Raw genomic sequence first — 72,089 nt, 5'->3', positions numbered from 1 at the left:
TTTACTAATACAGTGTTTTAGTATTGATTCCTTTACATTTCCATATAAATTAACCACATAACAAAATAAAGGAGGATGAAAAAATATGACCATCGCACTGATGAAAAAGACTATTTGCAAAAAATTCAACATCCACTTATGATAAAAAAACTTCCAGCAATTGTAAATAGAAGAGATATCACTTACACACAGACTGGATATCTGTATAAACCTTCAATGAATACATTACTTAATGTTAAAATTCAGTGTCTCCGTCCTATGTTTAGAATCAAAACAAGTATGTGTACTATTAGATTTTCTATGAAACACTGAACTGACAATTCTAGGTATTACTATAATAAAAGAAAAAAAAGAGTATGGTATTTGAGAAGTAAAACTCTCATGATTTGCAAATTTCATGATAGTATTTTTATATATAGGGAGAAAAATAAATAGAAACTATGAACTTATGAGGAGCTGAATAGAATTAATAAATGAATAGGTATACTGCTAGATACAAAGTAAAAATATAAAACTTAATGCTACTTCCGTACATTAGCAATAAACCATCACAATTTGACACTAAAAGTATACTAACTTTAAATAAAATATAAAAATATAAAATAATAAACTACTCAGGAATTTAAAGAAATATGCCATATGTCCACACTTAAAAATTCCAAACATTGCTAATGTGGTGCTCTCTAAAATTTAAAGACTCTTCCCATAGCATGAAAGAATACATTAACATTTGTATACACAAAAGGCAGCTCTATTTGTTATTTACACCTCCAAATGAGAGAAGGCCACCATGCAGGACCACACAGGGAGTTGTACCTGGGGACAGGGTAACAGCAACCTGAAACTGTGTGGGGGGGGGGGGCAGCCTATGTATGGCAGGTGAAGAGGGTTAGCTAGGGTTTGCAGGCTCACTGTCAGTTGGCTCATTTGCATGTTTCTGAGTAGATGGCTGTCCCTAGTTGTCTGATATTTGGCCCCACAGGTTATTGGGGAGAGTGTACGACAGACTCATGAGATTCTGGTAAGGGAAATGGTGTGAACTTAATCAGCTACTTAAGAAGGGGGAATGGCTAGACTACTTCAAAACTGAGTCAAGAGAATATTTCCAAACAAATGAAAAAAACCAAAAACCCTATATTATATGTGGAAAACTATATTGATTAATTTTTCAAAAATTAATCCAATTTTGCATTTCTGTAATAACATGAATTTCTCCAGATTTAGACAGTCAAAAACTAATTACCTATTATTTTATTTTCTTATAATTGATGTTTTGATATGAGGGTACTGATATGAGGGTTATACAGGTCTCATAAAATTGTTGGGGAAATCCTCCCTTTTCTATTCTTTGAAGTGTTTCATGTAATATGAGTATTATATATTTTCTTAAATGCTTGAATGAGTTACTTATGAAGCCATTTGGACCTAGAGTTTCCTTTGTGGGAAGGTATCCTCTGAAATTTATTGGTCAAATGATTGTATGTTTTCTATTTGTATTAATTTCAATCCATCTTACAACTTTAATTATTTGTGTTAATTACAAAGTCAATTCTTCTATAATGTTTCTGTGTTTTGCTCAGTCTCCTGAAAGATGACATTTTTTTCAATGTAGGATATCCTTCTTGAGTAGTTTTTCCATCTTGTTTTGACCCTACTTGTTCATCAGTTAAAAAAAAAAATCTAAAAGCTTCTTTTTCTCCCATTTCTGAGTAATGTTTAATGACAGATGACATTATGCATCTTGATGTTTTGTGAAGAAACAAAACAAAGGTTTACTTTGCAACTAACTCATTTCACATACGCATGTTCACATTACAGGCTGTGCTTCATTCTTTATAGAATTCGTTTAAAATGTTTTTGGCAATAATTAATATTTAAATAACACTTAAAATGTAACATTTTGGCATCTCACTAAAAATTGTAACAACTCTATTGCTATCTATCTAATACCAACATTAGTTATTACTATTTAACACGTGAAAACTGGAAGAAAGTTTTAATAATTGGTTCAAGATACATATCTAGTAAGTGGACAATGGCAAATGATCAACAAGCATTGAAACAAAGTCTGAATCAAAAACTCTTGTGTTTATCTATTAAATTATGTTGAGTAACATGAATGGTAATGTAATCTTTAATTGATTTTGCTTTTTTTAAAATCTCTAACACTAATGGATATGTTTTAATCAAGTTCTACAGCACTGGGCATTGTGCTTGATGCTTTTTCAGGCATAAATCTTCATCCATGGTGAGGCAGTGCTTTGTAAAGGGTAGAAGAAAATTATCCTTGTGTATATCTGCCTGGTTTATTTAGCAAAGAAGTATGAGACTGAAAGAGATGTTAGTATTGGCAAAAAAGTAAAATATAATATGTCTTCAAAAGCTCCTTTGAAATCCATCTTTTTCTGTTGGGAAGTATACCTGGAGATGATTAGATGAGGTCCTAATACAAACTGGTGTTACTAGGCTACCATAATTATATTTTAAATTTTTTTTCAACGTTTTTTATTTATTTTTGGGACAGAGAGAGACAGAGCATGAACGGGGGAGGGGCAGAGAGAGAGGGAGACACAGAATCCGAAACAGGGTCCAGGCTCTGAGCCATCAGCCCAGAGCCCGACGCGGGGCTCGAACTCACGGACCGCGAGATCGTGACCTGGCTGAAGTCGGACGCCTAACCGACTGCGCCACCCAGGCGCCCTACCATAATTATATTTTAACCTAGCTACAGAAGAATCCAGTTTTCACATCCTATTTTTTTTTTTTTTTTTGACTCAGGGCTAGTCAGCAAATTGAATAAGGAGAAATCAATTTCATTGTTTTGAATATTTTCACCATATAATTCACTAAAGGTCTAATTCCATTTTTCTAGCTAGTTACATACATGTCTAGTGGCTGTCTTAATTATTCAAAACTCAGAGCAGCCAAATCTGGAGGAAGTTTTGACTTTGCTAAAACTACTCCTCATAGGCATTCCTAGCTCTTGACATTTTACTTGCCAAATCTCTCCTTAAATGCCACTTCCAATCTTATATGCTTAAAACAGAGCTATAAGTAATCATTTCAAAATTGAAAATTACAGTCAGATAGAGTAATGGTATGCTTTCCATAAAAGGTACTGCTGAAATTTTAATAACACAGAGAGATCAAAAAGCACCTCCCTCTAAAATCTCATTCAAAAAACATTTATTAAACATTTACTCTATTTTACAACATGCTTTAATAAAAAACTAACCTGGCTTACGTATTTTATACTGTGATAATTTTTGGTAGTTTCTAGAAAACTAGGATAAAAATTTTAATCTTTATATGTTGTTTCATGCATAAGCATCTATTTACTTAATGTCTGAACTTCTCTAATTTGGTATTTTGTATAATATTGTTTTAAATAATGGCATTCTACTTTTCAGCAGGTACCTCCTATATATTTATTCAAGTTTTAGTTGGGGATGTTAGAAAACATATTAGCTTTCATTAACAGTTCATACTCCTGTAGCATTTCAATATTTATATGTGAATATAAGACAGTGGAATGGCATTATGGTTTGTTTTTAAGATAAATTTTTCTCAAATGTGTATCTTCTCTAAGGCATTCACACATCTTAAGTTCTGGCTCTATGTCTCCTTTTCTCTCCAGTTGTTCCTACACTCGTCAGCTGCTCCAGTTGAGCCACACCTCCATACATTTTAGCATTTTTCTGTTATAAAAACTCAGCAGACTAGTTGACCACACCATGTTATAAATACTCATTTCAATCAAAGTTTAAGTAAAAAGGCTCCATAGTTCCAAACTAAAAAAGAGGTTGAAGATATTTCAGCAGACTCTAATTTAGAAGACAGTATTTCTATTCCAGCTGATATATGTTGCTGCCCTTAGAAGTGCAATTAAGCTGTGTTAGTGGAGAGGTCACATCAGAAATCATAGAAATTAAACATTTATAACATTGGATCAAAAATGATTTGTGCATCACACCGATAATCCTCCATTTATACAATTACGCAGCCCTTAGATTGCTTGCGCCTCAAAACATAAAAACCATTAATAGAGCAAAAATAAGTATGAAATGAGCATTAGCTGCAGTTTCTAATGAAAAATGTATTAGTCCATGCTAATGCAAGCAAATAGAAGTTAAAAGATCAGGGTAAGCACGATCAGCTGCAAGAGTGTAATCATTCATGATGCTCCTAGCAGTAGAAAAATCAATGTTTCCCAAAGCTTGGGAATGTTAGCAAAGTGTGTGAAGTTCAAAAAGTATGGTTCATCCTTTACACTGGGCACCACTTTCTGTTCTAGACATTGCATTCTAATAGAAATATTGATAAAATTCTACTTAAATAAAGAACTCAAAGATCTTTCAAGTACCTACTATGTGGCATGTTAGAGGCTGGGTAGTAAACCAAGAATAGACCATAGTCCCTTTTTTATGAACTCAGAGTCTAGTTAAAGGAGGCAGACAAAAATGATAAATCACAATGCAAAATTAAAAATTATGAATAGAGGGGCAGCGGGGTGGCTCAGTCAGTTAAGCATCTGACTCTTGGTTTTGGCTCCTGTCATGATCTCACGGTTTGTGGGTTTGAGCCCCGTGTGGGGCTCTCTGCAGACAGCAAGGAGCCCTGCTTGGGATTCTCTCCCTCCCTTTCTCGGCCCCTCCCCCACTCTCTCTGTCTCTGTCTCTCTCTCAAAGTAAATAAACTTAAAAAAATATATAAAACTATGAATAGATATGCAAACAGAACCTTATAGCAAATAGGTAAGAGAATATCAAATCTGAATACTTAAGAAAGGGAAGTATTGAAACAAGAACTGAATAGGGGTAAGGTGACAAAATATTCTTTGAGGGATGAAGCAGCAACTGTATCCCTGCACATTCCTCTGTAGGGTTCTCCTTGAAAGCACAATAAGCTGCAGAAGAAGACCAAAGTTTTGATTTCACAATGCGAGATGGTGGGTCCCTGACTCCTGGGACCACATATACCTCGCTCTGAAATCAACCTTCTAATAATGTGTATAGGAGACAAACACTGGATGCATCTATTTGTTTCATAAGGAGATAGAGGCTTTTTTCATGTTTCTTTCTTTCATTATACAGTTTAAATTTGTGTAAAATTCCATCCTGACTTGTAATCACTTTTCTGCTAATTTAACAAGCGTATGCACACCTGATAATGTTTATTTACTGCTAAATTGTTTTCCATCTCTATTCTATACTGATATGATTGTCAGCAGGATTCCCAGCACTGGACAGTTGCATATCAAAATTTTGGCAGAACATTTTCTGCATTGGAAAGATTACTAAATCCCTCTTCAGTTGGAAGTTTTGTTTTCTTATTCTATTATTTTCATTAAGGGCTCAATTAAACAAGATGCACTTACTAGGGTAATAAATTAATTTAGTTACTAAAAATGTTAAGATTAAACATATCTTTGGGGAGCCTGGGTGGCTCAATCGGTTGAGCGTCCAACTTCAGCTCAGGTCATGGTCTTGCAGTTCGTGAATTCGAGCCCCGCGGCGGGCTCTGTGCTAACAAACAGTTCAGAGCCTGGCACCTGCTTCAGATTCTGTATCTCTCTCTCTCTCTCTCTCTCTCTCTCTCTCTCTCCCCCCTCCCCTGCTCATGGTCTGCCTCTCTCTGTCTCTCAAAAATAAATAAATGTCAAAAAATTTAAACATAATATGCTTTTTTAAAGTGATGCATTAAGATAATCAAAACCATCTACAGCCACAAAGCTCTCATTTTCTTCCAACATGCATTAATTATTATATACTATCTTCATCAATATGAAATTATACTTTTACTTCAGCAAACTCTTGATAAGTGACATACAAATTGCAAATAACTTCATTGTTTTGAAAAACCCATGTGTATAAACATTAAAGTTTCCATTTTTCAAGATAGTATTAAGTGACTGTTTATTCCCCAAGACTTTTTAAAACACCCAAGTCAAGGGGTACCAGGGTGGTTCAGTCAGTTGGGTGTCTGACTTCAGCTCAGGTCATGATCATGGCTCATGAGTTCAAGCCCGCATCGGGCTCTGTGCTGACAGCTATGTGCTGGAGCCTGTTTTAGATTCTGTGTCTCCCTCTCTCTCTTTCTCAAAACTAAACATTAACAAATTAAAAAAAAACACACACAACACTGAAGTCAAAAATATTTGTTTACCAAGCCCACTAATAATCAGCTATTTTATTATGATTCTTACCAAAAAAATTAATGAAGTCCTTGTGTCCTGAGATCTAATTTAAACAAGACTTAAAAGTTCAAAATTATCATGACGTTGTTCCCCCTGCTTTGGGTGTTACGAAGACTCTACCAAACTAACAATAAGAACAAACAGGATTGTTTCATGGACATGTTTTTGGGTGGTATTATGCCTAAAGGCATATATAAACTGTATTAATACATATAAATAAAAAAACAATTCACACAGTACAAAATTAAGATATTTGAGTCCAATTAAAGTTCTGTAAGCCCATTTTTTTTGCCAAATTACCATTTATGTCGGCAGAGTAAGCCACAAAAAATAAACCCTACTCGAAACTGTAAAATATTTGGGGGGGGAAGTGAAAAGTAAAACACTAATGATTTAAATCTGTATATCTGTATCTCTTTATCAATAAATCTAGATCTATATATCACAATAATCCAAGCAGAAAACAAAGGAGAGTCCATCTCATTGCCTATTTTTCCAAGTTGATTTGGTAGGCAAGGAAAGGCAAAGATAAATTTGTTACCTTTTAATCCCGTCCATTCTCCCCTCAAATAGACTACACAAAAAGTTTTGTGAGAATGGCAAGAAAGACAAAAATTAATCAGACAGAAATCCTGTATTTTTTTTTTACTCTTAATTTAGAGTGAAGTAGATGGTTAGGTTAGGCAGAAATTCTGGGAATAGATACACAAATCCCAAACATCCTAATGACAGAAACGCGTAAAGTTTGCATTTTTCCACAAGGCATGGAAAACTACTAAGCATTTGTGTGTGTGTGTGTGTGTGTGTGTGTGTCCCATTGAGAAGATAACTGGAGAGTGAAACAAAATTATCATCATCACCCAGAGCTAATTATCTCCTTCAGTAAATAGGAATTTAGCAGAAAGGAAGTTAAATGAGAAAATATATAAGGCAAAATACTGTAGAGGGATATGAAGGCTGGGGAAATAACATACTCCAGGAGCTCAGTTGAGGTTTTCTTTCCAGCTGGACACTAACAGTGCCATAGCCCCCCACACAGTCATGCCAGCTGTTTCCTTCCAGGATATGTAAATGGAATGGGAATGGCTGAGAATGAGTTAGCGAGGAGTGGTAGTGAGACAAGGGAAGAAGATTACTGTAGGACAAATTGCCACTGTTGAAGTATATCTTTAGAAAACCCTTAAATTGGAGGGAAATACAAACCTAAGTCATGTGTTCCACATAAATACAAAAGTAATTTTCCTGTGTGCCTGGGGAAGGAGTGGAGACCTGGTTAAAGGGCCTCACCACTTAAGAAGAAAATTAGGGTGCCTGGGTGGCTCAGTCAGTTAAGCATCTGACTTCAGTTCAAATCATGATCTCACGGTTCATAGGTTCGAGCCCCAAGTTGGGCTCCTGCGACAGCTCAGAGCATGGAAACTGCTTTGGATTCTGTGTCTCCCTCTATCTCTGCCCCTCCCCAGCTCGTGCTCTGTTTCTTTCTCTCTCTCAAAAATAAATAAATGTTAAAAAAAGAAGAAGAAAATTATTCACCAAATAGCCAGTGCAATAAGTTAGGAATTTCAAAATAATAAACAAGGCAATGTTGGTCCTGAAGTAAATTCCAGATGAATCAAAATTTTCTCATTTGTAACCTGTACCTTGGAACTATCTAGGAGATCATATTTTCAAAGTAACTGTTTTGGTGGAGGAAGCAGGTCACAGACAGTGAATGAGGAAACGTCAATAATGTCAAACTGGAATAATGTTTTTTGTGAGTTTGATAATTATTTTGGACACTTCACAGTAATGAAATTTTAAAGAAATATTTGAAGTCTCCTCTTTCATTGACTGCTATTTGTTGATGCTGAATTTACAGAAAATTTTGAAGAAGTTCATTAACTCCAGGATATGACATGAGTATTTTCTTTCTAAAGACAGCTAATTTTTAAAAATAAATTATCTTCATTTTTGCATAATGATAAAAAAACTTTTCTTATTACTTAGGATTCAAATAAAACATAAATTTATTGTGATTCATCTTCTTTAGGAAGATTTTGTAGAAAATAACTACTAAAAATAGTAAAATTTCTTATCAGACTGAAATCATAACTGCACACAAATACTACTAATACTTCCCAGGAATGAATGGACTGTACACATATTTAATACATTCTTAGCATCTCAAGGACATAAACATCTTGAAAATTCTTCTGAATCTGCTTCTCCACAGTATAGCATCCATTCAAATTATCACCAAATTTCTCCAAAGCTGCAATCCCTTTAAAATATTTAGTGTTTTCTTAGGATAATTTTATAAACTAATATAAATTATATACTCACACACATGAATAGACACCAAAAAAATAAAAAATAAAGAGCAAACAGATGTTTCAGTTAAAGTACATCTGTTGGCAAGTAAAGAAATTTTATGTATGCTAAATGTCATCTGCCCCTTATTTTCCCCTTGATGGTAAATATTATAACTAAAAATGGTATTTTACCAATTAAAATAATTATCGCCAAGAAATGAATTTTCTACTTTTGTACCCTAAATGTTGCATTTATTCCATATTTTCCTCTTATAAAAGACATACATGACAAAAATTATTTTGTGTACGGGAAGAGGGATTTACCTGTAAAGTCATATTTGTAATGATTGATTGTAGCTGTATACTATTAATAATTATTAGAATTGTGTTAGGATACATTATGTCATCAATTGACTATGTTTATTGTTACTATCAAGAATGATACTAATTAGAATCACTATCTAATTATGCATCTGCATATTTTATATTTGTATAAATAGCTGCATTATTTTTTGACACCACAAAGAATAAAAAAGACTCATGATTTATTGCCAATTGTGGCAACCTATAAAAACTGAATTAAATAAAACTGATTGAGCAAACCCTAAACAATGGTGCACACATTGAAAATGGGTACCCTGACCTAAAGGATTAAGTGGGTGATATTTATGCAATTGACATTTCTTACACCTGCATTTGTTGGCTTCTGTAATATCTGAGAACATGTTTAAGTTTACCAAATAATTTATTAAAATAGCCTAATGGACATTTTTAATTATAGTAAATAGGCAAAAATAATTGAGGTTTTGTGAGAATACAATAGATACTGAAATTATCAACAAGGATAAAAAGGGGAAATATCTTTAATAAAAATGTCAATCTTCATGGGCAATATCTATATTTTATTTTTAATTATATATATACATGTATATATATATATATATATATATATATGATGAAGAACCCCAGCTTTGTCAACTTTTCACCAAACTTATTTCCAGAAGCTTTTTATTCATTCAGCCATGGGATAAAGTCAAGGTTACTATATTTGGAGTTAGAAAATCTAATTTCAAATATTGGAATAGGAGCTTAGATTTGCATAAGTCATAAGTTTTGCATAATCACCTGGCCTCCATAATTTTGTGTAAAACTAACTTAATTTTTTGGCTTAAGAATTTAGGTGGTATAGAAGCATAGGCAGCATATTACACTACACTGACAGTGTATTTACTAAAAAATTGCTTTTCTCTCTCTAGAGCTGTCACTTTTTCTCAATGTATTTATTCTCAAAATGAAATTTAGAAGTTACCAGCTAGTTTAGTTTTCAATTAAGTGCTCTTACAACATATATTTCTTTTGTAAGATACAATACCGTACATTTCAAAATATACTTTAAACTAAAATGTAAATTACATAAGTTATATGTATGTTAGTAAAATATAGGTAATATGTTCAATATACACTTACTGTAAGATTGAAGCATGCAATGAAAATAATAGTGTGGGGTCAAAGTGTGTGACATCTGTACATGTAATCCCTACAGTGTAATTTTTAAAAAATAAGACTATTTCTAGAGGTTACTTCTACCTAGTACTAGTTGGGGATTTCTTGTATATATCAAATAGGATGGTCTTTGAAATCATCCTTATTACTTAACTTCTTACTCCTTCTATAGGAAAATGAGTTCTCTCTTTTTTTTCTGGAAGAAATCTTATAAATCATGTATCTTGAAATTGAGAAGTCTCTTTCCCATGTTGTCATCAACTATGTAACACAGCTTCTAAGAAGAACATTCCCCTACCAAAGCCTTTATTCATAACAGAAAATACTTCATATGTGATATCTATCTCAGATACATATATTTTTCTTGAATGGCTTGTTTTTTTAATTCTGAAGGGAGGGAAGTACAAAGAATCTATTCACAATTTCTCTATGATTTTTATATAGGGATATATTTATGTAGGTCTTTTGCCCATTGAGTCAGGCATAAGTGCTGATATCTGGATCCTTCGGAAACATGTTCCATGTTGAGTTAATCTGCAAATATTAAGATAGACCCTGTGGAAGGGACGTGAGGAACAAGATTGGGCAGAGAAAATGAGCTGCAGTGTAGGTGCAACAGCTTCTGCTGACCTCACATAAACCTGTAGAAGTAAAATGGCCCCTCAGTCATTGGACAGGAGAAATCCTTAAAAGGATGTGAAATGATCTTGAGCATGGTGGCCTCTGCACTGGAAGCAATTCCCGCAGCGGGGCGGGTTCATAGCTATAAAATGTCTGCTGACAGTACTTTCAGCAATTAAGATGTCTTTCCTTGAATGGGGACCTAGGAGACACATCTACACTACACAGAGTGTTGCAAAGCACATAACAGAAAAGCCAACATTGGCATTCGGATGCTTCTACTGTATTGTTGATAGGTGCATATATGTGTTTGAATATGTGCGGTGACTGTATGTCAAAGGTTCTTCTACAAAGTACTCTTCATTAAGTCATGTTAGATATAATCATCTTGGAAGATGAGAAGTATGTTTTAATAATTGATATTTATGATTTTATGTTGATTAAACATTAACATTTATTTTTTAATATTAAAAAATGTGTTTTCTGTTCTTGAGAGAGAGACAGAGAGAGACAGAGCATGAGCGGGGGAGGGGCAGAGCAAGAGAGGGACACAGAATCTGAGTTAGGTTCCAGGCTCTGAGTTGTCAACACAGAGCCTGACGCTGGGCTTGAAGTCACAAGCCATGAGATCATGACCTGAGCCGAAGTTGGATGCTTAACCAAATGAGCCACCCAGGTTCCCCTAAACATTAACATTTAAAGTATACTTTGTACTTAACAATTTTTGTATGTATTTTCCAATTATTTTCTTTCTGAGTTTGCATAAAATTGGAATTGGTTCTTCACTACATATTTAAAAGAACTCATTAAAACAGTGAGGTGGCATTATCTTTGAAAATGCATTTTAAATTATTGGTACAGTATTGTAATGTTTATAGCAACATTTTAATTTTCTGTTTTTTACTTCAAATTTGATTATTTATATTTTCTTAGGAATTTATTGATTCTAACTGCATTTGTAAATGTAATCATAAGTTGTTCATAATAGTCTCTGATTATCTTTTGCATAGAGATATGTTCTTGCTAACCTTAAAATTTACCATTGCTTAACACTACAAATAAATAGTTTATATTAATATTTAAAACATAAATATGTTATGAATCATTTTATCCAGAAGAGATAGAAATAATTTCTGTAAAGCTTTAAAAAATCATAAATCTATGATAAGGTGGTCACAAAGTCAAAACTTCTAAAATAATAATGCTAGGAATTACTTGCCTTTTGGGGAGCCTGGGTGGTTCAGTCAGTTGAGCCAACTTCGTCCGACTTCGTCTCATGTCACTATCATGTGGTTAGTGGTTTCAAGCCCCACATCAGGCTCTGTGCTGACAGCTCAGAGCCTGGAGCCTGCTTCAGATTCTATGTCTCCCCCTGTCTCTGCCCCTTGCCCACTCACACACTCTCTCTCTCTCTCTCAAAGATGAATAAACATTAAAAGAAATAATACTTACTTGCCTTTTTCATTGTGTTAATATTTTCACTGAATATGCAAAAACAGTAGTAGGTACCTTTATATATATATATATATATATATATATATATATATGTATGTATATAATATGTATTATATATTATTATATATAGAATATATAATGTACATTCACTTAATAATGTTCTTTTGAATCAGAAACAAATATTTTTAAAATCTCTGTATTGAATACACATTTTTATAAATTTCTTTAAATATCAAGTTTTTTGTTTTTTTAGTATTAAAATTTTAATATCCTTTTATTTTAAAATATTCTGTGAGGAAATGTACTTCTGTTTCATACCAAATTATAATAGTTCTCCCCAGGAAAAGCACATAAGACATTCTTTGAGTTGCAAGCTCAAACACATCCTTCCTGATCCATCGCTAACCATTTTTATTGAAAAAACAACTTGACAAAAACCTATGATTATTCACTTGTGGATATCTGGCAGACATTTTGTTAAAAATGGACAACGTTCCACTTCATGGAAAACAACAATATGCAAAAGAGTTTTCTGAGGATGTAATCAATAGGGACACTAATAAATGAGATTTTTGATAATGTATAATTTATTACAGAACATAATGTGTAAATATTTAAGATATCTGCTAAGTCAGAAAACCGTATTTCTATCTCGACATTGATAAAACTAGAAATAAAATGTGAAATTGTAATTAAAAATTATGGAGGATGTTTCTCTTGGAAGTTGGAGCAATTTCAATTTTGGGGGTAAAAGTTAGAAGCAGATTGTTAACATGTTATTCTAGAATAGAATATTAACATGTATAACACACAATTAAAGTTGAAATTAATGATCAGTTCCTAAATAGTAATTTACCTTTGTTATATTTTTTTGGAAAAGATTAACTGATTATAATCTACAGTCTTCAGTGGGAAAAAAAATACTGTTGACATTTTAATCAATCAACTGGATATAATTGACATGTATAAACTACTCATCCAACCACAGCACATTACACATTCTTCTCAAGTTCATAAGGAACCAAAATACACCATATTTTGGTACATAAAATACACCTTAACAAATTTAAAAGAATAGAAATAATACAGTCTTCTCTCAGACCACAATGCAATAAACTAGAAATTGATAATTCAAAGATAACTGGAACACTCCTCAAATTCTTGAAGATTAAACCACACACCTCTAAATAACAGAGGTGTAAAGGAATAAATCTCAAGATAAACGACAAATGTTTTGAATGAGATGAAAATAAAAACACAACCTGTCAAAATTTGTGGGATTCAGGGAAGGCAGTACTTAGAGGGAAATTTATAGCATTAAATACATATATACTAGAAAAAAAATGTAAAATCAATAATCTAAGCCTCCACCTATGTAAGTAGAAAGATCAATAAAATCAATGTCTCTATTGATTTTTCTCAATAAATCAATTAATTCAAAATGTACCACAAAATTTAGTACAAAACTGCAAAATCTAAAACTCCCTGAAGATACCATAAGAGAAAATCTGGATGACTTTGAGTTCAGTGATGACTTTTTTGACTATAACACTAAAAGCATGATCCATGAAAGAAAGAATGGATAAGCCTGACTCCACTAAAATTAAAATGTTTAACTCCATTAAAAATACTGTTAAGAGAACAAAAACACAAGCCACATTGGGAGAAAATATTTGCATAATACATATCTGATAAAGAACTGTTATCCAAAATATTCCAAGGTATTTTTCTTTTACCATCTGTTTTGTAACTCTCTATGCCTATTATATTTAGCTTCAGGTTTGCATATAATATAGTCAATAAATATTTATTTCATTTCCTGATTTGATGTTTTATGAATGGTTTTTGATGAGAAAAATAATGCATATGGATGATACACTGTGCCATAAAAGATCATGTCTTAGGTCCTCTGTGGAATCATTGCCTCAGTTACATCTAGACATTTTAGTAGTCAACTAATGACTGATGGAGCTAAAGATCAATAGCAAGTAAGAAGAGTACCACCAGATAATGTGTTATATAAATGCTCTTGCTATTTTTAAATAATGTTTATTATAGATCAAGACATCACATTTAATAGAACATGTTCACAAATGACACTTGGGATTAGGAAATTAGAAGGCATTCTTTAACATAGTTTTGTTAATGGATAGAAAACATAGTCTATCATTACAAGAATAGCAGTGGCTTATAGTAAGTACTACCAATTAATGTAAAAACATTAAATTAAGCAAATATGACATAATAAATTATTATTTAGCACTGATATAAAATATTTTTAAAATTTTTAATGTTTATTTTTGAGGCAGAGAGATAGAGCACGAGTGTGGGAGGGTCAGAGAAAGAGAGAGACACAGAATCCGAAGCAGGCTCCAGGTTCTGAGCTGTCAGCACAGAGCCTGAAAACTCATGAACCACGAGATCATGACCTGAGCTGAAGTCAGATGCTTAAACGACTGAGCCACCCAGGCGCCCCTGATATGAAAGGTTTTTTAAAGCAACATTTTCTTCCTCCCTCCCCTCTTCCTCCCTCTCTCCTTCTCTTCTTTCTTATTCTTTTTTCTTTTCTTTTGTTTTCTGTTCTTTTCTTTTTTTTCCTTTTATTTCTTTCTTCCTTTCCCCTCCTTTCCCTTCTTCCTTCTTTCCTTCCTTCCTTTCTTCCTTCCTTCCTTCCTTCCTTCCATCCTTTTGAATTCCTACAACATGATCTCTCAAAAAAGTATCTGGATGCTTTACCACAAAATTTTATGTGTTTACTCCAAGGGGAAATATTTTAAAAAATTGAGAATAACATACTTTGCCAATAGCATTATCTGTAAATATGAAATATTATTTATAAATATATGTAAACATAACATTTATCCTACTTGCATATTTAAAATAAATAATGTTACATATAAAGTAATTTATTAAAGCATTATTTGTTGCCTACAATTCAGAGTCATAATTATGCTGAAAGTACATTTAGGAATTGTCATATCTGAGGAAATGATAATAGACAAAATGAATTCTTTAAATCTATTCTTAATCTATGATTATACTTAAATATCACCCAATAATTTAAATTAAAAGTCAGGGCCATTATCAGAAATTTCAGTTATTCAGTTTAATTGCCAGTAAAACCAACGTCTTTGATTGTTTTAAATACAAATTAAAATAATATGCCTAGATATGATTATTAAACTGTGCTTTTTAAAAAGGCATCCGCAGTATGTAAAATTAAGTGATTTAAATAATAAAAGTGGATTTTTCTTTCAACTGACAAAAGTCAGATTATAACACAGGTGCCTTGGAATAATGTGGATTTGAATTATCACCATTACTATGAGTAGTTACCAAAGACCTTTCTTTACTTCCTTAGCTATCACAAACCACATGTATCATATCAAATGGCACAAAAGCTAAATTGATTTTCTTAAGTTTCTATTATCTTCTACAACACAGCCATAATATAGAGTGATTGATTTTTATTACATTAATTCAATGTAATGGCTTTAAAGTTAAATAAGCAGCCATGATTAAAAAGGGTAATTTCTAACTGTTTCCTATTAACTTCAGGTCTATCATTTTTCTCTATAATTGTTCAAACTATGACTGATGAAGACATTGAAAAGATCCTTTCTCTAGGTAGACAATGAAACATAACAATGTAATGTTGAAATATAAAAGCTAGAAAGAGTTTCTCCATAAAAAAATTGAGACAAACAGTAGAGTTTTAAAGTTTAATTTTAGGTGCTATGAATGAACCATATGTTCTCATCTTCAGCATCTGTTAGTTATGGTGATCAGGTTAAGTATTTTTTCAATAAGTGAAAATATTTTGAATTGCTGCTTTTTTAAGTAGGTGGAGGCCATGCAATAAGCTAAATGGAATGTGTTTTTGTTTTGCTTTGAAGATCTTGGTTAGGGATTCATGAAATTTGTAATTTGTAGCTCATGTTAAAAAGAGAAAAACATGTAAGAACGCTCTTAAACTTTGGATTTCTTAACATTTTCTAACCTATTCTAAGGGATGCTAAAAAACGCTTAGGTTTAAATAACACACTTTCATTTTGAACATTTAACAAGCAGAATAAAAGATCCTTTCAGACAACATTTATCACTATGATTTAGCATTATGGCAATTTAAGATTTCACACAGGTCATTCAAACTGCTAGGCATTAGAGTATGCACTCTTGGACAGTGTAATAAAGGATTATGCTCGAGCACCTTCTCCAGTGGTTGTAAGCTTACATTTACCATGAAGCAGACCCAGAGAATTCTCCATTGATTTGTAGAACTAATGAATAAAGTAGATCCTTTTGAGTTCCCTACAGCAGATGAAAAAATTTCAGGACACTTGGAAACCTCCTGAAATGTTTAAATATTCCAACAAGTGGTAGTTTGCGGACTATACTTCGACATCTGTGGAGGTTTCCAGGGATGATTAGGAGAAGGTGGTCCAATGTAAACAAACAGGGATGGTAATAGTTGAAAAGGTCTTCCTGTTTTATGGATAGTTAGTATTTATGGTGAACCATGAGTTTTGTTTATGTGAGCTATTCTTACATTCTTCAATGGGAATTGCATAGAACTATGTAAAATTTGGACTGGAGAGTGTTCTCAAAACCATATTTTTGACAAATCTATGACTCAAAATTTGCACCTACAAGCACCAAGAAGTAGATGTGCATGCCAAAAACAAATCTCTTTGAACTATGCCAATAGGACAAAGATGGTAAACATTTTACTTATTATTTATTATTAAATTTATTTATTTATTATTAAACTTATTTATTACTTATTATTAAACTCTGTAAAGTGACAAGAGTAGTTACTTGTGAAACTAAACATATTGTTTATGATTATGATTTTGTACAAGTAGAAGAGTATAAAAAACTGAGATAACATTGCAGTATCATTATTTTAAGAAAGCCTTCAGAGAGAGACAACAATATAACCCCTAGGGCTTTCTCCTTTTTGGTACACCTGTTGAAGAAGCTTTATTTCCCAGAAACTCACCTGTCTGCTTTCCTCCATGTTATCACCAAAGCAGCTAAGCTCTAATAAAGAAAACTGCATACAGAGCAAATGAATCTTATTCTAAATTCATTAACCACCTACTTCAAAGCCTTCCTTACTATGGTCCAGAAGGAATGTATATACATCCCGACCTCCTATGATGATCTTTAAATGTTCTTAGTTTTTCTTACAAATACAGATATATTACAGGTTGGTTAGAAAGGACTAAAATGGCACAGAAACCTGCAATAGTAATTTAGCACTTATACCATATGCAAGATCCTGTCATAGGATCTCTAGGACAGTAGGGGACACAGGCATTCATCAAAACTATCAAATAAATTTAAATTACAAACTATGATAAGTGTTTCAATAAGATTTACATAATTCTATGAAACCAGTGGACTGGTCCTTGTTGGAGTTGTCAGGGGAAATTCCCCAAAGAAATGAATGGCTAGCTGAGATTTTAAAATGACAGATGATTACATGAAGGGGTCAGCATGCAAACAGGCTCTGGAGAGTAAGGAGAAGTACCTTTAGGAAACAGTGTAAGGAGGCCATTAGGACTGGAACTAGAAAAGAAGACCCTTCATGAGGTTTCATGAACCGTGTGGGGTTAAGTGCCCAACCAATGGCTTTTTCTTCACCAAATTGCTCTTGTATACCTAAGAGGAAACCTTTCACATGTTTGAAATGGGGAAGGGTATGTTTATATTGTGTTGTGATGCAATTGTGCTGACTTGTGCCTCCTCAGCCCTATAAGGCTGCCCTCTTGTGCTGATGCTTTAGTTGCAGTGCCGACCTGGGCAAAGCCAGTGACACCCAGATACCAACCGGCATGCTTCTCTTCATTCAAAGGTGGAATTTCCCCCAACTTCTACCTGCTTTGGCTGACACTCCTGTGCCTTCAGTTTATGTTTAATATTTTCCCCTTGGATTTTATACTTTTTTACCGGCAGGAAAGTAAGTGCAACAAAATAAAAAATCTATCTATCTATCTATCTATCTATCTATCTATCTATCATCTATCTATCTATCTATCTATCATCATCTATCTATCCATCTATAATCTACAGTAAAATTTTCACTCTTTTCTCTCTTTTTTAGGCTTTATATTCTACATCTTATAAATAACCAGGTTCAAATTCAGATCTGAGGATACATAGTAACCAGCAGCATACAAAATTAGGGGTTTTTTAATTTTTTTTATTTTTAAAAATGTTTATTTATTTATTTTGAGGGAAAGAGAGCCATTACAAGCGGAGGATGGGCAGAGAGAGAGAAGGATAGAGAGAATTCCAAGCAGGATCCGTGCTGTCAGCCAGAGCCAGATGCTGGGCTCAATCCCACAAACTGTGAGGTCATGACCTGAGCCACTCACTGGTGGCTCAAGAGTCAGATGCTTAACCGTCTGAGCCACTCAATGGTGCTCCGTTTTGTTTTTTAAATATAAATTAGAATGTCCTCATGATATATGAATCATCTGAAACAAAGTGTCTGGTACTATTTCTTCAGTGATACTGAATACAATAGTTTATGAAGTAAGCAGAAAAAACAAGAAATAAAAAGAAGAACTTCAACTGATTAGCAAAGTACTTCTTCGCCAAGCAGCAGTTCAGTTTTTATACTATAAGCTTCTTTCTACTAGTTTTTGAAATTCCTTATTACCCTTATTCAGTCAAATATGTAAGTATTTAGTTAAAGGTGATTAACAAATGCTTGAGTAGCTGAGTGCTTTCCCTTCTCCTGCTTCTGAAAGTAGAATTGATTTCTGTGTATTTCATGCTTTATGTATATACTCAAAAGGTAAGTTTTTGGTTTATATTTAGGGATTTTCCAATACACCAGAAGAAATTTAGAGTGAACCTATACAGACCACTAAACTGAAAAATCATGTTTACTTATGTTCTGGATCCTTATTTCATATGGGTATCAATAAGAATACAGTTTAAATTCCAAGAAAAATTAGTTGTAAATGTCTATTTCTATGTTATTATCTGTTCTCAAAATGTCCCAGAGCGTTTATATTTTCATCAATACTGACCTATTGCTCGAATGTCCTTTTGAAGTCCCTCAGATAAGGATGATAATGGTCTATTAATATCTTCTTGTTCTTAATGAAAATGGTATTAGTTATCTTTGCTATGTAATAAGATATCACCATTTTTGTGGCTTAAAACAAGATTCAGATTCTGCGGGGCAGAGCTTGGACATTACATGGCTGGATCTGTTACTCAGGGTCTTTGCAAGTCTCCAGTCAAAGGTGGCAGCCAGGGCTGCGATGTCATCAGAGGCTCAGAGTCCTCTCCCAAGTTCACTGGTTCTGGCAAAGTTCCTGAAGTTGCAGGGCTGAGTGGGTGATCTGGAAATCACCCATCATTTCCTGCCACATGGTCTTCTCCACAACAGGAGTTTGTTCTGTCAAGGTCAGGAGGAGTGACTGCTGAGACCTGTCTTTTACCTCTAGTGTCTCTTTTAGAGGGCTCACCTGATTAGGTCACAAACACAACCAGAGATAGGCTCTCTATTGATTCACTCACAGTCAGCTGATGAAAGATCTTAACATCTCCAAAGTCCACGTACTATGTAATGTCATTTAAGCAAGGGAGTGATATGGCATTATATTCCCAAGTCCCAAATCAAACAAAGTGTTTATTTTATAAATGATACACTGTTGTTTCTAGAATATGGTGGTCAATTCAGTATTTAATATTTTTCATGTGAAAATGACATGAGGTCCCTCCAATACATAAAATAAATTGCAGGTTTAGGTAGAGGGAACAAAATTAAGTCAAAACACTGCTTTCTCATACATTTTTCAATTGTTAACAAGTTGCTAAGGATTTTTAAAGCTTCTACGTTAGAAGGAAGTATTTATTGAATGCAGTTGGAATTAAATGCATTTAGATAAGCTCTGATTTATAATGTCACCAAATTCCCTACCATTGTCTAGTAAAGAAATGCCCTTAAGGTGGGAGAAGTGTTCTGTATTAATTTTTCTGTTACATGAAATATACTTACCAGTTTCACCCTATTTAAACAATATATAAGAAGCTCTACTATTTGTTTTTCAGCACTTGGTTTAAAACTAAATAGCAATTAACTAATATGATCTGTAGTTTCCTGATTTATCATTGCCATTACCAAACTAAGTTTCATTGCTGAAGTTTACTTGGGCCTGTTTGGCTTTCTGGAAGATGGTTATGTTCCATTTTTTACAGAATTCAGTGTCTTAGGAGGGCTTGTATCATTTAAACTCTATGAGGACTGAGGATACCTAAGTTTTAAATATTCTTAAAATTTAACAAAGACTAATACAGCTCAATTCTGCCATCATTGTTTATTTTTTTAAAGATGTCCTGTTAGGTGAATGACATAAAAGGAAAATTATGATACAGAAATGATCTGTAATAATATTCACTCCATTGTAAGAGTTCATCTTACTAAACGGCTTCTCATTAAGTAAATCAAGCATTTGGGGGCATCACTATAATTACATGTTCCTTAATGTTAAATTTATTCAATATCTATTTTTCAATTAGCTGGTGGAATTTTGTCTTCCTGTATTTAACATGCAGACAGTGCATACTGCTGTGTGAAACCTAAATCCTTCGGTTTTGCTTTACATGATTAACATTTCACCCAGCTTAATCTGTATATTTGATTTTAAACTTCTGGGATGGTCTGTGATGCATGCTTTGAATGAAAAAACAACAGCCTCAACTCTGAGAAGATGATTTCGTTATGGTCTTACTAGCAGAACTGATCCATCTGCTCTCAATTTCTTGCCCTTTGCAATTCACTTGTATATGTGTATGTGTGTGTTTCATTCACATTTTGCTTCTGCAAAAAGCTTTGGTTACCTTTCAAACACAGTAAGAAATGCTGTCAGTTTAGTCATCTGTTTTTTCATGTAGAGGACTGTGAAAGAGACTGGAGAAAGTAATTACAAATTTCTATTTCTGAAGACTTCCTACAACTGCATTGACTGAAACACAACAACAAAAAGTATAAAAACAGCCTCAAGTGTGATATTTAGAGTGGGACGTGGCGGGGAGGGGGGAGGACAGGGATTTCATGACCATCCTACATAAGAATGTTTTATTAGATTAAAATTTCAACACAACTCAAAAATCTGCTTATGCTTGCATTTACTCTTTATCTCTTATTTTTCAAGTACTGCACACTATTGCATACCTGTTGCCAGAAGAGTCCAGGCAATTTTTAAGCAAGGATAATCCTAAGTAACCAGAGCTTTAATTTAATTGTTAATATTCTTCACCACAAAACCCACAAGAGAATAGGGATCATGTCTCCAATGGTAGAACGTGGGCTATTTTTAGGGAAATATTTTATTGCTCAATTTCCCATCCCTCTCTCCCAAAGCCAGTGCTTACCCCTTCTAGAATATGGCATACACTAGCAGCTTATATCCTTAAAAAAAGCACATAACAACTTCCCACTAACTTGAAAAATAGCACAGAGTCTTATAAATCTTGATTCTGATGATGAGCTGTTACTTTTTTGGTCCATTAAAAGATTTCCAGCGTCTTCTGAACCAAAGCCATATTCAGATGTGTGTATAACATCACCGTGGATGGTCTTGTGAGCATAATATAATACACTTTGTCCAGGGATTGTAAGATTTATTATTCACTTCAACAGAAATGTATGCAACATGTACAGTGTATCTAGCACTACATCAGTGTCTGGTGTTACAAGACAACGTGTGATAAAAATATGTTCAGGATCAATAGTCACCACGGAAATGAAAATTAAAACCCCAACAAGATATCACTATATGCCTATCAACATGGCTAAAATGAAAAAAAAATTATGCTACCCCATAGTTTTCTTTTGGGCTTAAAATCTCTGAACCCCGGAAAGCTAAAGGCAAAGCCCAAGCAGCCAACTACTCTTCAGAACCCTTCTCAGACTACAGCACTCATTCAAACTGGCAAGTGGTGCTTGTGAGGCAGGCTCAGGGAAGCTGATTTAATCCAAAAGGGGCTACTGGCAAGTGGTGCTTGTGAGGCAGGCTCAGGGAAGCTGATTTAATCCAAAAGGGGCTCTTTAATTTGAGAAAATGATGAGTTACTTTTAATGGAACACGAGTTTTCCTTCAGACATAAATATAAACGGGGTTAAAAGCAATTCCAAGGTGAGCTGTAGATAATATCTAAATATTTGGGGTATCCCAGTTGTAGTTTATCACTTTAAACCCCACTGCTCAATTTTTATATTAAGTGCAAGAAAAAAAAAGGTATCCCAAAAGGATCAGAATATTCACGTACCACAGATTTAGCAGAAGAATAGTAACATATCTGCAGTAGAAATCTGACATAGGTTTGTTATATAGTGACAATTATTATTTTGTGATTATGGGTTATGTTGTGTTTACTTTAATACAAGCTTATGAATATGGACTACCTCTTAATCTCACCCCCTTCTTGAGTCTGTCTTCTTCGTAAATTTTTGTGTTTAATTTATAATGCAATACCAAATTGGATGTGAATGTAATGGGTGTCAACCTTTTTGTTCATTCTTACCAACAAGTTATGTTGTAAATATGCCCACATAATAAATAGAATGGTGTTCTTTAGCACCATCTAGCTTACTTTTTGAGCAATTCACAAAATACAATTTATCTTTTACAACAATTGGTAAGAACACTTTTAGAGAGCATAGCTATGAAGGTCTACGAAGATAGGTCAAAATGACTATAAGAATCAAAAAAAATCACTTTATGCACACTGTTGCCTTCTTACAGCATTAAGGGATTTGTCTTTTCATGCTGTCACTAGATCTTAAGAAATCATTTTCTTTCTGCTAATTGTCAGAAATGCTTCATTTGAATCAGTGGGAACATTTCACTTAACTGCTGGTCAGTTGTTGACAATATTTAGAACTAATGTATTTTTTATCAATGGACATTGAGAGCACTTTATAAAAATAATCTGTTGGCACTCATTTTATATCATGAAATCCAAGTTATTGACATTTCCCTGAGAAAAAGAGCAAGGTCATACACAGAATAGGGAAACAAAATGTAATATGTTACCCTATATTTAGCTGATAAACACAGTTAATTATGGAAAAATAGCATCTATTGTTTACCAAATACCTTCTAGAAGAAAATATTATGATCAATTTCTGATTGTGATAGACTAGGTTATTTTGATGTTTCCTAGTAGCTTGTATTTCTGTCCCACCATTTAAATTTATCTATTCTTCATGAGGTTGCCACAATTTATTTTACAATAGCTACATGTTACTATTTAATTTATGCCTGTTTTCAGCCCAGCAAATCTATTTAGGAGAAAGCATAGAATGCTGATAAATGCAAGATATGCACTAGTGTAATGTCTTTTATAAAAACACTTGATGCACATTAGCTAGGAAAACATTAAAGCAATTGGAATTTTGAAACTAAGGTTTTAAAAAGTTAATAATATGGATACTCAAGCAAATATCAAAATATTTTGATATACTAGATTTATGACCATACAATTTGGTTACCTTATGTTAGGTGAATGAAGTAAAATATGTTTAAAATAATCCATCAATATAGAAGTTGCAGAATTGTTAAAATAAGTACATTTTTTATAATTTTCTCATTGAAAAAAGTTATTCCTGATATGGCTACTTTGAATTGAAGCTTAGAATTAAATATAACAGTGTCAGTTTGGCTATTAAAATTACATAGAATTTTAAGGTATTAGAATAATTAAACTCCAGTCTTACTCATTTACTTATCCAACAAATTTATACTGAATAAACATTATTTGCCACTCGCTCTTCTAAAGGGGCAGAATTTGATTGTACTCAATGCAATTAAAGTCTCTGATCCTAAAAAGTTTCTATGCTAAAAGGGAATACAAACTGGTGTGTGTGTGTGTGTATGTGTGTGTGTGTGCGCGCGCGCGCGCGTGTGTGTGACATATATGAGATAGTGTTAAGTGGTGTATAGGAAGTTAAAGTAAGTGATGGGATAGTGACTTTTTTTATTTTCTTAGATTGCATGGGCAAAGAAATGACATTTAAGAAGAAATTTGAAGGTTAAAGAATCCACCACAGAAAGAGAAGGAAGAATATTCCAGGAAATCAGAACATCTATTTCAAAAGACTCTTAAGTAGCTAAAAGTTTATCATATTTGAAAAACTACCACAGTGTGAATTTAACATAGGAGGTAAGATGAAGAGTGATGAGGCATATGGCTGGGGGCAGACCTCATAAGGCTTTCTACGCTAGAGGAAGGAGTTTCAATCTTCGCACCTTCCTTCCTTCCTTCCTTCCTTCTTTCCTCCCTTCCTTCCTCCTACTTTCTTTCCTTTATCCCTTCCTTCATTCCTGCCTGCCATCCTGCCTTCCTCCCACCTTCCCTCCTTCCCTTCCTTCCTTCCTTCCTTCCTCCCACCTTCTTTCCTTTCTCCCTTCCTTCATTCCTCCCTGCCTCCTGCCTTCCTCCCACCTTCCCTCCTTCCCTTTCTTCCTTCCTTTTTTCCTTACTACAGTAATCACAGTGAAAGTTGACAGTGGCTTTTACTAGGATCATGGAAAAACATATGTAAAGACATGGGCAGTGTCCATATATATTTGTAGGTAGCATAAATGGGAGTTTTTGATGAAATAAATTTCAGAGTTGGGGAAAGAGAAGTATCAAGGAGAATATAATTACTTTAGGCTTGACAAGTGGGTACTGTTTCTTTAACAATTGAATGCTAACATTGCCTCAACAAAATCCGGAGATGGGTAAACATACAAATTAAGTGATGGCAGGATCAAGATTTTTGATTCAGCTTTTTCAGTTTTGAGATGTGTGTCTTGTTGAGGTACCAAGTAATTATGGATATGAATCTAGTGTTTGGGCTAGAAGTCAGGGTAGGAAACACAGCTTCTGGAACCACCTTCACATGCATGCATTTTTTTCTCCCAAGAAACAGACCTATTAGCTTACCTAAAATAGTTTCAATAGCTGTTTTTACAGGAGACAGGAGAGAAAAATCCTATTTTTTTATCTTGTATTTTTTTTCATTTAAAAAACGGCATACTGGGGCGCCTGGGTGGCGCAGTCGGTTAAGCGTCCGACTTCAGCCAGGTCACGATCTCGCGGTCCATGAGTTCGAGCCCCGCGTGGGGCTCTGGGCTGATGGCTCGGAGCCTGGAGCCTGTTTCCGATTCTGTGTCTCCCTCTCTCTCTGACCCTCCCCCGTTCGTGCTCTGTCTCTCTCTGTCCCAAAAATAAAAAAATAAAAACGTTGAAAAAAAAATTAAAAAAAAAATAATAAAAAACGGCATATTGATCATAGGAAATTTTAAAGCAAAGTAAAGAAAAAAGCAACAGTGTCAACACGAATGAACGTAGAAATTAGTAATTTGTCATATTTATTTATAGCTTTTCTATGTAGAAAACAAATTATAAAGGTGAGAATGTTCACTGGGTAACATCGTTACAGCTAAAACATCACCAAACAACTTTAATTTAATTAGGAAGTTGTTTTTTTTCTGTAACTTGAACAGTGGTTCTATTCTAGAGTACATACTTACCTCGTTCATCACTTACCCAATCCTGCCCCCCATGCTCTTTTCTTTACAGGGTTTCAGACTCAACACCCCAGTACATGCTAGAAGCAGGAGTGAAATGTAGCTACTCTGGATAATGTTTAGCTAGATGCAGTGTTCAGGAAAAGCATCACACAGAGCAAAATATCCCAATCTGCTCCCCCTACCCAAACATTTAGCATTTTCTTTCCCTTTCCTTTTTGCAGGATGCAGCTACTCTTATGCACTTAATTTAATTTACAATATTTTGCTGATGGCCAGGCTTCCATATTTTCCCACATTATCCTTTTAGCATCTGCCTCTTTCATTCCTCGATCATTGCCTATAAGATTAAAAAGTCTTTATTCTGGAGCAAAGCCGTGTTTTTTACCCCATGCTTTGCCAACCTGGAAAGAGCTCCAGAGTCTTATCTCATATTTATACAGAATGCCAAATCCTGTTCCCTTAATTGTCTCAGCTGGGGAGCCAAGAGTGCATAAAACAGCTGGTGGCAAGTGTGTATATAGCAAATAGGTAGGGCAGACTCTCCTGCAAAATTCAATGTTGTACTAAGAATTTTTGCAGTTAGGGGTTCGTCCCTCTGGAGGAAACCAACACAATTGGTTCTGTTAAAACTCATTTACTATACACAACCACCTTCCAGATGGTAGCCTCTGACACCACAAAGTGCCCGAGGCAGAGTTGTGGTTGTAAAGATGTACGCATGAATGTGATAGAGGAAGGAATATTTTTTTAACAAGCAACTGAAAAAGGCATTTAGGAAACGGAGACTTTGTCACTCTGCTCTTCAGAGTCCGTGGTAATGCTGTCATGCTTTGCAGTTAGCATAAAAACTGAGATGCTATTTTGTTCATTTGTACATGTGTTAGAGATCTATTTTAGATCTTCATTGTTTTTCTATAAATGTTCAACATGCTTTTTAAGACAGAAATGTTACAAAATTTTGCATATTTTGTTCATAATGCAGACTTTGGAGGAGATTTCTCTTTCTAAGTCTATGAATTTAGGATACTCTGAAGTGGAATCACTTTGTCTATTGTCTTTGTTCTCATAGTTTAGCCTTCAAGATCGAAGGTCACATTTACTGTGCATCTCTCATGTTTTTGCTCATGCCTGTAAATTCCATCTATATATTTTCTATTGATTTCAAAATTAGATCCAGGCTTGGATGAGTCACAATGGACAAAAAAAGGATGGGTTGAAATGAATAAGTTAGTGTTTCATTCCATATTTGCAAAATCTATATTAATAACAATCACACTTAAGACATTTTTTTCTTGACTTGGTAATATCTTGTCAGTGTTATTTGGAAATGAAGCTGAGTCCCAAAGTAAGTTGCAGGTTGATAATTTATATATAAAACATGATATAATCATTTTATTGTTTTAAGTTTCTCCCTCATCCAGAAGAGAATAGATTAAAACCAACAGAATGTAAATTTTTAAGGAATTCAAAATAACTATATGGGGAAAACTAAATTGTTAAAAATGATCTTCTGGTGTATAATAGAATTTTTTATGATAGCTTGATTTTATGTTCCTGGAATATCAGTGTTGCGATTAGGACAGCAAGATTTGGGGCAAGATGTAAAAGTCATTTCATAATGTGATTTGACAATTAGTTTTATGCATAATTATGTCATTTACTCACCCATTAGATGTATTGATGGTCTACTATGTGCCAGATACTGTTGAAATTGCAAGGGTACACTGCTAAGCCAACAAGCATAAAGGTGAAAATTTTAAAAATATGGCCCATTTGGCACAAAATTAAAAGTTGAATGAAATAGCTAAAAACTTAGAAAATCAAAAGCCACCTAGCTAACCTCACTTTCACATAATATAGATAATAGGGAAACAAGAGAACTGATTCTATAATTTGCTAAGAAATTGGCATTCAGGAAAGAGGAAAAAACTTATCAGTGTAGAATAAGATAAACAGAAAAAATGATTACAGCCAAGTTCCTCCAATTCTTGATGACAGATTCATTTGATTTTGAATTGCATGGAAACTATACATCCATCAATTTGCTCTTATTCAGAGATATTTCTGAGGGGGATTTTGCTAGACTGTTGTTCGGGGAAATTAGCTTTCTGTGTTGCATATGCCAGAATGGCATTCCTGGAATTTGTTTTTAAGTAAATGCCTTTGAGATTATAAAGAACTACACAATATACACCATCAAAAAGTTATTTTCAAATCAAATAATAAAATGTTTTTTCATGTATATTTTATATCCCCACTTAATAATAAAATAATTTATATTTTCACCAGATGTCTTTATTATATCAGTCCAGATTTTTCTATTTCTCATGTGAGATCAGCACATTTCATATACTACACATTGGGGAAATAATGGAGAAAAGTGAAAAATAAATTTATAAGCTTGTGATAGTTCTAACTAAAAGGACCCTAGTAGATTGCTTCTTCCATGTACTTCTCAGAGGGAACAGGTATATTTGGGGACTATGTATTTATTCCTAGCCTAACAAATATATTCAGTCATAGATACTGAAATATCCCATGAAATTTGGCACAGGTAAAAAACAAAATTGCCAATGTGTATATAAATATAAATAGTAACACTCATTTATGAGAAATTATAGATACCCTGTTAAAAGTGAATCTATATATATAAATTTAAAATATTCACACATACATACAAATTACTATAATAAGAACACACTGATAGTTAATTCTTTTAATTAAACATTGAACTTGTAAGGAATGACACTGAAATAAATTTAAAATTAAAAGGGATAAAATATGAGGGGAGATTACTTTTCAACAAAAAGAGCTATGCTTTGACTAAAGGCAAAAACAAATCTAGACTTTAAAATACTCTTTCGGGGTACCTGGATGGCTCAGTAGGTTAAGAATCCAACTTCAACTGAGGTCATGATCTCTAGATTTGTGAGTTCAAGCCCTGCATCAAGCCCTTGCTGTCAGCACAGAGCCCGCTTCGGATACTTTGTCTCCTTCTCTCTGCCCCTCACTCTCTCATAAATAAATACATAAATACATAAATAAATAAACATTTTAAATAAAATAACATACTCTTTCAGCATGTATCAGTATCTTTTTGTCTCATTTCTCTTTATAAATACCCTTAAGTATGTATACAATAATTAAAAAATTAGTAGATTGAGATTAAGACAACCCAAGTACAGATAATATCTATAACTTTAAAAATCTGATATTGGATAGGTTTTGTTTTATTTTATGTTGTTTCAAGTTTTTACTTAAATTCTAGTTAACATATAGTGTAATATTGATTTCAGGAGAGATGGGCTTTATTTTTAAATAATGTTTGCTGATCCTACAAATTAGTACATTTACTTCTATTTTGCTTTTATTTCTTTTAAAGATTCTCATTAAACATCTTTGATAAAATGACACATGCAATAAGTTCTGGTATATTAATATAATGTCAGGTGGAAAGAAAAAATGAAAGTACAAATATTTTGATTAATTCTTTGTGGATCTTTAGCAAGGTAGTAACAGTGGTTTCCATGTTTCAAATATTGACAAGTCAAAAACAGTTCCTCCATACAATTTGTGATAAACCATCAGTTTAAATTCCACAGCATTATAATAAATACGAAAATAATTGGCCTATGCAAATAAACTACATATTTTCTAGTACTAATTAGTGTGTTATAAGATAGAATTCACAGATGCATTTTCCACACTTTGAATTTTTAAAGAAGGATGCTGTCAATTGTATGATTTTTTAAAAATCCATTTGGTATGTACTGAGGTCCTACAGATTGTCAGCTTTCTAATTAACTGCTGCCAAGACAAAATAATCCCTAAAGACCCTAACTTTGTCAATTTAGAGATCACAATAATCATTTTTATCATTTTAGAAAGAACCCCAAAGCCAGCAAGATTAGCATGTTGGACAAACAGAGCAATAAAGTTTACAAAGTGTATGGAAACCACAGCAACCTTAGCAGTGTGAGGAACTGTTGAATGGAGGAAGAGCCCTTACCACCACAAGGTCAGAAAGGGTAAGGACGTGTGGTTGATGAAATCAAGACAGCGAAAGCTGGGAAGGTCATCAGGCAGTATTATGGCCTTTAATGGAGGGGCTCTGCTTGTATAAGGTGAACCCACAGACAGGAAAATGGAGACAGTAGTAACAAAGCAAATTCCTCCTCCTCCCACGCTCTGATCTGCTTGCCTTCGGGTGTTACCCATTGGCTTAAACCAGTTGGAAGCAAGGAAGCACTGGAGCCAAATGAACTACACTAAACAGCCAACATCTTGGGGCACTGAGCAAGATATACCAGGATGAAGAGTGAATCCGTATTGGTAAGTGAAAGATATCCCACATCCTCCATTTTTTTTACCCTCAGATCTCCTCCTTCCCTTCACCCCTTTCAGGTGGAATGCTGTGTTCCCAGTACAGTTTCTCATCCTGTATTGCATAATCAGAAGTGATATTAATTTGATCATGCTCCTTCCAAAAACCTAAAATGTTAGCTTTCCAGGGTTCTTCATAGTAGGTAGCAGGAGGCGGTTGATAAATGAAATAATTTATTAGCATATAGCACCTTGCCATAGATGTCTGTTTTATAGCCATAAGGCTCATATTGTGATCATATTCACCATCTCCCTCCTCTATGTTTCCTTTAACTTCAGCTGGACAGTCTTTTACCTACCAAATCACATCATTTGAGTTCTTGGGGACCTTATCTTTACTGAGTTGCAGCTTATTAGGACTATTGGAAAGAAGAATTAAAATGCAACTCAGTGAGTAATATTGGTTAGAAAAAAAATCTTCATTGTCCCTATTGTGAAGCAGTCAGTCGATTGATTTTTTTCCAAGTACAGTTGATACACAACCTTCTCCTATGCTGTAGGTTCAGTGGATGAAGACCCCCAATTGTCCAATGATGGCCTTAACTTCTATTTTGTCAGAAATGTGACTTACTTCTCTCAGAGAAGCATTCATCCTTCAGGCACTAGAACCTCCCAATCCATCAAGATTGTAGGGACAAAAAAACATTTCCTTTAGTCAGTTGACAATTTTAAAGTGCAATGAGACACTGTTGGTGGGAATGCAAACTGGTGCAGCCACTCTGGAAAACAGCATGGACGTTCCTCAAAAAGTTAAAAATGTAACTACTCTATAATCCAATAATTGTACTACTAGGTATTTACCCAAAGGATACAAAAACATTGACTCAAAGGGATACATGCACCCTGATGTTTATGGCAGCATTATAAACAATAGCCAAATTATGGAAAGGGCTCAAATGTCCAACAACTGATGAATGGATAAAGAAACTGTGGTATATATAGACAATGGATTTTTACTCAGCCACTAAAAAGAATGAAATCTTGCCATTAGCAATGACATGGATAAAGCTAGAGAGTATTATGCTAAACTAAATAAGTCAGAGAAAGACAAATAAAATATTATTTCACACATATGTGGAATTTAAGAAACAAAAGAAATGAACACAGTGGGGCAAAAAGAGAGAAAAACCAAGAAGTAGACTCTTAACTATAGAGAAGAAACTGATGATTACCAAAATGGAGGTGAGCAGGTGGATGGGCTAAATAGGTGACGGGGGGAGTGCACTTGTGATGAGCACCGGGTGTTGTATGTAAGTGTTGAATCACTAAACGCTACATCTGAAACTAATACTACACTGTATGTTAAGTGTTAACTAACCAGAATTTAAATATAAACTTGAAAAAAACTAAAATAAATAAATAAATAAAAATATATTCTATCATGTGGGACAGCAACTTCATTGCATAGTTTTCTTAAATTAATTTTGCCTGGCCATTTCACCAATGCCAGCTGCCTCTGAATGATGGAGAATAGTAAGGTCAGTGAAATTTTGTTAGATTGAGCCTATATCCTTTTGCAAGATAGTCATGCTTGGGTAAAGTCACGTCTATAAAAAAGTCACGTCTAGAACTGATTAAGACATTTTTGTTTTGAAAGTATTCAGTTAACTTCCCATTTCCTCTAAAACTCAAAAACTTTAATACACAATTAAGTTTAAAATCAAGATTTAATTTTTCATTCTGTTTTTATTGTCTACTAACAATTTCTGGATTCTCAAATTAAAACTAGACCACTTGCTATTTACTTTTTTTACTCTTTCACACTTTGTGTACAGTTCTGCATTTCTGAAAATATCCTAATTCATCATTTCTAATTATCCAACATTTATTATTAAAATTCAGCTCAAAAACTAGCCCTTCTAAATTTTCCAAGACCTTTAGATATATATACATACACAAACACAGCCTTCTGTGCCTTGTTTCTGTCTGTTGAAATATCTGAGAGCAGTCAATATACTTAGACTACAACTCTATGTGACTCTGTGGATCATTTCTGATTTTAAGCTCCTTGAAGTCAGAGATCACATTACATAATTTGTGAACCACGGTACCAAGCTTAATTGTTTTTCATCAGTTCTTTATTGAATTTGAACTAATGCACATTTTTGTATTAAGAAGAGTATGATAAAATCATAATGATAATAAATCAATCATACTTTATTATTGAATATTGCAATTTGTTTTTCATCCTTTTTTTTCAGGAATCAATGTCATACATAGAGTGCTTAACTTGTTCTATTTGCATTCCTGATGTTTTACAAAGCATATTTGATGCTTCTCTGCTATCACATTTTAGTGAAGTGGATGCTCTAAGTAAAGAGGCAAAACATCTTCAAAGTCTCCTGTTGCCTTAGTCAACACTGAAAATACTTACAAACAGGTTAGTGGGCACTTAGACCTGATTTGTTATCAATTATGATTAAATTAGTAAACATTTATTAAAATGTTGCATAAACATATACTTTAACAGGATAAAAGCATTTTACTGTAAGCATGTAGGGTTGTTGCTACGTTCAGTGACTAAAGCATGTGTAAGTGTTTAATTCTACAACAAATCGTGTTAATTATAAAAGCATGGCAAGTGTTAAAAAGTATTTTAAAATTTGAGATAACTGTACAGAAATATTCATTTGTGTATATTTTTTTTCATTCTCTTATATTGCAAAATGTTCACCCAAAAGTTATGTGAATATGAAAGCTAAAAATTTAAGTCCCAAATACCTTTTGAAAAATTACCAATTATTTCCACTAGATAATAACAATTTGTTGAGAAAAAAATGTGAAATCGTCTGGGTATTAAAGTTTTTATTAGTAATACATGAGACCATGATGTTCACAAATATAAGGTAAAACTAAAGCTTGTGATTTAAGATAACATTACTCTTTTATTGCAATTTTTATTGTATTTTGAACTTTAAGGATGTAATTTGCAATCATATTTGGCATCAAATGTGGAGTTGCTGTTGACTGTACTAAATTTTTGCCGGTGAATCAATTTTTGGAAACTTAAGCATATTAGTGTAAATGTGCTGAAATTAGGACATTTGGCAATTTATATATATGTATGTATAGATATATATTCATTATAGAACTTGCTCATTAGTTTGTCAATTTTTCAGTCATTCAACAATTGATAACATTATATTATAAGATTATTAATACATATTGATATAAAACAGCATTGGAAGATTTTGGAAAACCAATGATAAAAATAAATACAAACATCCTGTCATGATGCTTAAAGTTACTCAAGAATCTAAAATGACTACAGGTAGATTATAGCTACCTACATGTACGGATGAATAGATAGATGGATAAATAGATAGATATGTAGTTAAATAGATAATCAATGTAAATAAACACTAAAGATGAATTTAGGTGAGTATAACAGGAATACCTACTTGGGAATTGATAGTCAAATTAGGTCTACTTGAAAATGAAACACTTATAGGAAGTAAGTCAAATGATGAACAGGGGAAAGGCAGTTTATGGACAGGGAAGAACATTTGCTTTGGTTCAATGAATATTTCATTGTGTTCAAGAAATTAAAAAAAGATCCACAGTGAGTAGAACATGAAGGGGAAAGCAACAACGAGAGAGACAAGGTTGGTAAATTAGACAAAAAGAAAATGGCACAGAAGTAGGGAGCAAACATTAGGCTTTGTGAATTAATTACTATGGGAAATGACTGAATGGTTTGAATCATAGAAAGGTTGGAGTATTATACTCATTGAAAAATCTCTCAACTTTACGGAGAATGAATTGGAGGTGGTCTTTGGATCTAAGAGTAGAATGAGAGAAACATATTAAAGTTTCAACGTAATGCAGGATGATGCTGGTTGCACAGAATGATGGCAGGCACCCTGGAGAACAGTGAAGGTATGGATACATATTTGAGATGTTAGATATCCACAGATTGGTGATATTTGAAAGACCAAAGTAGGAAGGAAAAGGACATACAGCATTGCATCAAAGATAATCCCTAGCTTTTAGGAAGAATCAACCTGTTTGTTAAAATAAAACTTACTGAAATGGAGAACACAGACTAAATTGTTTCACTAAATCGGTGGAGGGTCAGGTGCACAGTGGGGATGGGAAAGCGGTAGGGTGAGAAGTGAATCAGGCATTCAGTTCTGAGCACATTAACTTTAAAGTAGCTAAGAAATTAGCCAATTAGTACAACTGGAATTATTAAGAATGTAATTGAATGTATGGGTCTGGAATTCCAAAGATGAAAAATATAATTTATGAGCTGATACTAGATGATTTTAAAAATTTAAATATTCATTTAAATTAAAAAATAAATTAATTAATTCACCTAGAAAAGGAGGGGACATGAGAAAACAAGAGTCTAAGGCAAAGTCTTGAGGAGTGACACATCAGGTTGAATAGTAATAGCTATGAAAGAAAACGGAGAAAATAATGTAATCTGATGGAGATTAAGGAAAAAGAATATTTCAAAAGAAATGTTCTTTCAGTTGTGTTGAATGTTGCTAAGATGTCAAACTAATTGGCTAAATATACAAAGAAATAATTTGAATATTAAGATAACTGCTTACTTTGTTTATATTCTAAACAAAGACTTAAACAATTTGCCTGCGTGTATCATGCCTAGAATTAAAACTAAGGGGAATTTGAAATATTAATGAGTAACATTGCATCAATAGATTTTTAGATAAAACCCTCAGAGAAGAATAAAATCGCATATGTGTTTTCTTATGAAATGAAATTGATCTATAGCATTAATTAAATTTAGTAATTGTTTATATTTAATCAGTCTTTAGAGAGTGTTACAACATTGTATGAACTTGTGAAAAGAAAATAATATGTAGGGTTGTTATTGATTGTATTAAATATGGTGTAAAAACTGTTAGTTTTTGATCATATGTAGAAATAGCAAGTATGTTAATACTTGTACTGAATGGTTTATATCAGGTACACTCCTGAAATTCTTAAAAGTATAAGAATTAGAGTTATATTTATTAAGAACAAAATCTTGAATGACATTCAGAACAAAGATAAATATTCTTTTCTTCATTACCATTGCATATTTTGCTTCAAATGCATTGATGTTTAATAGCAATTACTTGAATCAAAGCAAAATTAATCCTTGTTTCATTTGTAGTTAAAAAACACCTAGGCAGTTTTCACAGAATTCATAGATAGACGTACATGGGATTCTGTCTCCTACCTACTCCATTATTGCAGGATTCCCTAGTAAAGCTCCAGTCTTACAAAAGCAGCTGCTTGTATTTAGTGATAATCCTCTGTACTATTAGTTTTGTCTTTTGGGATAGGAAATTGATTACCTGACCTTAACATAGTGAAGACTTTGCATGTGTCTTGCTTTCTGCCTCAGACAGTAAATTAGTTGTATAAACAGTAAAAAATAATTACGAATACAATGATGCTTTAGTTGGTTAGAAAAATTTAGAGAAAATGAAAAATAGGCTCTTATTTTTATTTTCCATAGTGTTGTTTTATTTACTCTTATTTATTATTTTGTTTATTTTTATTTTCCATAAAAAGTTACAAATTAAAATGCTACTGTCTTAAATAGTGCATTTTATGGTGAGCTCTTTATGCTTTTAGTAAACATATCCATAAACGCTTTAGCAGAGAGAGCTGATAGGTAAATGAGTGACACTGAATAGAATTACATATCAGGATGACCATATTTCTATCCAAAGGGAGACTGCTTTTAACTTGGACACTCACAGAATATGACAATATCTGTTCATTAACTGAATAAAACAGATCAATTACAAACAACAAAAAATTGAACATTTTCTCTCAAACATACTTGGTTAGTTAGTACTGAGGAATTCAAAATTAGTGTGAATACCACTCTGAATAACAAATATTTATGTGTATGTAATTTTTATTTAATTAGCTGCGAAACCAAATTTACAGTGTCCTCAAATATAGTAAATATTCAGCCATTACCGACAATTTTTTTTTTACCAACAAATTCTTTTATCTCTTGTCCATATGACAATCTCTCAGTGTCTCATGAAGTCTTATGCCACTGTACAAAATAGACTCCATTGAGAAAAACTCCACTGAGAAAAAAATACGTATTTCCTTCTGCTAAGTACCTAGTGTTCTACCAACCTTGATGACAACTTTAAGTTTTTTTATGGATCCCAACAGAAATGCAAGTGGGAAGATAAAAACTTCCTGGAGATAGTACTATGATTGGAAATTCTCCGTGTATGTGGGAAATAGATACTGTGTCTAATATATTAAGTATATTAAATATATAATACATTAAATACATAAATATATACATAAATATACACATAAATATATAATACATATAAATACATTAAATACATATACACACACACATTATATATATTTAACACACACACAAACACATATATACAGACCGGTACAGTATTAGCTTGTTTCAAAATTTTCCTTAGAAAATATGATTTCTTTTCCCTCCAAGTTTACCTTTCCTTAAAAATGTAACCTTCCAAACATCCTAGATTTCTTTTTAAGTCTTCACCTTCTACCTGGTGTGGGCCAGAGGCTCCACGTTCTCCTCCATCACTTATGAAAAGCAGATGTACTACTTTTAACAATACAAATCATGTCTCCAGTGGTCCATAATCCCTCTGGGTTCAGTAATGTCTTATTTTAGATATATGTAGGTTGCTCTTACTTTCTAATTTGTTTAGATATGCACTTTAAAGGATATGTGCCTAGGCCAGCATTATTAGGTTTTTATGGTAGGAGGGTTTCTAAACACGTAGTTTATTATATTTTTGAAGTCAAGGTAAAATTGCATCATGATATCTTATTATTAGATGTGGAAATTTTCCACATCATTTTTGAATTTAATAATTATTTTGTTTCTCTTGAACTTGTATTTCCTTCAGTCATTTTAAGATATATTTTTTCTCTAAGTGTTGTGAATAAATAGCATTGGAGCTTTTACTGGAATTTTTTAAAAGCCAAGATTATTTGGATGTATCAATCTGTTCATAACTTTGAATACTATCATCCATCAACATAGAGAATGTCTCCCTTTAGTCAGCTTCTTTTTTATTTTTTTTTATTTTAATATGAAATTTATTGTCAAATTGGTTTCCATACAACACCCAGTGCTCATCCCAACAGGTTCCCTCCTCATTTGTAATTTGAATTTTTCCGAGGAGCTTTGTTATTGTTGGTGGAAAAGTTATTCCATTTTATTTTTTTAGTTTGTTTTTATTAACCCGCACGCAATTCCTTGCCTTCCAGTTTGTTGAAGCACTAGGTCAGACAACATTTGCCACAATAACATCTGTCAAAGTGGCTAGCCATAAAAACCCCAGCACCAGATTCATCTGAAGGGCACTCCCAATGAAGGCAACTGATTTTACCATTCTCATCCACCTCATAGTAAGACAGCCAGATTAACCTTCTTTTTCTTATGCTTATTCTTCCTGGGAATGGTGTAAGACTTCTTCCTTTTCTTAACACCACCACGAAGTTTCAACACAAGATACAGTGGACTCCTTTCGAATGTTGTAGTTAGAAAAAGTACGTCCAACTTCCAGTTGCTTGCCAGCAAAACCAGGCTCTGCTGATCAGGAGAAATTCCCTCCTTACCCCGGATTTTGGTCTTTACCTTTTCTATTGCATCCGAGGGCTCGACCTCTAGAGAGATGGTCTTCCCCATAAGGGTTTTCACGAAAATCTACATCTTGGCGGAGGTTCCACCGCAGATGGCAGATCGTAAAGGAATTCTATGGTGTTTTCATCAGTTAGTTTAATTTTATAAATTCAATAATTATTTATGTATGCTTATTCTCTATCCACAAAAATATTTTAAAATACTTTTTGATATATTATTTAGGCAGTTACATTTTCTGCAAATGATATATTTTTTTTCTTGCCAATACTCATGATCCTAATTTCCCGTTTCTTGTCTTATGGAATTAACTGACTTCCAGTGTAATGTGAAATGATTGGTATATAGCAGTTTTTGTACCCACTGAGCTGAATGGAAATATTTCTAAAGTATGATCACTGGGGATGACTTTAGGTCTACATTTTTTAAGATCTCCTTTAATACTACTCTAAAAAAGTTCCCTTCTATTCTTAGTTTTAGATATTTATTTATTTAAAAATCCTTTATACTTAAGCGTTGGTTATTTTTTACCTTAACTTTTCCTTTATATGTTTCATATTTATTCAATTAATATGGTGGAGTTTATTAATATATGTTTTCATGTTTATGTATCCTTACCTTTTTAGAAAAAAACACTGCTGAATTTGATGTTGGTGGATTCCTAGAAAGGTAATAAATAACTCCCTTTCCTTCATCTAACCAATTGGAAAAAATAATTTTGGTTGATTCATTAAGAATGCAAATCAGAGAATCCTGGGAAGATGGCAGCACAGGAGGACACTGGGCTCACCGCATGTCCTGCTGATCACTTAGGGTCCACCTACCTGCCTAAATAACCCAGAAAACCGCCAGAAGACTAGCAGAACGGAGTCTCTGGAGCCAAGCGCAGACGAGAGGCCCACAGAAGAGGATAGGAAGGGCGGAGAGGCGGTGAGCGCTCCATGGACTGGCGGGAGGGAGCCATGGCGGTGGGGCAGCCTGCCGGCCAAGCAGAGCCCCCGAGTCTGGCTCGCAAAAGCGGAGGGGCCGGACGGAGTGTGTTACGACAGCAAGCGGGACTTAGCATCTGGGAGGTTATAAGCTAACAGCTCTGCTCAGAGAAAGGGAGGGCTGGAGGACAACGGGAGGGAGAGGTATTGAACCCTGCACGACAGAGCGCAGCTTGGCAGGGAACAAAGGTGCTTGCCAGAGCCATCTCCCTCGCTTATCCACCAGCCAAAGGGAACCAGTTTCTGCCAGGGAACGGGCAGGCACCGCGCAAACACCCAAAGCTGCGCTTCTGCGGATCCATCCCTCCAGCGGGTCTGACTCCCTCACGGTGCCACAGGGCCCCTCCCAAAGCGGATCTCCCAAGGAAAAGCGAGCTGAGCCTGCCCCTCCCGCTGCTGTGCACCTTGCCCATCCACCCCCAGCTAATATGCCACATCCCCAGCACCACAAGCCTGGCAGTGTGCAAGTAGCTCAGACGGGTCATGCCACCGCACAGTGAATCCCGCCCCTAGGAGAGGGGAAGAGAAGGTACACAACAGTCTGACTGTGGCCACAGCGGTGGGCTGGGGGCAGACATCAGGTCTGACTGCAGCCCTGCCCACCAACAAAAGTTATTCAAGACAGTACAGGGGACGTGCCAGGCAGTTCCGCACTACTCCAGGGACTAGCCAAAATGACAAAAGGGAAGAATTTCCCTCAAAAAGCTCCAGGAAATAACAACACCTAACAAACTGATCAAAAACGATTTAAATAATATAACAGAAAGTGAATTTAGAATAATAGTCATAAAATTAATTGCTGGGCTGGAAAACAGTATAAAGGACAGCAGAGAATCTCTTGCTACAGAGACAAAGGGACTAAGGAACAGCCAGGAGGAGCTAAAAAATGCTATTAATGAGCTGCAAAATAAAATGGAGATGACCACAGCTTGGATTGAAGAGGCAGAGGAGAGAATAGGTGAACTAGAAGATAAAATTATGGGAAAAGAAGAAGCTGGGAAAAAGAGAGATAAAAAATCCAGGAGGATGAGGGGAAAATTAGAGAACTAAGTGATGCACTAAAGAGAAATAATATAAGCATAATTGGTATTCCAGAGGAGGAAGAGAGAGGGAAAGGTGCTGAAGGTGTACTTGAAGAAAAAATAGTTGAGAACTTCCCAGATCTGGGGAAGGAAAAAGGCATTGAAATCCAAGAGGCACAGAGAACTCCCTTCAGACATAACTTGAATCGATCTTCTGCCCGACATATCATAGTGAAACTGGCAAAATACAAGGATAAAGAGAAAATTTTGAAAGCAGCTAGAGATAAACGTGCTCTAACATATAAAAGGAGACCCATAAGACTCGTGACTGATCTCTCTACTGAAACTTGGCAGGCCAGAAAGGAATGGCAGGAGATCTTCAATGTGAAGAACAGACAGAATATGCAGCCGAGAATCCTTTATCCAGCAAGTCTCTCATTTAGAAAGGAGGAGAGATAAAGGTCTTCCCAAACAAACAAAAACAGAAGAAATTTGTCACCACTAAACCAGCCCTACAAGAGATGCTAAGGGGGATCCTGTGATACAAAGTATCAGAGACATCGCTACAAGCATGAAACCTACGGACATCACAATGACTCTAAACCTATATCTTTCTATAATAACACTGAATGTAAATGGACTAAATGGGCCAACCAAAGACATAGGGTATCAGAATGTATAAAAACACAAGACCCATCTATTTGCTGTCTACAAGAGACTCATTTTAGACCTGAGTACACCTTCAGATTGAGAGTGAGGGGATGGACAACTATTTATCATGACACTGGAGGTCAAAGGAAAGCTGGAGTAGCCATACTTATATCAGACGAACTAGACTTTAAATTAAAGGCTGTAACAACAGATGAAGAAGGGCATTGTATAATAATCACAGGGTCTATCCATCAGGAAGAGCTAACAATTATAAATGTCTATGCGCCGAATACGGGAACCCCAAATATATAAAAAAAATTACTCACAAACATAAGCAACTTTATTGATAAGAATGTGGTAATTGCAGGGGACTTTAACACTCCACTTAACAGAAATGGATAGATCATCTAGACACACAGTCAATAAAGAAACAAGAGCCCTGAATGATACATTGGATCAGATGGACTTGACAGATATATTTAGAATTCTGCATCCCAAAGCAACAGAATATACTTTCTTCTAGAATGCACATGGAACATTCTCCAAGGTAGATCACATACTGGGTCACAAAACAGCCCTTCATAAGTATACAAGAATTGAGATCATACCATGCATACTTTCAGACCACAATGCTATGAAGCTTAAAATCAACCACAGAAAAAAGTCTGGAAAACCTCCAAAAGCATGGAAGTTAAATAACACCCTACTAAAGAATGAATGGTTCAATCAGGCAATTAGAGAAGAAATTAAAAATATATGGAAACAAATGAAAATGAAAATACAACAATCCAAACGCTTTGGGATGCAGCGAAGGCAGTCCTGAGAGGAAAATACATTGCAATCCAGGCCTATCTCCAGAAACAAGAAAAATCCCAAATACAAAATATAACAGTACACCTAAAGAAAATAGAAACAGAACAGCGAAGACAGCCTAAACCCAGCAGAAGAAGAGAAATAATAAAGATCAGAGCAGAAATAAACAATATATAATCTAAAAAAACTGTAGAGCAGATCAATGGAACCAAGAGTTGGTTTTTTTGAAAAAATAAACAAACTGATAATCCTCTAGCCAGGCTTCTCAAAAAGAAAAGGGAGATGACCCAAATAGATAAAATCATGAATGAAAATGGAATTATTACAACCAATCTCTCAGAGATACAAGAAATTATCAGGGAATACTATGAAAAATTATATGCCAACAAACTGGACAACCTGGAAGAAATGGACAAATTCCTAAACACCCACACGCTTCCAAAACTCAATCAGGAGGAAATAGAAAGCTTGAACAGACCCATTACCAGTGAAGAAATTGAATCAGTCATCAAAAATCTCCCAACAAATAAGAGTCCAGGACCAGATGGCTTCCCAGGGGAGTTCTACCAGACGTTTAAAGCAGAGATAATACCTATCCTTCTCAAGCTATTCCAAGAAATAGAAAGGGAAGGAAAACTTCCAGACTCATTCTATGAAGCCAGTATTACTTTGATTCCTAAACCAGAGACCCAGTAAAAAAGAACTACAGGCCAATATCCCTGATGAATATGGATGCAAAAATTCTCAATAAGTTACTAGCAAATGGAATTCAACAGCATATAAAAAGAATTATTCACCATGATCAAGTGGGATTCATTCCTGGCTGCAGCGCTGGTTCAACATTCGCAAATCAATCAATGTGATACATCACATTAATAAAAGAAAAGATAAGAACCATATGATCCTGTCAATCAATGAAGAAAAGGCCTTTGACAAAATCCAGCACCCTTTCTTAATAAAAACCCTTGAGAAAGTCGGGATAGAAGGAACATACTTAAAGATCATAAAAGCCATTTATGAAAAGCCCACAGCTAACATCATCCTCAATGGGGAAAAACTGAGAGCTTTTTCCCTGAGATCAGGAACACAACAGGGATGTCCACTCAACCGCTGTTGTTTAACATAGTGTTGGAAGTACTAGCATCAGCAATCAGACAACAAAAGGAAATCAAAGGCATCAAAATTGGCAAAGATGAAGTCAAGCTTTCACTTTTTGCAGATGACATGATATTATATATGGAGAACCCAATAGACTCCACCAAAAGTCTGCTAGAACTGATACATGAATTCAGCAAAGTCGCAGGATATTAAATCAATGCACAGAAATCAGTTGCATTCTTATACACTAATAATAAAGCAACAGAAAGACAAATAAAGAAACTGATCCCATTCACAATTGCACCAAGAAGCATAAAATACCTAGGAATAAATCTAACCAAAGATGTACAAGATCTGTATGCTGAAAACTATAGAAACCTTATGAAGGAAATTGAACAAGATATAAAGAAATGGAAAAACATTCCGTGCTCATGGGTTGGAAGAATAAATACTGTTAAAATGTCAATACTACCCAAAGTTATCTACATATTCAATGCAATCCCAATCAAAATTGCACCAGCATTCTTCTCGAAACTAGAACAAGCAATCCTAAAATTCATATGGAACCACAAAAGACCCTGAATAGCCAAAGTAATTTGAAGAAGAAGACCAAAGCAGGAGGCATCACAATCCCAGACTTTAGCCTCTACTACAAAGCTGTAATCATCAAGACAGCATGGTATTGGCACAAAAACAGACACATAGACCAATGGAATAGAATAGAAACCCCAGAACTAGACCCACAAATGTATGGCCAACTCATCTTTGACAAAGCAGGAAAGAACATCCAATGGAAAAAAGACAGTCTCTTTAACAAATGGTGCTGGGAGAACTGGACAGCAACATGCAGAAGATTGAAACTAGACCACTTTCTTATGCCATTCACAAAAATGAACTTAAAATGGATAAAGGACCTGAATGTGAGACAGGAAACCATCAAAACCCTAGAGGAGAAATCAAGAAAAGACCTCTCTGACCTCAGCTGCAGAAATTCGTTACTTGACACATCCCCAAAGGCAAGGGAATTAAAAGCAAAAATGTACTATTGGGACCTCATGAAGATAAAAAGCTCTGCACAGCAAAGGAAACAACCAACAAAACTAAAAGGCAACCAACAGAATGGGAAAAGATATTTGCAAATGACATATCGGACAAAGGGCTAGTATCCAAAATCTATAAAGAGCTCACCTAACTCCACACCTGAAAAACAAATAACCCAGTGAAGAAATGGGCAGAAAACACAAATAGACACTTCTCTAAAGAAGACATCCGGATGGCCAACAGGCACACATGAAAAGATGCTCAACGTCGCTCCTCATCAGGGAAATGCAACTCAAAACCACACTCAGATATCACCTCACATCAGTCAGAGTGGCCAAAATGAACAAATCAGGAGACTATAGATGCTGGAGAGGATGTGGAGAAACGGGAACCCTCTTGCACTGTTGTTGGGAATGCAAATTGGTGCAGCCACTCTGGAAGACAGTGTGGAGGTTCCTCCATGTGACAGATGTCTGTCACATCTACTGTATTGTTATAGTATAAGAGTAACTATAGACAATATGTAAACATCATGGCTCTGTTCCAATAAAGTTTTATTTACAAAATATTGAACTTGTCAATCTCTCTCTAGTTGGCAATATATCATACTAAGATGCTTAAGTAGTTCCTACTTCCTACTCATTAGATCCAATCAAAATGATACAATCAGTAATGAGTAATAGAATGTGAAAAAATCAAAATATTTACAGACAAAAATATGGCAGAGAACAGAATTAACATCACCTTCAGACAACTGTGAAGCTGTACTGTTGGCCCTACCAAGTAAGTGAAACTTGCTTCTAATATTTTTTTTCATATTCATATAGAGAAGTCAGTATTAGCCAAACCAATAGCTTCATACCAAGTGCCAGGAGCTGTGATGATCTGCCCAATAAAGAACAGGGGCTCCTGAGTGGTTCAGTTAGTTGAGCATCGGACTCATGATTTCAGCTCAGGTCATGATCTCAGGGTCATGGGATGGAGCCCCAAGTTGGGTTCAGTGCTGAGTATGGAGCCTGCTTAAGATTCTCCCTCTCTTCACCATTTATGCTCTCTCTCTCTCTTAAAAAAAAAATACTACATCAAAACAAGTTGCAACTTGTGTTAAAACCAGATTAAATTTGAAATAAATCAGTTATTAGTCAAGCTCTCTCTGACTTATGTGTAAACAGGTGACATACATTGAATTTTGTAAGCATTACCACTAATGATTTTTAAAATGCATTTATCATGGCATTAACACCTGCAGTTTCACCAAGGAAGTAACAGTGCTTCTGTTTAATGATCTTCATAGGGAGGAGATATTAGTAGGAGTCCCACGGTAATAGAAGATGGCTGTGATGGCCTTGAGGAGAATGGACATGTCCTTGCAAGGCATCTGCCCCCCAAAAAACTTATTCCAAATTTTCAAGTACAGAAAGGCAAGCTTCTGAAAACAAACAAGAGGGTGTGCCACTCCCAATAGCAAGGAAGGCTGTGTAAACTAGGGTCCAAAATCCTCAGTTTCATCAGAGTTCAAAGTATCCATTTCAAGTCTCAGGGTTCCTTTTTTTCCCCTAATCTACACCTTCTTTGTCACATGAGAAAGTTGATGAGTCTGTGAACCCAGTTGATGTTGTATTTCTGCTGCATATAATTAAATTTTGTGGGTTTTTTGTTTTTGTTTTTTGTTTTTGTTTTTTTTTTTTTTTAGCAATATTGGTTCTGAGATACAGGAAATAACTGATTATTCTATGGCTGTCATGGAAGCTCTTTAATTTTCAGACTAAATTTAAAGTGAGAGTCAAAGACTTGAGCTGGTCATTTTCTTTCTATAAGTGCAGTGCATACAGAAGAATGCATGTAACACTACAGCCAGGCAATGGTCTCTAATTACCTCCATAACGGTCAAGTGGAGCAGCCTCTTGGGCCCTCAAGGTTCTTGCTTAAGTTAGAATTTTATCACAGTCAACCAAATGTGGGCGCCTGGGTGGCTCAGTTGGTTAAGCGTCCGACTTCGACTCAGATCATAACCTCACTGTCTGTGGGTTCGAGCCCCGCATCGGGCTCTGTGCTGACAGCTCAGAGCCTGGAGCCTGCTTCTGATTCTGTGTCTTCCTTTCTCTCTGCCCCTCCCCTCCTTGTGCTCTCTCTCGCGCTCTCTCTCAAAAATAAATAAACATAAAAAAAGAGAAATCAAAGGAAACAATCAACCACATGTGATAACTTGATAAATTAGAAGCCACTGCATACTATAGATTACTAGCTTCCCAAGGATCTTTTACAAGGAGCTCAGCATTACACTGAAGCCCAATCCAATCCCACCCCAGAGAGGGTGTCTGTCAAAATCACTCCCAATATCAACCCAGTATCAATCAGATTCAATTAGGAGTTGGAAAAAAACCTCTTATTTTGAGAAAGGAAATTTTAATAGAAAGAGTTTTTAACAGACAAAGGTAGTTAACTACTTAAAGAAATAAAGAAATACTCATAGATCTAAAATTAGTAAATGGAAACATAAAGCTACTATCTATAGACTAAGGCAGAGTTATAAAAAAGAAAGACACCTTCCCAAAGACAGATTTAAATCTCTTTGAAGAGGGTCTGTCAAACTCAGAAGCCAACAACTCTACTGGTGTCAAAACAAGTTTCTGAGAGTGCAAGCTGGAGCTCTGCTGTTGGAATCACCCACAGTTGTCACAAGGTGTGGGTCAGGCACAACAGGTCTATAGATATGGTCACTAAGTCAGGCGAATTGATGGAGGGTTCTGCCACAACTGCTATGGAAGTGGCATTTGCTAATGAAACAGGTAACATAGGTAATAAAACAGATAACACTATCCGCGATGGTCTACAGAAAGCAGTTGTTAGATAGGTAAGTAGTTGTCTCCATGGTGGTAGAAACTTGATCATAGAAATAGCCCACTGACTGGGAGAATGTGGCAGAGATGGTCTTTACATTGGGTTCTAGGAGTAGGTGGCCCAAGAGCTTGACTGAAAACTGCCGTAAAGCATCCCTGTATTGGGAGAGTCTGTGAGGTCCACTAGTATTGTTGGGTAAATATAACTGGAAACTAAATCTCCTGCCACCTGAGAAAACCTCTCTACAGAAATAGAAGAGAAATAAAACATGTTTTGTTAGGGAAAGAGTATTAAACCATAACATGATGTGCATCACAGGTATTTTCTAAAGAGATCACAAAAACTCTAAGAAATCATACCCTTTTATGTAGCCAAGTGGTACATTATATACATTTTTCAGATAAACAATAACTAATCCTTGATTAAGAGGACTCTACAGCACCATTTGTTACATACAGTTTGTCCTAAATCACTTGGTAATTAAAGTAGCCACTTGTTTTGCTAAATACTTTTAAAAGAAAACATAATTTCTTATATCCTTATGACAGGAATAAGGTTAGGTTTGCAACCTGGAACCAGGAAACTGGGAGATAGGGTCGACATCTTGCATTTCAAGAGATGGCTCCCAAGCCTTGACAGGTTCCCAGGTTCCTGGGTTACTCATTTACCCTTATGATAAATTTACACACATTTCAAAGGGGCAAAGAAAGAACATACGACTTCTCCAAAGTAAATGCCCCAAACAAAGGTGGATTCCCTTCCTTTAACTTCAACAGGAGAATTAAAATCTTCTATTTTTAATTTGTATTTGTTCTTACAATATGAGCATCAGTGGACCTCAAGAACCATGCTTGATAAAAGGAAAACTGGAAACAGGACCAGAACTGGGAAAGGAAGTGACATCATATCTCTGTCTGTTTACAATGCCACTCTAATGCTTTCTCTTAACAAAGCTAAATATGTTTGCTAGCTGTAAAGAACAAATTTTTAGGAAGAGGATATTGCTCTGGTATCATAAAACAAGACAAAAAAGGGTTGATTAGGAGCTGAGAGGAAATAAATTGATACCTTGCCCACATCTTACACACACTTTACCCCACTTTTTATTTCTAAAATAATTAATCCCAGATATATATCAGAAAAGCATATAGACATAAATAATTACTCTTTACATCAACAAAGTCCCCATTGTGGGACCTCATTGTGGGGTGGTATCATCATTTATTCAATCTATTGGTGGACAATAACTTGCAGCCACAATACACTGTTTAAAACTGCAAACACTACCGCAACAAGATATGTGTATGTGTATTTTTGGATTTTTGCCAGTGTATTTTAGAATAGATTTCTCGAAATGAGATCTCAGTGTAAAAGGGGAAATGAATATGTAATTTGCCAAATTCCCTTTCATAAGGTTGTACCATTTTGCTTTCCTAACAAAAATGTATGAGTTCCTGCTTTCCTGTAGCCTTGGCAACAAAGTATTTTTGCAAACTTTTGAATGTTTGCCAATCTTATAGATAAGATATGGTGTATGAGCAAAGCTCTAATTTGCATTTGTATTTAGTTATATCATTTAATCCTCTCTTTTAGAGAGTTTATTGTTTTTACTCTTAATAAGTAAAAGAAATGAACTTAGAATTTGAATTTGGAATGCCAGCCTATGCAGGCTACTTTTATTCTCCTAGACATATGTGTGTTTATTTTAATGTTGATTTAAGAACAACAAGACATTTATTAATGAGTAAGATATACTTCATAAACATGCATTGTTCCTGGAAACATGGTTATTAGATAAAGAAGGAATATAGAAACAAAATGTATTATAATGGATTTAAGGAGGTGGCAAAGTAAGCTAAGACCTCTTTATAAACATAGAATGATAAATACTAGAAAAGCAAAATAAAACATGCAGAAAAACAAAAAAAATATTATCTGTCAATCTTGGGGACAAAAAAATGTTAATTTCAAATGAGAAGTCAGAGAAGGCACAGTAACATTGTTGATTAGATCTGTCTTATGGTAGGATGCATTACTGGTCCTGGAAAAAGGAGGAGAGGACAGGATACAAATTCAAACAGCATGCCTTTACAATGAGTTTCAATAGTTATATTTATATTTAGAAATATAAGTTAAGAACAGCTTTTGTAAGAAAAAAAAAACGAAACACAACACAACAAAACTCTATTTTGAGCATTTCTATCTTAATGCCACCCAATTACAACCAAACTTTTGGGACTAGAAATTTTTTTTGCATGATTAATTTAAGTCTGTTTCTTCTTCTCCATTTCCACCACAAAATATTACTGTTTTTAAAACCTACTTTTATTAAGGTATGTATACTTCATGAATTTTTAGAAATAACCAGCTTTGACTGCAAATATCTACTCTATCATTACCATGGCAAACTCACTGAAATCAAATATAATTCATGTGAGCTTATATTTGTTCACTTAAGAACCAAAGTGACATGGGCAATATCGTCTCCCACTTTTATTTAGAGAAATGTATAGTATATATATGTATACATAAAAGTGAAGTAGTGTGCATTAGGACAGGTGATTGGTAAGAAAAGTGTTTACAAATTCAATAATAAAAAAACAAAGTGAAGAAAATTTAGTAAGAATTAATAGAAGTTGAAATACTTCAGGTGGTTTTTTTCTCCATCACTTTTTATGTGGATATGAGTTCCAGACAATAACTCTGAAAGTATTGTCTCTTTTCCAAATTCATTCATCTCAGGCTCAGCAGAACAATTTAATTAATACATAAACTATGAAAATCTTGTCCTTCTTATTTATAAATAAATGAATTTTAAATATACTTATGTGTCTTGGGTCATCACTTTCTCAGCCAAAATTTTAATTTTCATTTGACTTACATACAATTTTTTTTTACAATCAGTTTGTATATACAGAAAAGAAATAACTTGATTTCTTCATGTGAAAAGGTTGGGATTTTTATTTAAAACAAACAATATGAATTGTCAGTATAATTTGATGGCTTATAAAAAAGTAGATGTAATCTTGGGCTTACATTATATAAAAATAGAATACAGATATAGGGAGGAGATAGCCTCATTATACAGTTTGATGGTTAGAATTTATCAAGAGATGAAATAGAGAAACCCACATGTGTCTCAATTAGAATTCTGCATGCAAAGAGTTCACTAACAACGTTAACTTGAGATGGTAAGGAGATAAATATACTTTTGCTTGTGACATTCACATACTCACTCTAAATCAGATATTGGTAAATATCAACAGGTCTCAAACTCACGAACTGTGAAATCATGACCCAAGCCGAAGTTAGACACTTAACCAACTGAGACACCCAGATGCCCACCATTTGTTCATTCTTACTGTTAGTCAATGGGTGGATGATCATATGCTTGAGGTAGAGGACATAAGAATCCACAAGGCACAGTTCCTGCTCCCAAGTTTTTATCAATCTATTTTTGTTGAAATAATTTTACTATCTTTCTCAGTTAACTAGATGACTTTTACTGTTTATTTTTAAGAGTATTCCTTCCCCCAACACACACACACACACACACACACACACACACACACACACACACATACATACACACGCACACACACATGCACAGAGCAATAACTTTGTAATTATTAACTTTTTTTGACATCTAGCAGACATATATTTCACCTGGATAGCATAAAGCTAGATTAAATTTAGGTGTAGGGGCGCCTGGGTGGCTCAGTCGGTTAAGCATCTGACTTCAGCTCAGGTCATGATCTCACAGTTCGTGGGTTTGAGCCCCACATTGGGCTCTGTGCTGACAGCTCAGAGCCTGGAGCCTGCTTCGAATTCTGTGTCTCATTGTCTCTCAGCCCCTCCCCTGCTCTGACTCTGTCTCTGTCTCTCAAAAATAAATAAATGTTAAAAAAAAGTTTAAAAAATTTAGATGTAGCGTTTGTTTGATTTGTAAGCATTTTTATTTTCCTTGTTTTTAGCTTGTTCCTTTTAAGAGTGTGCCAAATTTCATATATATAGATTTTGTCCATGTTCAAACTCTACTCGCATGGCTTAGACATACTAAATTCCTTTATCACTTTACAAATTCTGGTGTGTGTTTGTTTTTCTATTTGTAGTTTATCTGGGGAGATACAGATAACATTTATGATCTTTACTTGCTCATATGAGAATTGCTGCTGTTAAAATACCCTGAAAACACCATTTCAAATTAAGCCAAAAATGATTTGCCCCATGCTGTTGTCATCTTGTGTGAGACTTAAACAAGAAACAACTGTGAAATAAAAGCCACTAGTAATGCCCAGAAAACTGAAGTGAAACATAAAGAAACTCAACCATGACTGGATAGTACATTTTCTTTCCCCATGCTTCTACTAAATGAAAAGAAGATGATAATGTGTGACATCAAGTTGCAAGAGATCACAAAACAACAGATTTTAAATCTAAATATAGTAAGAATTTATAAAATGGATCATTTCTCTAGTAGTTTGGTCTTCATATAATTGAACAGTGAGGCACTAATGGTGTATTACATGGTGATCCATTGAATGTGATAGTCTTTAAAATTAGATGAAACACCTTCTGAAAAATTGAATTTTTTACAACATGAGTGTCAACATTAGAAAAAATGATTTCATATTTAGCTTTTTAAATTAAAATTATAACATATTTATTGCTGGACCAAGGACACTAGTTTTTAGAGCAATATTTTTCCAAGTCTTTGACTGCTATAGGGACCATTTTCTCGGCAAGTTTTGCTCTATTTCCCAGGTTTTAAAACTGCAGACTCAGGGGTCATGCTAATGCAGTACCTGATGGAATAGAAAGAAACTGAACATACTACAAATCAACTACACTTCAACTCAGTGTTCTCTTAAATTACACGAAGCTCGAGAAAATCATTAATGTACGTAAAACCATTAGATCCATTTCCAACATTATCCTATTTAAAAGAATCAAACACAATTTGTATATAAAGTGGTATTATCAATGAAGGTATCATTTGGAAGGGTAATTAGTAACCATTAAAAGTGAAAAGATCTATTTACTCTCACATCTAATCTCTGTGTGGGCATTTTGGAAAGAGCAATGGTATTTGAAGCCATGTCTCAATTCAGAATTCATGTATTAATAACCATGTGCTATAAAAGCAATTCAGAATAGTTCTATAAAAATCAATTTATAGTTAAATTTATATTTAATATTACTATGTGATTTTCTCTTATGGGGTTCTTAAGAAATCATACTCAAGTTGCACTTTGTTTAATGGAGAGTAAGGCACACATATATCTCTGTTTGTACTATTAGCTTATTATTATGTGAACCATGAATTTTTAAATTAGTGATTCCAGTATCTAACATTTTAGTATGTAATGGACTAAAAATAAATGTGTATTTTAGGGATTTTTTGTTTTTAAACATTTCCTAGCATGTGACTGATTTCAAAATTACTTTAGTTTTTTTTCAAACAATTAACATAATGTGACATAAGAACTGTATTTTCAAAACTCAACAGGACTTATTACACTATTCTATAAGTTGTGTTTTGTATACATTCATATTATTGAATTTGAACCTCATAATAATTTTATTAAGTTAGTACTACATGTTTAGAGAGGGGACACACCAAGGAAATCTTGTCTGAGATCCAAATGTTGGTAAGTGACAAAGTCAGGATTCTAAAGTAGGCTTGTCTGGCTCCAAATGCTTTGTTCTTTGGACTATGAGGGAGTACTTATTATGTAAAGATGACTCTGGAATATTTTATAACATTTAGTCAATTAAATCTAAATCAGTAGGGTAATATGCAAAACAAGGGGTATTTAGTCTAACTGAAGTAAAGGGGGAAAATTTTGGCACAGTCTATATATTTACAAACACAATAATCTCTCATAATATTTAGTCTTAAAAATTTCTTCTTATTTACGTGTTTGGTTTTCTTTCTATTCTGATACTACACATATGGATTACCAGAGCTTTCTTTCCAAATAGTGTTTACAAACTTTCAAAGTTCACAAACTTTCAAAAAAGTGTTTAAAATTATATGGGTTATAATTGTAAAATTAATAATTTTAATATATATCTATGTGTTAATGTCTGTGCTAACCCATATATTTTTTCCTAAGACAAGTAAAAATGTTATTGCATTTTCAAGGTTAGAATCATTCAGAGAAAAAAAGTTTTTCATCTGTATTTTTATGATGATATCAGTTGATCTATATCTGATATCTATAACAGATATGCACTTTAGGGGACAGATTCAATAAAGAAAGGGTTAGGACATGAGAAATAAATGGAAGACACTGATACTCAGTCATGGAGTTCTTTCCAATTTAACCTGGACAACACCTCAAAATCCTCCTCAACAAGAACTCCAGGCAGCCACTACCAATTGATCAGAGTTGACATATGAGTTGAAAACCTATTTACCATCCTTTCCCTCAATTCCATTCTAAACAGTTGCCAAACTTGTCTTTCTAATATTCCATTCCCCTACTAAAATCTATCCTTGACTTGACATTGCCTTTAAGATAAAGTACAAACTCCTGAATATATCAGAATGCTAACACAGTTTCTGCCTATCTCTTCAGCCTCCATGCCAATCCTAAGCCCCTAAATACACCTCAACACAGATTCATGTATATACCTTCTCTCTTACTCTCTCTGCCACGCACAATACACTCCCAACTAGACACACACACATACACACATATATCACCACATACTTTGACATACATTTACAGGCAAATGCACATAAGCAGACACATCTACACTCAACTCAAATAATAATAATTTGCAAAACTCTTCCAAATATTTCAAACATTGCATATATTGTTGTCTCTATTTCATTCCCCATAATCCTCCACACTTTTTGAACTGTGTAATCCCTACTTAGCCATTTTGACAAATATCTTCCTTGATTACTTGGGCTGAGTTCTGTTCCCAAGATGACTTTTTTATATTACTATTCAGAAAACCATTAGCACTCAATATGTACTGCTATCATTATATTGACTAGGTTGCATTTATTAATATTAGCTTGTCTCTCTATGTAGATTGAATATACTTGAGAGTAAATATGGGATAGCTGATTACTTGTTTTTTGATGCATAGAATGTGTATACTACATAGTAAGCATTCGACAAGTTTTTTGTGGTTTTAATTGAACATATATTGTTTCAGTATTTTATAATTAATATACTAAGACATATTTATCACATTAAATGTGTTAGTTATTGTTATAAGTGTTCTGTACGTACTAATTCACTTAACTGTCACAACAACCTTTGACTTAAAGAGTACATTCCAACTGTAGAGATGAGAAACTTGATGTCTTTATTCAATTTTCCCCAAAGGAGACTGGCAAGAGGATTATTAAGCAAATGATTTATCTAGAAAGTGCTCCCAGGAGAAACCAGAAGGAAATGGAGGAAGCAGGTTGGAAAGATAAAGAAACCAAGTAAGGTGTAATTTCTAGCTAAGCATGGCCTTATCCCAGAGGGAAGTTCTAGAATATAAATTAGGCCTTATATATTATCTTGAAGACAAATGAGCTGAATTTTCACCCTACTACACCAGTTAGTCCTTGGCTAACAATACCCCAGGCAGTTATAAGCTTCCAGGCACGTCCTATCTGTCTACCTGTAGTCAAAACAGCTTTAGTTGCAAATGGGAGTCCTCTGAATAGAGTCCCTACTGTAGCAGTTTGAAGCAAATAACACATAGGTAAAGCAAACTGGAATGAACAAAACAGTTAAAAGGATCTAGATCCAAGCAGAACTGGGTGGGTTCCTACAAGTTTCATTATAGGGAGGTTAAAGAACTTGCCCAGGTACTCCCAGTTAGACAGTACAGCTGGAATTGAAACACTGGGCTTCCTGTTCTCAATTCTGCGTTCTCAACTACTGTACAATGCTGCTATTTCTCCTTTATATCAATTTATAACTTTAGTCTTTCAGCCTGGTTCCTACCCAATTGCCTAAACTATCAGCTAAAATATGCTATACTCTAAAGTCTGACCAAATCTTTCTTGGAGGTTTATCTTTTGCAAGAAGGTATATTGTGTATTTTGGTAAAACTAGGGGGTTTGGGGGATCAGATAGTTATGGGTTATAATCCTTGATCCACTCTGTATTTTTCAGAGTTCTCCAGAGAAACAGAATCAACAGCATGTGTATATCTACAGAGATTTATCTTAAGGAACTGACTCATATGGTTATGAAGACTACAAGTTCCAAAATATGCAGACTGGAAATCCAGGGAAAAGTTGATGTTGTAGTCCTGGTCTGAGTGCCATCTGCAAGTAGAATTTCAACTTTCTCAGAGATCAGTCTTTATTATAGTCAGACCCTCAACTGATTGGATGAGGCCCACCCAAATTATGGCGGACAATATGTTTTACAGACAGCCCATGGATTTAAATGTCAATATCACCCCAAACCATCCTCACAGAAACACCCAGATATGTAGACAATAATATTTCACCAAATATCTGGGCATTGTGGCCCAAATTGACACATAACATTAACCATCACACACACTTTTATAACTACCTTTGAGAAACTTCTTAATCTCTCAAACTGAGTTTCCTCTTATTTTTTTGTCTTGTCTTATTTATCTTCTTATTGTTATTAGTAATCACAACATTGTTAGTACAAGCCAAAAATTAAATGGCATAGAATGAGAGAGGACAAAGCACCTAGCAATGTAGCCCATAATATATATTCTGTAAATGGGGGTATTCACAAAAACCAGGTCTAATTACTTCATTTTTCTCCCTCGAAGTGTGTGAGTTTGAAGATTCAAAACTTGAAAAGCTACATATTAATAATTAGCTTGTTTGAATGATTACAAGGGATCAGAGAATGTGATTGTTCCTTTTATAGTGCCCATTTCTTTGCCTTTGTGGAAAGAAGAGAAAAAAACACATAAAGTTAAGTATCTTAAAAATAATGGTATCCTGAATAAAAGACTTCAATTTTAAGAAAAATAAGAATGTTCCCTGCTGAAAATGACTCATTTATAATAATCTAAATTTTAGGAATACATTAACTGTCTCAGAACCCTTAAGAAATGTTTAATGCAATATTGCTTCCAATGTACTAAATTGTTTTTACTTTGGTTTTTTTTTTTTTGGTGACTATGTGTCGGAAAAAAAACTGCATATCTTAACAATTATTTTTTTTTCAACGTTTATTTATTTTTTGGGACAGAGAGAGACAGCATGAACGGGGGAGGGGCAGAGAGAGAGGGAGACACAGAATCAGAAACAGGCTCCAGGCTCTGAGCCATCAGCCCAGAGCCTGACGCGGGGCTCGAACTCACAGACCTCGAGATCGTGACCTGGCTGAAGTCGGACACCCAACCGACTGCGCCACCCAGGCGCCCCAAAAAACTGCATATCTTATACTATTCAATGCCTACTACTTCACACAGAATGGACAATACAAAAATGCTTGCTACTAGTATATTGAAAGCAATATTGCATTAAACATTTAAGTTTTATTTATACTTTGTTATTTTTTTAATTTATTTTTCAAACAGAGAGAGAGAGCAGGAGAGGGACAGAGAGAGAGAGATAGAGGAGGCTTTGTGCTGACAACAGAGAGCCCGATGTGGGTCTCGAACTCACGAACTGCGAGATCATGATCTGAGCCAAAGTTGGATGTTTGACTGACTGAGCCACCCAGGACCCCCAGGTTTTATATTCTCATTATGAAGTGAGACTTACCAACGATAAACAAAAAATAAACACACAACAAAATCAAGCCAATGAAACAGAATTAGAAGGGAGATTCAATAGATAATAATATTGTGTGTGAGAGGCTATAAATTAAGGTGATAGAAGGTAAGGAGGATAGACTTCATGTAGAGACAACCTAAATTATGATCTGAAGGAATGGAAGGAGTTGGTTACCAAATAACCAGCAGATGAATTTTCAGACATAAGGGAAATCAAGTGCAAAGTACCTGGAAAAGGAAAGCATATAGCATGATGTAGAGTCAGAGAACCAACGATGCTAGAACCTGGTGAGCTGGGGAGAGAGTGAAGTGACATTAGAGAAGCAAAGCAGGCCAGACAAAAATTGGCCCTATTTCCATTTTATTCTAAGTTAATGAGAGCAAGGTTGTCACAGATCAAAGCTTTAGAAAGCATAATGAAAGTTTTGAGAAGGAAGATGGAGCATGAGATCATGCAATTCAGAACACTGAAATGAAATAGGAGTCCATTTGACAAAAAGAAAATAAAAACAGGTGTTCAAGATTTTTGGTAGAGGCAAACTTACAGAGGAATGTTGGGCTTAATGGAATTAGTACCAATATTTGTTTTAAAATTAAGGGAATTTAGTTCTAGAATCATGGTATCAAATACATACATTACATGGTATCATGGCCACAGATTTTCTCTCTCACTACTATAGGTTGGTGGAGACATAATGTAGTTTTTCCTAGAATGTTGAAACAAACACACGTTCCCCTTCTCTGACTCACAGCACAATTCCAAATCCTCCTATAAGTATAAGGGTGATGAAGAAGACCTCTTTCATAAAAAAGAAGCCTTTCATTATTTTGGTAACTCTTCCAGCCACATAGCAAATTTGTGCTAAAATTAAGATCTGCATTCATAATTCTTTGACTTTGTCAATCTCTCTAATCCATTTACCTCACATGGAGTCACCATTTATGAAGACATCCTATCTTCACTTTTCCATAACTCAAATTTTACAATCCATCATCAATGGTGTTAAATCCTTTGTACCTAACTTATACCCCTAAAACACTTAATCACAATTGTTTGTTTAATGTTTAATTTCCTTGACTCTATGCTTCTTGACCTCAAGGACCATTCTTTATTTAGTACTAAGAAGGTACTATCTGTATTATACTAATCTTTCTGTTAATGTTATAACTAAGTCTGACAATTTATTGATATAACCAACTTGCTCAGTAAAAAAATATCTAATCAATAAGAAGCAGTGTATGACAATAAGGAACAATGATTTAAAAGCATGTTCTGGGGCAAAAAAAAAAGAAGAAGAAGATAATAAGATATAAATATATCTATCTCCTAATTTCCAGGCATACAAAAAATAGTCAAAATGGAAAGACAAACTATTAACCATTAAGTAGAAAAAATACATGCATTGCTAATATTCTCATTTAGCACGGTACCTATAAAAACCTAAGTAGCAAATAATTCAATTTCAAATTAGTGATGGTATATATTTATTATATTCTTTATCAAATTGCTAAGGGGATAAGGATTCTATTGGAACAAAAGTTAGCATGCTTACTGCAGCAGCACATATACTAAAATTGGAATGATATAGAGATTTGCAAGGCCCCTGCATAAGGATAACACACAAATTCATGAAGTGTTCCATATTTTTAAAAATAACTTATGAAATGTCAATGTAACTTTTATATTAATTTAATCAGATTTGGGGTGACATATTTTATTTTGTTTTTTATTTCATAGCCAAGGCTACAATGATTTTAAAAAATCATTGGTATAACTGATCCATTTTTTATGTGTAACTTCAGTGAAATACACACTATTCTAAATTTCAAGACAGAACAATGAAATTCAGTCTCTCAGATGACCAATGAATTCAGGCTGAGAGTTTGATTATCTTATTATTTTGGTCTCATAAAGTATATATATATATTGATATATTGTATATATATTACATATATGTGCGTAAATAATATATATTAGTACTAAGCAATTTATTTGTGCTTGAATCTTATCCTTTTCTAAAATCCCCTCTGGGACAACTGAAGAACAGCTTTATCAACACTGAACAGATTCTTAGATGACATACTTGAAATTTGTTGTAGTATTTACAAATAAAAATATCGCTTTAGTATGTGTGTCATGGGTAATGAATATGCCCGCTTTCTATGTTTTAGCAAAAGAAATGCATTACAGCTAAAGAGAACCATAATTTCTGGGAGCTATAACATGCCATTTCCTCTCATCTTTTGTTATTTAAAAGGATTTACAGAAGCCAGAGCTGAGGTTTAGTAAGGCATTTCGTAACCCAATGTATTCATTATTCATTGCTGTGTAACAAATTATCCCAAAACTTAGCAGCTGAAAACACAGACCACCTATTATCTTACAGTTTTCTGTAGGGCAGGAATTTGGGAACAATGTAGTTGGATGAATTTAACTAAGGGTATTTCACAAAGCTGCAATCAAAATGGTGACCGCAGTCATTTTAGACTCATGTGGAGGAGGAACTGCTTCTAAGCACCCTCAAGAGGCTGTTGGCTTAACATGTGGCCAGTTCCACAGAAATACAGACACTGTGACAACCTTGCTTTCTTTAAAGAAAAGTAAAAGATAGAGACAACTAAAGTTAGAGTGACAGAGAAACAAGAAAGGATTCCCAAGATGGAAAACTCTTTTTAAAACATAATACCAGAAGTGACATCTCTTTACTTCTGCCATATTTGTTCACTAGAAGCAAGTAAATAAGTAGAGCCCACATTCAGGAAAGGAAATTACATCAGAGCATGAACCAGGAGGCAAAGTTCATTGGGGGCCATACTAGAGCCCACCACAGTCTTCCCTTAAGTATCCAGTGAGTCATATCTCTCTACTGCTGTTCTGAATAAGACTAATTCAAGATAGCCGCACTTTCGGTTTCATGGAGGAAAACTTTATTAATTGTAAGGGAAAGGGAGTATAAGAAATTAAACAATTATAGTAAACATAAAGAGGGAGAGAAGAATAGAGAAGAACAAAGAAAGTTTAATACATCAAATTGAGTACTCACAACATATAACCTTCTGGCTGGGGTAGCCCCTCAATGAACAGCCAGGTTGGAGTCCCAGTTGAGGGTACTGGGCAGAGCGTCCTCCCCTCAGGTAAGACTTCCAGCTAGCTATTCCCAGAGCAATATATATACTACCCATCTGTGATTTACGGTTAATCATTAGGTTCACCTAAGTGCAGTCCTGATAAGCCTTTTTTTTTTCTGTTTCTCTTATCATATCTCACAATCTTAGAAGCCTGGACGTATGCATATTTCTCTTCCCTCTCTGATCCATTCCAGGGGGCTAGCCTGTTCTAGCAAGTTAATCCCTCTTGGTGTCAGGAACAGAAGGACCAGTTCTGATCCCAAGGCCAGATATGGAGTACAAGCCAACTAAGGCTCTCATGATTATGTATGTGGGGCTTTGGGCAGAAATGCATGACAAGTCACACAAACAACTTCCATACAAAACAACTGTGTAAAATGTACTCTATCCCCTCCAAATTACCTCTAGTCTCATCCTTATAGCATTAGTTCAGAGTCCATAATCTCAACATCTAAATCAGGTCCAGGTATAAATAAAGAGACTCAAATGTAGTTGCTTAGTTACAGCACCTCAGGTGCGCCTTCTCCAAATTTGTGGGTCTGAGAAAGTAAAGAGATAAGTAATTGGCCTCCCTTTCCTCAACAAACACCCAACATACAATATCTGGATAGGCAGAGGATAGCCACTATAAGTATTCTAGTTCAAAAGAAAAACAAAAAATCAGTAGGAAAAGGAAGAAACTACTTCACAGAAATTGTGACATCCAATCAGTCAAATTTTGGCAGTTCTTTGAGTAGGTCTCAGGCCAGGGAATAATTTCCCATGAATTTCAATTCTGGCCTCAGGGCTCATGGTACCATCCTCTTAGTCATGTTTCCTTTTTCTTTTTTTCATAAAACATAACATGCATCCACAAGTGACAGAGTAGGCAGTTAGCTAGATATGAGCAGGGAACAGATGTTTCTGACTATTAAGAAGGGCAGAAACCAAGTTTCAAAGAGCCAGGAGAGACCCTAGGAACACACATGCATTCTCCCCTATGACCACTAGAGGAATCTATAGCTTCATTATAGTACATTTACATTGTGGTTTTGACCCTCATTGTGAGGGATGGCTGCCAAAACAGTTCCAACAAGGAACCCATTTAGGGACAAATCTTCCCCCTCCCAACCAGTAGGAGAAGTCCCTTAGATGACAGGAGCTATCATAACCTATTCGAACACAAAAAGAAAAGACTAACTCTGGCCCTTGATGGAGTTGACAACTCTGGGCCCATCCATTTCCCACCTCCAGAGTGTGTTTTTGCTTTCACAGCTGAAAATGCTTGCTTGCTTAAGAGTTTGGCTCTGAGATCTCTCTTGGCTGAATTCAAGAACTGAGGCCAGGAAATGAGATTTGCCACTGACACAACTGAATAGATCTCTCAGTCTTCTTGCTAATAGATTTCTGGGGGTCCAAAGGTCTCTCCTAATTTTGTACAATCTCTGACTCTCAAACCAAGCAGGTGATGTTTTTGCCCCTCAGATATGAAATCAGTACCTCAATCTTCTACCTCAACCATCTAGAAAAAGAGAAGCAAACTAAGCCTAAAGATAGCAGAGGGAATGAAATAATAAACAGACGGTTCACTTTAAATGTATGTAGTGTGATATGTGAATTATATCTCAATAAGGTTGTGTAAAAAAGTTCAATCAGATATAATTTGTTTTGAAAAACAAAAGTAACCTCAACATGTTAATGATCACAGATATTTTCACTTTAACTCTCTTGTCTTATTTAGACAATAAATATTTGAAACCGTTTTAAAAGTCTTAGCCAAAAGCAAGTGAAAAGGTTGTATCTGTAAGGAGAGAGAGGTGACGGTGATAGATCTCCATTTTGACTAACATAAAATTGTCTAATTCTTATCCCAACAATACAACATGTGGATATTTGGACAAAAATAGGCCTACTTCCTTCAGCCCAATATTCTTTTTCTTCCCTCTCCTTTGCATTGATTGGTTGCTTTTGTACAATCTCCTATCAGCCCAACGCTGAGCTGCTCTCCTTCACTGAAAGTACAGTGATTACGCTATAGTTTATTTTTCTTCTGCACCCTACTAACAGAAGGCAACTCCACTAACAGTATAGATATGGACTCCAAAGTAGGAAGGAGCACTAAGAATAGCTGATAAAAGACTCCAAGGAGGGAAGGAATTAATAAATGACATCTGAACCAAGAGTCCGAAATTTTGGAAAGTGAGATAAGAGGGAAAAATAGAGAATGAAAATCAGTAAGTCTGTCCACTAAAGTGGGTTCATCTGTGAATGAGTGTGTATTGAGATTGCAAAGGGTTAGTAGTAAGAACATGATATTACCATGCGTGATGATTAATTGTAGGTGTCAACGTGACTGGGTTAAGGGATGCCCAGATAACAGGTAAAACATTACTTCTGTGTGTGTCTGTAAAAGTGTTTCTGGAAGAGGTTAGCATTTGTATTAGTAGATTGAGTGAAGAAGTTCTGCCTTTGCCAATGTGGGCATCGTCCTGTCCATTGAAGGCTGAAAAGAACAAAAGGGGAGGAAGGACAAATTCTCTCTTCTTTCTCTCTCTACCTGAGCCGGAATGTTCATCTTCTCCTGCCTTACAGCTACAATGCTTGGGCCTTCAGACTCTAGGACAAACATAAGAGGCCCTCCCTTCTCAGGTCTTTGGTCTCAGACTGGGTTTCGCCATCTGCTGTCCTGGTTCCGGACTTTGGACCCCAGATGAATTACACCATCAGCTTTCTTGGTGATCCAGTTTGCAGCTGGAAGATAGCTTGGCATCTCTGCCTCCAAACCATGTGAGCCAGTTCCCATAATATAGCTCTCCTTACACATATTTTTATATGCCCTTTTGATTCTGTGTCTCTGGAGAATGCTGAATAATACACTGTGTAATATTTGGGAATCTGTTAACGATAATGATGATTGAAATACTGAAAATTCAATACATTGAAATAAGGAAAACTGAAATTTAGGTCTAGATGCATAAAAGGCAACATAGATCATAATCACTTCTTTGAAATGCTTATCATTTTTTCTAATTACTCTATAATATATTTAGGACTGTGAGTATCTTTCCATATGTGTCAGGTTGTAAGTTATAGTTGAATAAAAACCATACTTTTTTCATTTTACCAAGTTTGCTGGTCAGTTCGTCATGATTTTCTAGCCACAATTTAAAAACTTAGAGAAAACATTGTTTCAGTCTTATATTTTTTAACAGAGGGCAAAATCTGAGTTGAACTGCATATTTTTCCATTAATATTAGTTCACTTCTCTTAATTCAGTTTTTAATAAAACATCCTGCCTTTGAAAATATGCATTGTTTTATTGTATTGTTTTATTTCAGATAAGGTATCATTCAAAGCATACCCTATTAAGCTTAATTCTTTGTAACTTGGGTTGCCTTCCATATGAAAGAGCTCATTCATCCTACAAGAAATGATTTAGTACTTATTGCATGTTAAGCATTGTGTTAGATTCAACCAGCTGTTGGAAAAGACAAAGGCACTGCCCTGAGGTGAAAGACCTTACGGGTAATGTGCCTCATCTTTCAACCCTCTCTTTCTTTGAAAGAACTCAAAGTGCTTTATTCCAATTTTGTATCATGGTTAGAGTTTTGACTGACAGTTTAGAGAAGGTCCTGGAGACATTATTAATAATAAAATAGTTTTGTCTTTATTCAGTTCTTATTAGGTGCTAGTAACCAGGCTAAATACTTTTACTTTATTATGACAAAAGTATCATGCTCATAATGGCAGTATGAGTTGAGTGCTACTTTTTAATCACCATTTTAAAGATATTTCTAACGTCCAGAAATGTGAGAGAATAAAGCAGTATTATTTTAAAAAATAAATAACATATAGATAAAATTAATAAATATTAATTTATAATGATATAATACGCTCAATGTAAAGTCACTAAGTGATGCAGGGCTCAAAAACAACATCAATTTGATTAGAAAATTCATAATTCTGGGCACCTGGGTGGCTCAGTAGATTAAGCGATCGACTTTGGCTCAGGTCATGATCTCATGGTCTGTGGGTTCGAACCTGCATTGGGCTCTGTTTAATAAACATTCAAAAAGAAAAAAAAATTCATACTTCTATTTTAAACAACTGCTTGCAATTATTTCTGTGTCCTTGTGTTCATCTGTTAAACGCCATCTGTTTATTATTTTAATATCAATGTTTATTTAATATTAATATAATGTTCATTTAAATGTATGCATAAAACTATTTTTTAAATGTATGACACTTTCATATATTTTTTGAAAATTAAGGATGTATAAATATGATAGTACTGTATTTAATTAATTTCTAAAATGAGGAACCAAGTGATATAAAGTCAAATAAAACTTCCAGGTATGAAAACATGAGCCTTGTAAATTTCTTTGTATTCTCTCTCTGTCATTTACTTTATTTTTATCTCCTGTTATTTCCAATATTTAGTCCTGACTATCCTAGTAGATATATACCTGAAAAATATATGATTAAAACTCAGGTGTTAATCATTATGTTAGTACAGACTTGCTAAGTACTGAGATAATCGTGGCTCAACTCAATTTCTTAAATTCTGTATGTTTAATTAGTATTTGTTAGTAGCAGTAAGTAGAAGTAATGTGTGTGTATGCACAGGGTGATGCAGTAGAGGTTAGAAGAGTTACACTCTCTTTTTCTCCTGTATTTCTGCTCTTCAGTCCACAGTTGTTATTGCGGTACTATGCTTAATTCTTCCAAAGAAGTGTTCTTTTCAGGAACGTTCCCATGGAATTTAAAACCTGACTTTAATTTTTGTATTATTTTTATTTTTTAGAGAGAGAGAGGGAGAGAGAGAATCTTAAGCAGGATTCATGTTCAGTGTGGAGCCTGATGCTGGGCTCTATGACATAAGCCTAGGACTATGACCTAAGCTAAAATCAAGAGTTGGTCACTTAATTGACTGAGCCACCCAGGTGCCCCTAAAACCTGAATTTTAATATTTATTTATTTATTTATTTATTTATTTGAGAAAGAGAGAGAGAGAGAGAAAGAGAGAGAGAGAGAGAGAGAGAGAGAAAGCAAGCAGGGGAGGGGCGGGCAGAGAGGGAGAGAATCCCAAGAAAGTTCTACACTGTCAGCATGGAGACCAACTCAGTGCTCCAACCAACAAACTGAGAGATTATGACCTGAGCCAAAACCAGGAGTCAGACGCTCAACTGACTGAGCTACCCAGGTTCCCCTAAAACCTGACTTTTAAAAGAAAGGAACATTTTGCAGAGGAAACAAACATTGGTATAATATCAGATAAAATAAACATAAACATGTGTGTGTGTGTGTGTGTGTGTAACACAATATATATAATATAATATTAACAGAAAAAATGTATAATAGTTTTTATTCAGAGACACAATTAGTTTAAATGACAACTCTTGGTAACAGTGGTAGGGAACAGATATCCCCTTTAAAAATGGGGAATAGTGAAGTGCTTTGAAGTTTGAAGCTAGTTTTGTTATATCTGTGATTTTTGCCTTTTCTAATTCTACTAGATCATGCTATATTCTCGGGAAAAAATGACTTTTCTCCTCTAGATTCCATTTCACCTTTTAATTATGTGGTAAATTTTGAATGAGGTATTTAATATGGTATCTGGATAGCAAGTCTGGTTCATAAAAGAATTAGATGGGAACCAAAAATCATCCTACATATGTCTCATAAATAATTCACTGTCAGGACTTTAAAAAGCAAAGAAAGTTGCTAGTAAGTTTTTTGTACTAATTATCAGAAGAACTGATGATTAGGAAAAGCTTTCTAAAAATGTAGGACACCACAACCTAAATCTTTTCATGGAGATAGTAGCTGGAAAAGCAAATGAATAATTGCAATGAAAAGTGTGCTTGAGGACAATGGAAGAAAATGGAAAGGCTATCATATGAAATAGAACAATTGGAAAGGATGTGTGATTTTAGCTTAAAGAAAGGTGAGGAATAATAACAAAGCTAGAGAAAATGGTGAGATATTTGTAGTATTGTGGTTAAACAAAGTTAGAAAGCATGGAAAAAAGTGAGAAATGTTAGAGGCTCTGGAAAAAATTATGGTGATAATTAAAAAAAACGAAGAATTTAAAATTCACTGTGAATAAGATTATGAGTGATATTAAAATATAAGACAGAACTACATTACAAACAATATTTATAAAAATAAGGATTATTTAAAGTTATTAAAATTGTTGGCTAATATATTTTAGATTAAAGAATATATATGGGGTTGCTGAATATTACTTATGAAGACCAATAAACTCTTTGAACATGTGGATTCTAGTTTACTCATGAAGTTGGCAAATTTCAATGCCTTCCATATTGTTATTATTAGATGATTGTTTAAGTGATCACAGCTAGTCAAAATTGAAAAGCTTTTTATTTAAAAAAAACACACCTTTTTATGTTGAAGTCATTCATTAGAAGTCATTTGACTTGTCAAAGAAAATTTGCTTGGCCCCTTCAAGAAGCATAAGCCAAGTTTTTTTTTTTCCCTCAACCTTCATGGATATTCCTAACAGAATGTTAAAACACAAAAGATAATCATTTCTTCTTTCATCTTTACTTTGCTGCATTTGAGAGACTTGACATTTTTCTCAGTATTCAAAAAATATCTGGGGAAAGAGGAGTCTTTTTTTCTGAAAAGTTGAAAATTTTATGAGGATTTGGTTGATCTACTCTAATAAAGCATCACAAATACCTAATGGCAGCCAGCAGAAGTTATGGCCACATTAACAGAAAGGAAACAAACAAACAAAAAAAAAAACAAAAAAAAAAACACCTTTCTTCCTTGACTCTTTCTTGAAATCTCAGTTGTCTAACTGATATGTACTTATTTGATCAGATAGTCTCACTTGAGGAAATGTCATAAGCACAGTCATGAATGAAATACTGTTATGTTATTTGTGGGTAACTTGTTTAGAATGATTTTATTTTCCTTCTAATTACCTACATAATTAATGTAGTATATATGAAGCCAAACCATGATGAATAGAAATTAAAATTTGGTGATGAAATTTCAAAGCAGTCCACAGTTATGACGTAGCCATCTGATGGATCACATATATGCTTATGTATGTATTTGGAAAATCATAAAATGAGAACAGAATGAAATACCCACTTATAGGATACATAAGTGAAAATAATTAAAACATTTTTTAATTAAAACTGTTTTTACAATTCTAAAAATAAAATGGTCCATAGCCACATTCTTTATGTTCATTGCCTTACTCCCAAATATATAAAAAATTTTTGCCTTATGTATCACTTGAAAATGCATCTTTTTTCTTCTATTTTAAAAAATGCCAAAGGGGGAAAAAAAAGAGACAGTGGCTTAAATTTTAGAGAGTGTATATTTATTCTTTGAAGTAACATTTACCCCTGTGAAGATCATTTTCTGTTTTGGTGTGTGATAGTGTTAGTGGAGAATAAGGCAAATGAGAGCCACACTGACTGAGACTTTTTTTGTATATACTTGATCAAATTTAATAAAATGTAAAACAGGGGCACCTGGGTGACTCAGTCAGTAGAGCACCTGACTCTTGATTTTGGCTCAGGTCATGATCCCAGACTTGTGGAACTGAGCCCCTTGTTGGGCTCTGCACTGGGCATGGAGTCTGCCTAAGATTCTCTGCCCCTCCCTCTACTGCTCTCTCACTCTCTCTCTCTCTCTAACAAAACAAAACAAAACAAAACACAACAGAACAAAACAAAACACCAAAAAAGTGAAACAAAACTTGGAACTTAAGTCTCATGACTGCCTATGTAGACAATAAACATTTACTGAAGTAAGACTAAAGGCTTTTTATGAATTATATATAGTGGGGCGCCTGGGTGGCTCAGTGGGTTAAGTGTCCAACTTTTGATTTCAGCTCAGGTCATGACCCCAGAGTAATGGGATCGAGCCCTGAGTAGGGCTCAGTGCTGAGCGTGGAACCTGCTTAAGATTCTCTCTCTCTCTCTCTCTCTCTCTCTCTCTCTCTCTCTCTCCCTCTTTCTCTCTGCCCATCTCCCTCACTCGTGCTCTCTAAAAAAGTTTTTAAAAAGAAGAATTATATTTTTAAGTACTCAGTCTGATAGTGCATCCATAGTTGCTATCAGCTTTATTTCATAATTAAAGATAAAATATTTTTGTTTTATATTTTCCCCAAAATTTCTTAAGAGCATCTGCTAAAATCAGGACTACCTTTGGTTTGGGTTTTCCTGTTGAATACATTGACTTATATAAAATATACTTTAAAATCAAATGAAAACTTTGAAATTATCTCAGTGGAGAAGGGATATATAGCTGTACTTGAGAATCAATACATTTTGGATATCAGTCTCTTGTTAAAATCCTGATTCTCATTTACAGTTGTTAGTGTGGTTAGTGTGGTCATACAACTTGCTGGCAATGAACTTATGTTACAGGGAGAAAGATTCCCAGGTTGGAAGTTAGCATTTGCAGCTTTGCTCAGGCTTTTTTTCCCCCTCCTCTCTTAACAAGCCATCTGTGTATTCTCATAATTACACCACTAGCAGTGACATCCTTTAAATTTTGATTACTCATGGTTTTGAAATATGCTTAAAATCAAAGCAAAGAGTATAAAGCAAAACTAGATAGAAAACACAGAGTAAAAACAACTAATTGAACATAAACTTAAAATTTAGGCATGAAATAGCAACAGTGACTAAAAGTAAATGGAAGACTATGCTTAGAAGCATTTATCAGCTAATTTAAATTACAGAATGATAAGTGATTTTATATACATCTGGAGTCAACTTTGTTTTCAAACTGCCATTGTAGTTCTTCAATAAGAATCAAAGATGTGTGTGAGACACATTGTAACAATGTCCCTGAAATAATACACATATAGTAAGCAATTACTAGGTTGCCTTCACTATTCTAATTTTATGAAGATTATTAAATCTACTTGTTAGAGTAAAGGCAGAATTTCTACAGTTCACAGTAGATTCTCTGGGTCCACAGACCCATCCATTATTCATTTCCCTGGTTGCCAAATGTATAAATATAATGGGGATATTTGGGAGTTGGCAGAATTCCCACATTGATTACATGGCCCATGGTGTAAGAAATTTCACAATAGAGAAGGCAACATGGAAGTTTATGATACTTCTCTCACCCTAATCAGAATATTTAATCAAAAAATATATATCCTAGGATGAATGACAGTGATTATTGCCATCCTTGAATACCCAGTGGATGCAGGGTTCGTGTCCCCTATCAGGACCCCATTTAATCATTGTCTGTACCCCCGGAAAACAAGATGGATAATGGAAGATGACAGTGGATTTCAGGAAAGTCAACGAAGTAGTAATTCAAAATGCAGTTGCAGTGCTAAATGTAATATCTTTGCTAGAACAGAATAACATGGCTACAGGTACAGGTAAGAGGCCATTAATCAAACAAATATATTCTCTAATAATCCATAAGGAAGGACAGAGGGGTTTTCATTAACCAAAGACACATAAAAGTACTCGTTGATAGTCTTGCCCAAGGGCTATGTTATCTGCCCCATCCTCTGCAAATTATCAACCAAAGCGATGTAAACCATCTGGACATTCTGATGGCACCATGTTAATTGGCAATAAGCAGAAGTGAAAAGTAGCCTTGGAAGCCTTGTTAAGAAACCTGAGTTCTAGAAGGTAAGAAATAAATACAGAAAGATTCAGGATAATGTCATATCTGTGAAGTATTTAGAGGTTAGTGGTTTAGGCCACACCAGGCATTCACTACTGGTGACGTTATAGCATTAGGAATGTTATATATTGTTAGTGGGAATGCAAATTGGTGCAGCCACCCTGAAAAATGGTTAAAGTTTCTTATGAAGATAAATATGCTTGCTGTATGACACAGAAATCTCAGTCCTGAGTATTCACTATAGAGAAATGGAAATGTATATTTATACAAAGACTTATACATAAATATTTAGAGCAACTCTTGTAACTGTAATAAAATACACTGGAAATTGCCCAAATGTCCTTCAGTTGGTGAATGGATAAACAAACTGATACATCCACATGCAACGTTATGGTTTATAAGAAATAATATATTTGGTCATTCAGATGACCAAAATATATTTTTCATATGTATTTGGTCTTTGTCCATGGTTCCTAGATCAGAGCTCCTGAAACCCTTGGAATTTCCTATGACAAGGACCATAAATGTGCATTTTGTTTTAATGAAGGTGACTTCTAGACCACACTCAAGGACGGGCTGATTGCCAGGAGGACCAAACATGTATTTAGAAGACTGGAACTTTCAGTTCCATCTTCTGACCTCCAGAGAAGGATGTGGGTCTGGAAGTTCAATCAGTCAATGGCCAACGACTTAGTCAGTCATGCCTATGTAATGAAATTTCCATAAAAACCCAAAAGGACTGGGTTCAGAGAGCTTCCAGGTTGGTAAACATGTGGGATTAGGAAGAGTGGCACACCTGGAGTAGGCTGAGAAGCTCCAAGCCCTTTACCCATACCTTGCCCTATGTATTTCTTCACTTGGCTGTTGATTCATCATCTTTATCATATTTTTTTAATAAACTTGATAGTTTATTAAAACTTGATTGTTTCCCTGAGTTTTATGAGCTGCTCTAGCAAACTAATCAAACCTAAGGAAGGGTTGGTGGAACTTCCAATCGATGATAAGCATAGGTAAGAGGCAGGAGCTTACAACTGGTGTCTGAGGTGGGGCATGGAGGACAGTCTGGTAGGACTCAAGCCTTAGGCTATAGAACCTAATGTTACCTCTGGGTAGATAGGGTCAGAATTGAGTTGAATTCTTAGACACGCTGCTAGGATCTGAAAGTTGCTTGGTGCATGTGTGGACCCCCAACTCCCTGCCTATCATGTTGGAATTGGTCCAGGAACCTTAACATAACACACAATAGAAATTTTCTTGGCAATTAAATAAAATTAAGTATGCAACAACTTGGATAATCTCAAAGGCATTATCCTGAGTGAAGGAAAGCAATTTCAAAAGGTTATGTGCTGTATGATTCCATTTATAGGACATTGTCAAAAAGATAAAACTATGGTGATAGAGAACAGCTGAGTGGTTGCTAGAGATTATGGATCAGAGGAGAATGTTGTAAAAGAATAGCATGAGGGAATTTTGATTGACTGACGGAATATTTATGTATCCTGACTTTGGCGTGTATTGCAGAAATATTAAAATGCGTAGAAATGTACACCAAAAAGTCAAATTAACAATTTAAAATATTTTCATTTGGATGAAAACGAATTGCACCTTTTCCTCCCACCAGTAAGAATTTAGCAAAAATGTGGACATCTTCTTTGACTTCTAGAGACAGTATACAACACACACAGGAAAACTGTTCTTATCTACCTACAAGGAGACAAGCAAAACTTCCAACTAAGTTCTACCTATTTCAGGAAAGTGCCCTGGAGGAAGACTATGTTGTGATACAAGCAACCATTCCACTTGAACAATATAACCTGGCATACTTTAAGGTTAGGTGCCTTAAAGTGTGAGGCATCAGAAAAGTTGTTATGTAACCTTCTGGTATAGATGGTAAGATAACTTGTAGAATTTATGGCAAGCACCAGTAGAAAAATCACAGTGAAAAATCTTAGGTTTATGGAGCTAGGCAATGCTATTTGAAGTAGAGATTTAAACACCTTGGAAAAAGATTAGTTGGCTTGGGGTGCCTGGGTGACTCAGTTGGTTAAGTGTCCAACTCTTGATTTCAGCTCAGGTCATGATCTCACGGTATGTGGGTTGGAGTCCTGCGTTAGGTTCTGCACTGACAGTGCAGAGCCTGCTTGGGATTCTCTGCCTCTCCCTCTCTCTCTCTCTCTCTCTCTCTCTCTCTCTCTCTCTGTCCTTCCCCTCAGTCTCTCTCTCTCAAAAATAAAAAAACATTTCCAAACAACAACAACAGCAAACACCTGACATTGGGTTCTGGTAGAGAGGGTGAACTTGACAGGGGAACATCAAATATTCATGCATCCCAAACTGCTTGTGATGAACTGGGCTGTTTTAGACCCTAGAGTCATAAAGCTGGACTAACCCAGCAGCTATCAATAGGAAAACAGAAATAATATATCAGGATCAGACGTGAGCAGCAAGTATCACATGCCAACAGTAGGGGCCAGTAGCCCAGACATTTAAGCCATTCACCAATATTTTATCAGCACTTCTTCCAATGGTTTATGAATGGATCAACATGTGTGTGTGTATATGTGTGTGTAGTTTTAGATTTAGGATAATGTGGACTGAATAGAAGGAGTTAGGAAGCATTTCCTCTTCTATTTTCTGGAAGTGTTTTTATAGAAGTGTTTCTTTTTTTTTTCCCTTAAGTGTTTGATAGAATCTACTAGTAAAAGAATTTTGACTCCTAACTTTCTTTTTCAGAAAGAGTTCTAGCCACAAATTTAATTTCTTTAATAAATATAGAACAGTTCAGATTATTTAATTATGCCTGAATTAGTTCTATTAGTGTGTCACTTTCAAAGAATTGGTCCATTTTTCCTATGCTGTAGAATTTATAGATATAAATTTGTTCATAACATATTCATATATTACTTTTAATGTCTGGAGAAGCAGTAGTGATGTAATGTCCTATTTCATTCCTAATATTGGCTATTTTGGTCTTTCTTTCTTATTTAGCCTAGAAAGATATTTTTAATAATCTATATTGTTTTAGGTTACAAAGTTTTTTGGGATTTTTCAGGCAATAACATTAACATTCTACTATAAAGTGGGCATCCAAGAAATGCGATTTCCTTAACAGTGGTAAAAAATGAGTAAATAAAATTACACCTTTTTTCTGTGTGACTACCTAAATACAAATTAATGGGACACTTTAATGATTAGAGGTATCATCTCTCTTGACAGTCTTCAAATTTTATCTGCAGTATAATGCATGTTGGGATGTCCCAATTTACTATGTTACATGACTAGAGCATCACTCTGACCATATAGGCAACACAAGTGCCTGTTTTCCCATTAACTCAATGGCAAATTTATGAAAATGTCCCATAAAAAGTGATCTGACAAATCTCAACTCCCTGGTTGATTGTAATAAAGGGATTCTGTGGCTTTAGATATGAAGTATAATGTCAGTTGTCTGCTGTGTTCAGGTTAGATTTCCACAGTATTTTATTTCTTCCTGTAAAATGCGGTTTCTACATCAATATCATGA

At 34.7% G+C, this 72,089-nt stretch overlaps 1 non-coding gene and 1 pseudogene across 1 annotated transcript; one reads left to right on the top strand and one right to left on the bottom strand.

Moving 5' to 3' along the window:
- Positions 1-37,220: 37,220 nt before the first annotated feature.
- On the bottom strand, positions 37,221-37,695 carry LOC122478661 (annotated as a pseudogene).
- Positions 37,696-57,358: 19,663 nt separating this feature from the next.
- LOC122496409 lies at positions 57,359-57,462 on the top strand. The gene has a single exon (XR_006300797.1). It is a non-coding gene; the product is annotated as a U6 spliceosomal RNA (small nuclear RNA).
- Positions 57,463-72,089: the final 14,627 nt, after the last annotated feature.

Source organism: Prionailurus bengalensis, chromosome A1 (genome assembly GCF_016509475.1).
Source record: "Prionailurus bengalensis isolate Pbe53 chromosome A1, Fcat_Pben_1.1_paternal_pri, whole genome shotgun sequence".
In the NCBI taxonomy this organism is placed as follows: Eukaryota; Metazoa; Chordata; class Mammalia; order Carnivora; family Felidae; genus Prionailurus; species Prionailurus bengalensis.
Note: the sequence above shows the minus strand (reverse complement) of the source record. Positions and strands in the feature narration are given on the sequence as shown.